The 72,089-nt window shown below is 41.3% G+C and overlaps 1 protein-coding gene across 1 annotated transcript; it reads right to left on the bottom strand.

The window, feature by feature from the left end:
* Positions 1-32,414: 32,414 nt before the first annotated feature.
* Positions 32,415-69,115, bottom strand: CDH17 (cadherin 17). Its single transcript, XM_038391599.1, has 17 exons — positions 69,065-69,115; positions 63,593-63,694; positions 62,495-62,632; positions 59,588-59,726; positions 56,125-56,283; positions 54,944-55,143; positions 52,593-52,724; positions 48,403-48,553; positions 45,875-46,090; positions 44,385-44,461; positions 42,549-42,740; positions 40,767-41,011; positions 38,070-38,200; positions 36,291-36,527; positions 34,981-35,097; positions 34,753-34,869; positions 32,415-32,660 (listed from the first exon to the last, which is right to left on the bottom strand). The coding sequence occupies exons 1-17, from the start codon at positions 69,113-69,115 to the stop codon at positions 32,560-32,562; spliced, it is 2,505 nt and encodes an 834-aa protein (XP_038247527.1). The 3' UTR covers positions 32,415-32,559.
* Positions 69,116-72,089: the final 2,974 nt, after the last annotated feature.

Raw genomic sequence — 72,089 nt, 5'->3', positions numbered from 1 at the left:
TACCCCTCCATTCCCTAAATCAAATTGCTTAGACTTTTTTTTTTAATTTTAGGTCTTCTCAAAGTATTTCTATTGTATTGACAGAAAACTGTGGAAGACCAGCCCTGACTGTAATAGGGCCAGCACAAGATCCACTGGCACACACTTGTGCAGGTGTTGCTGTGCTGTACAAAAGTCTCTGCAAAGGGCAGCACCTGGAAGGCCATGTAAGAAGTAGACCTAGAAGGGCTAGGGCTGGGCCAGCTGGAACAGCTTTGCAGATTCTTGTTTACATGGGTGCATTGAGCCCTGGGTTGGGTGAGATTTCACATCCCCAAAGAAGTCTGCACTCTGCACCCATGTAAACTCAGTCACTCTATTCTTTATGCAGTTGTGGATTTCACCCTTAGAGATCTTGACTCTTTGCCAGAGGTCATGTAGCCTAGTGGAGTAAAACCCTAGTTCACCATTATTCTGCGGCCCCTTTGCATCGGCTGCAAAGCACCCATGCAGGCTTTCAAATGCTCTCGGCACAAGAGGCCCTCTGAGGAAACTGAAAATCTGGCTCTGCCCTGCCCACTTCCTCTTTGTCCTGGCAGCATTCTTTGGCTCAGGGAGCATTTGGGTGCAGGCAGGAGGCATATGGGGGATAGGCAAGGGGAGTATCCCAAGCAGTCTTATGTATTGGCAACTTTGTCAGCTGCTGCAAAGACCCATGAGAACCATTGCAGCAGAAGCACAAGTTATGGCAACCCACACGGCTGCCCTAATCTGTGTCAGTGCTCAAACCAGCCCCTAGCAATCCAGAACAAACTCCTTAGTTCTAGCGTCAGACTCAGCATCTTCACAGCAATGCATTCCTCCACTCCAAGTGCTATTGCCTATTTATTGCACTTAGTTCAAATGCTGTTTGTATTTTAATAACATTGTTATTGACTGTCCTCAGATCAGTCCATTTGAAGAATTAATCCCACTTTACTAACGCAAAAATGTAATGTCTGATCCAAAGATATTTCATGTGTTTTAAATAATTAGAAAAAGAATAGATAAACCATATTTCAATGTGATATCTATTCACACTCAAGATAAGGATTAGCCTTTTAACATAGATTAATTAGGGCTAACTTGTTCCCTGCTTTCTTTTGTTTGGAGCTCCCTTTGAGAATAACATTTACTATATATATTTTATATTGGAGTATCATTATGCATCCTTACGGATTCAGAGTAAAACTCTAACCTTGAAGTCAGCAGCAAAACTCCCACGGACTTCAGTGGGGCCAAGATTTCACCCACAGTTTTGTTGTGTTTGTGGCTTTGGCCAAATGATAAAGTGGATAATATTTACCCTTAAATAGCCCTTTTCATTCTGAGGGATCCCAAAGTTCCTCACCAACTATGTACACCCAGGTCCGCACTGCTGAAATGGGAGCTGCCTCTGGGTTGGGGGACAGCTGCCAGGCAGACAGATAGGCACAGTACAACACTGTGAGTGAAAATACCTGGACTAATTCAGTGCCGTGGGGTCGATGAAGTCCACATAAAACAGACAGGACCTTGGTTTGTAAACACCCCTATGAAATACCCCTACACAGTAAGCTTCCAGACACTATTTATCTACTGCAGAAGGATGAAGGACTGAGTACATGCTGCTGAGATTTTAACTGGATTATTAAAGAGAGTCTGTTTCAAAACTTGGTCACTAAGTCTTACTTTGTGCCTAACACAGGGAGTGCAATGGATATGCCATTAGTAGATCAACACTGCTTACTTCACAGTATTAGCTCGCAGTATGCACAGAGTTTAATATTTCTGTCCTTGTGTCTGTTTTTCTTTGGATGTCATATTTTGAATATCAAAGGGAGGTTGAGGAGTCACAACAAAAGGCAGTAAAATGATATTTAATATATTCCACTCCTGGCTCGATTATGTAAGGAAAAATGTAGAGGTTATCAACCAGGCAGAATCTGATGGTGCACAACGATTCACACACTCAGCAAAGATGTAAAAAAAAAGCAACAAAACTTTCTGGCTTTATTGCTATTGCTGGCCAGTGCCAGTATAAATGATAATGAACATTTCTATTGACATGAAGAAGGAAACATTTATAAATCCTCCAAGGAGAAGGATTTGTGAGGAGCAGATACATGAAAAGGCTCTTCCCTATTGTCAGCTGAATACTCAGACTCCTGCCAGCAGCTGTGAATACAAAGCAACATTCCAGATTCTAGAGTAGCAGCCGTGTTAGTCTGTATTCGCAAAAAGAAAAGGAGTACTTGTGGCACCTTAGAGACTAACAAATTTATTTGAGCATAAGCTTTCGTGAGCTACAGCTCACTTCATCGGATGCAGTGAAGTGAGCTGTAGCTCACGAAAGCTTATGCTCAAATAAATTTGTTAGTCTCTAAGGTGCCACAAGTACTCCTTTTCTTTATTCCAGATTCTACCACTGGAATCAAGTATTTACACGTCACTGCATGTGACACAGGTGTTATAAATCTAATTCAGCTTCCAAACAGCTCAGCATCCTGTACTGAGGGCTCACCATGTCTGCTCCCTGACTGTACACAGCTCTCAGAACTCTGGCCTGCTCACAAAGTTTTGAATTTCTCTCCTTCCTGTAGGATTTTACTTGCCTCAATATGATGAATTAGAGAAATGTCACTTCTAAACTAGCTATGTTCAAACAATCCACATTCTTTTCATGGTGTTCCAGTATTGGGTTCTAGGAGCTCATCTATTGAGTTAGTCCATTCCCCTTCACGTGGAGTAGGTTCCCAGCACTGAATTCAGAGAGAGGGGTCTGCATCAAAACAATAACCCATTCAGAAAAGCAATACCCCACTCACTTTAAAGATTTCTCTGATAGGTTAGTTCTGGCATCCAAAAGTTTATAAGTATGGGACACTTCCACACGGCGTCCCTCTGAGGGCTGTGCAGAAACTATGAGATCTCTGTTAGGTCTGAGGTAACGACTTTGTGTGTAACATTGGCAGGTATAGGTGAGACTGTCTGAGAAGTTTGCTCATGAAGAAATGGCTTGAGTTGGCTAAACTGACATATATTAGGGCTTGTCTTCACTACGGGGGATATCAACGCTGCTGCAATTGATGACCCACTAAATCAATGGCAGAGCGCTCTCCGGTCAACCCCAGTACTCCACCTCTCTGAGAAGAGTAAGGGAAGTCGATCAGAGAGCATCTCCCGACTACGCAATGCAGTGAAGACACCAGGGCAAGTTGACCTAAGCTATGTTGACTCCAGCTACGTTATTCACATAGCTGGAATAGCGTAACTTAGGTTGACTTACCCCGATAGTGAAGACAAGCCCGTAATTCTAGAGTTGGGCTGGTATCATCCAGCCTGCCACCGCTTGGCATCATTCTATACATTTGTGTTTTAATTCAGAAGTGTTCATTTCAGTTCCCTTCAAAACACAGAAGAATCAATGACTGCCTCTACACCAAAGGTCAAAATTGTGAGGAAAAATATTTTGAAGCTTCAAAAATACTTGTGAACAGGAAGTGCCAGCCAAATTTTAAAACATTTGAAAGACAAGAGTCTTTTGCCTGCATTTTCAGATAAGCCCAGAAGTGACTATCTAAACAGAAAGCTTTTTTTAAAAAATAACAGTTAATCCATATGTATTTCTCAGTCAGCATTTGGCTGCTCCCCAGCCATTCAAACAAGTATTCAATCATTCAAATATCCTAGTTCCACTAAGATCTATGAAGTCAATATTATTTACTCTATTTCAGGCCAAGCTTCAGTAAGAAGTTACATCATTGTTTTTGTGCATTCCACCCTAGTAAGATTTACTGATCTTTATTACCCTAAGCCACTTCAAAGCAGTTCTCTTATCTTAACAGTCACATGTTAGCACTCTCCTTTTCAGTTGGAAAAATGACTTCTGAATGTGGGGCAACGTTCAGCAGTGGTAGCCAGGTGGATAAAGCAGCAGTACCATATCCAATCATTTTGCCCCAAATCTGACCTACCTTAACACTGTAATCACTTCAATTGGCCATTGAAATCTAAATGAATATATTTTAACATGCCTAGCTCTGTAACTGAAATGTTTTGAAACAGACACTTGTTCATGTAGGCACAGACAGAGGTGGTGTAAATAACATGTAGGGGGCACCAATTTCTTGGCTTTCTCTTTCCACCTCTCTCCTTGGCTTCCTAATGTATGTGAAACTCTGTGGACAGGGACTGTCTCTTACTCTGTCTGCCTGGTGCCTAATACAATGAGGCCCGCTTCTCCATTGGCCCCGCCCCCAAGGCACTACCCTGATAAATAAAATAATGAATCTTCCTCACATTCGGAATCCTTTCCCAGGAAACTGCTCTCCCCACCTACATTTCTTTGGACCTGTGGCTGCTAAGATTAGGGAGAATGATCACATGGCTATTCAGCTGAAAGTCATGGGATACCATGTGCAGTGGCCAGGGTCATAGATCCCTAATCTGTCCCAGTGCACCAAATCAGTGTTTTCTTATGTCTTCTCTCCACATACTACAGCAGCAGTTAACTAACACATACCAGCACCATCCCCAGGTCAGTGTTATGGAGCTTATCACTGATGTTTACACACACAAATAAATTCATTAATTGTCACTAATGACCAGGGGTTCTGTGGCAGACTACTGAACTTTTGAGAATCAGTTAATAAATGAACGAAGTCAGTAGAATTACGGCATCACAAAATGTACTTTGTACTTTCAGAGCTGGATCCTGCAAACTCAGATTATGGAACTCCCATTGACTTCAATGGGACTTTTCCTATGTGAAGGGCTTTTCAGATGGGGATGTTATTTTGATGAGTGCAGTTTAGGTTTATTTATTTTTGTATTACTTGCATTATGGTAGCACCTTGGAACCCCAACCAAGATCAAGGTCCCATGGTGCTAAGTACCACACAAAAATATAGTAAGAAGCAGTCCTTGCCCGGAAGAATTTATAGTCTAAATAGAGAAGACAGACAATGGGTTGCGGAAAGGATTAACATACATTCAGTGATCAATGGAATGGCACAAGCAGCATGTGTTAATGCTATGACTTCTTCTTGGTCTGTTACTTTTAAGTGTGGGGTTTTGTTTGGAAGGATTTACCTGATCAGGAAGGGAGAAGAGATAATGAAGGGAAGTGGGAAAGGGAAGCCCAGAGGGCAAGCGGAGTGAGTAGAGCTGGCAGAAAATTTTTCAGTGAAACTTTTTTCTTTAGAAAATGCTGTTTCATCCAAACTGAAACCTTCCATGGGAACATGTCAATTTTGACTCTTTCATTTTTTAAAAAGTTATATGCATATATATATTGCATTTACAAATGTAAAAACTCAATTGACATTTTTTGAACAACTTTGTTTCATGGGAAACTTTGAATTCTTTATTTTCTTCTAATTCGGAATGAAACCAGATTTAGAAATCAGTGAATTTCCTGCAAGACAGGAGTGAGGCTGAAATGAGGAAACTTGTGAGGGAGGGGCAAAATGGAGTTGGAGCAAACAGCCAATTAGCAGAAAGGAAAGACTGTCCAGATTAAAAACTGAAAAAAATAAATCGGTCTGCTCTGATCACATCAGCAGCAGCTGAAGAGCTCTGCTCCTGCTGGCTTTCTGGCTGGTTCCTCCCAACAGGTTGGATTTTTGGTTTTGTAAACACACATGGCCAACGTGCTCAGATGGGAAGTGGTCTTGCCTACTGTGTTCTGGGACTGGGGCTGCCCACAGAGAGGGATTCTGCCAGCTGGGTTACAGTTCACCTTCCTCAACACACACACACACACACACACACACACACACACACACACACACACACACACACACATTTCCCTTATAGGTGTGGCTATCCTGTTACAGCTGCTTATCTTGGTATTCCGCACTTCCTAGTACACCAGGAAAAATACTCAGGTACATTGTGTAAGAGAAAAGGAGTACTTGTGGCACCTTAGAGACTAACAAATTTATTAGAGCATAAGCTTTCGTGAGTTACAGCTCACTTCATCGGATGCAAATGCAAATGCATCTGATGAAGTGAGCTGTAGCTCACGAAAGCTTATGCTCTAATAAATTTGTTAGTCTCTAAGGTGCCACAAGTACTCCTTTTCTTTTTGCGAATACAGACTAATACGGCTGCTACTCTGAAACCTGTCATTGTGTAAGAGAAAAAGGCTTAAGAATGAGAGCATCTGGCAGTGCTATTTTGTACCTTTGCTAAGACAAAGCAAGGGGAAAGCATAATGGGGAGGGGTAATAGGAATGACTGTATTTGTGGCACAGTGAAGTACAGTATGAATGTAAATGAAGACCAGTGTTAATTTCACACACCATTAGAAACAGAATTGTTTAATGTGCAGGCATTTGGGGCAGGATGGCCATTTTCTGTTCCTAATTTGCCTTCTGTTCTAGGACCAAATCAGCAAAGCTTATAAGCATCTGCTTAATTTTAATCTATTAACTTCAATGACTCTTAAACATATGCTTTAAGTGAAGAACCTGCTTAGATACTTTGCTGAATCAGGGGCCTGTTGCTGAAAGTAACAGCAAATAATTATTGTTTTGTTTCCTCTTTCTCCTAGTTTCCCTGCTCCCACCCCAACACTCCATCTGGTGTCTCCTTCCTCCCACAGCTGACTGTGGCTGCTCCTTCTGTTTTCACTTTTTCCTTTCCCCTGCTTCCTTTATTTCCTTTCTCCCTTGCTCTGCTACCTTGCTGCCTTTTCCTCCACTCACCATACTTGCTCCGATTTCCCTGTTCTCTCTGCTGTCTGTACCTTATCTGCTTTCTCAAATGTTTCATTTCCTCCTTTGGCAGAACTGTCTCCTTCCTCCCCATTCTCTATTCCCTGTGCTCCTTCTCACTGTGTTTTAATTGCCACCATAACCTCTAAAGTGTCACCTACAGGGACGCAGTGGAAGGGGTATGTGGAGCCACGGAGTATACAACCTTTGAGATTTACAGCTCCATTATCAAACATTTAAGGATTCAGATGGCCTGAACAGAGATGGGCCTGAACCAAAAGCCTTCCTCTGAGTATCCCAAAGCTATGGAGAAGTTTGGATCTGGACTTGGATCCAAACTTTGTGTCTGCATTCAATGGGCTAAGCCAAAGTCTTGGATCTTAACATCCCTAAACTTTGAGATACTGTGCTCTAGACTCTGATCCAAATCATAACTTTTCATTGTGGCTCCATCCCTAGTTAAGGGATGATGGCTGTGGTATTTACAGTAGTTAAATTTCCTGCAGTCCAGCTGCATGTTCCATAGTTTGTTTAAAAAGCCACATTTCAACCTCTTTAGAATTTGTAAGTACAACAGTTACATAAGGAGAGAGAAAAAAATTGTTTCCGTTACAGATTAGCTTTATCCAAGTTTTGACTTCAAAAAGATTTTTAAACAAGGCAGTCCTTATAATCATGTGTGTAATGACAGAGATGATAGAACTATGGTAACACTTAATCCACCTTATGTTTTGTTTCCTTTAGACATAGCAACAAACTGTATTTATTGAACCTCTATGCAGCCCACTTAACTGGACTGCCCCATAAATTTCCTGTTACAAGCAAATTACATTGCAAAATGCTTACAGTTCATCGCTTTATTATGTTTATACCTTGTGTAAACCCAGTGTTTGTGTAACTCAAATGGAAGGTTGTAAACACATGATCGCCTTGCATGAAGTTGATGCTGCGAAGTCCATAGCAAGAAACTAGTCTGCTATCAGCTGAGGGAATGGGCAACACCACACAATGGGGTAGAATATAAGGAAACTTTGTGCTCAGGTACAAGAGTGAAGGGTGCAGTATCAATACGTGGCAAGCGGATGGATATGGGAAGTCTGATGCTTACTGTAATGGGAGGACTCCATTGCTTCGTTAAAACAAAACTAGAATGTTTCTGATACCTTTGACTGTGGAAGATAAAGCTGCCTCTGCTTTCCATGTATCAAATGCATACCTCAAGGTCTATGTGACCTGGGGAGGATTGCTTAGCATCATTGCAAGGACGATTTGTTGCTGTACATCAGACATGTCCTGGCATTGCATCAGAATCACAAGCATGTCTTCCTCTTCCACCTCTCTTGAAACACATTTCTTATCTAATCGGTGTCAGAATAATTCATTTGGATAAAAAATAGAAAATCCCATATTACCTATTCTGCACCGGCTCCCTCTCCTGCCTGCTGCCAATGTGCCGTAGTGAGTTGTTGTAGGGCAATGGTTCTCAAATTTTTTTTTCATGGACCACTTGAACATTGCTGGGTCTTGGTGGACCACTTAATGATCTTTCTAAATGTTGTTTGTACCATTAGCTAACTATTGTAAAGTGCTTTGGATAAAAGCGCTTTATATAAAAAAATTATTGTTTATTGGTTCTACAAATTAATTAATGTTTTTGGTTCTACAAATAAAAGCACACTACTCATATTTTAATATCAGTTGTCTTACCTTTCTAATGCGATGGATGTGCCCTCTCTCCCCTGCTGCGGCAGCCACTGAGCTGGGGCTGGGAAGGAGGGGGGTATCTCCCTGGCAGCCGCAGCCCTGGAGGGGGAAAGTCACCTCTTTCTCTGGCCTCCGCAGCCCTACACGTCCCAAATTTCCACCCTTTCTTCTCACCCCATGGCCCCTCCCCTACTCCCTATTCCCCCCAAAGCCACCACTCACCTTACATGTGCATCTTCTCCAGGTCCAGGTACCTAATTAGTGGAGCCATGTCTGCGCAGCTCCACTAATTAGGGGTGGCCCTTCATTCTCTCATGTGCAGCCGCCCAGGCACGCATCTTAGGAGAAACTATCCACAGGCCAGAATGGAGCTTGCGGACCACTGGTGGTCCGTGGACCACAGTTTGAGAACCTCTGTGTAGGGCTATGGCTTCTCAAGCCTTTCTGGGACCCCCAGGGGCAGTAACATCCAAAGACTGGAGAAGTTCCAATCCCACCGGGTTTCCCACTGTGGTAGATTGTATCCTGCTGCACAGCCATCACTCTCTAGACCCGGCACAGTGGCTATCGCATTCTAGCCAGATTCTAGGCTGCCACTGGGGCTGGGCTGCTGGGCTGCTGTAAGTTGCACAATGAGCCTGACAGATCCCGAGATCCAGCAAGTTAGCAAATCCATAGGGCAGCCCGGAACTGGAGATGTGTGGTATCTGTAGGCCAGCTGATATACTAAAGGGTGCTGAGAGCACAACCTTTTCCTGTCCCCCATGGGCAAGCACATGCTACTTTTAGTTACTGGGTCCTTTGCATAGGTGCTGGAACTAGGGATGCTGGGGGTGCTGCCCTTGGCTTGAAGAGGTTTCCATCATATAAAGAGTTTACAGTTTGGCTCAATAGCTCTCAGCACCTCCACTGTCAAAATTATTCCAGCACCCCTGGTCCTTTGGTGCTCTGGAACTAGTCAGTGAAAGATAAGCTTGTGCATTCATTGTGCATGTTTAAGACACATTCCAGGCTACATATATCAATCTGGCACTAGTCTGCCTGGATATTTTGCACCTGTGTTGTGGGTGATGTGTCATAAGATTGGTTCAACATGCTGGATAGCTTACAGCTTGTAATTACAGAAACTATCTTTTGGAACATTTAATTACAGCAACTAGTGCAGTCAGACTCTTGCCTCTACACTTGTGTGGGCCTTCAGAACATCTTTAGAAAGTACTTATGTGTCATTTAGTCCTGCTTTGAGGTGATCTGAAATTACATTCTTTCTGTGTTTCCTTTGGAGGGTGAAATAGTGTTTCTTTGATAATACGACACAAATGAGTCCAAAGGGGTTGTTTGCAAGAATTCTATTTTCAGGCAAATATCCTGAATGGGTGCTGTGATGATAGTGGTGAGTTTAGAGGTGAAACAATAGAGATGACTGTGAGAATAAAATCTCTGACCAGACTATAAGTAGTAGCTGGTATGCAGTACAGAACAAAATGGAGACTTTTTTAAGGCTCTGTCCATGACCATGAAAATTAATGACAATACCTGGCCAAGAGAGGCATTGTAGCAGAAAATAAAGACACTGCAAAATGAAATGAATGTGCTCTGTGTGAATATGAACCCACAAACATCAAAGGCAGTCTGGACGACATGCCACTGCAAATTAAACAAAAACTCCAGAATTTGCTAATATTAACCCTAATTATATAATGCATATTTCTGTATTATTGCTTAACCCAAAGAAATGCAAAGTGCTCCAAGGCATACAGATACCAGTACAGTGCCAGTAGATTACATCTCTCTGTCCCACGGAACTCCTTTGCAGCCCATTGGGGATTCACTCTAAGGACAGGCAGGCATTTGCACTGCCATGCTCTCTCAGGTTTTCCACTAGAATAAGAATCAGCTTCACATCCTTCCAGAGGCTCCAAAAGAGCTTTGTCAGTGGTAGTCATTTGTGAGAGGTACCAACTCAGTGCACTCTCTGGCCGCTCTGGCCAATCTCCTCTCCTGGTCATCGAAGCTAACTTTTGGGGCTTTGCTGGAGAAAACTACCTCTTTCCAGGTGCAAAGTAGGTGGTTGAACTTTCCATTTACAACACTGTACAATCATAGCAGAGTAAGACTGGAAGGCACCTCAATAGATTATCTAGTCCAGTCCCCTGCACTCAAAGGCAGGACTAAGTAATAACTAGACCATTCTAGACAGGTGTTTGTCTAACCTGTTCTTATAAACCTCCAATGACAGAGATTCCACAATCTCTTCGGCAATTTGTTCCTGTGCTTAACTATCCTGACAGTTAGGAAGTTTTTCCTAATGTCCAACCTAAACCCCTCTTGCTGCAATTTAAGCCCATTGCTTCTTGTCCTATCCTTGGAGGTTAATGAGAACAATTTACTTCCCTCCTTCTTTTAAAAACCTTTTATGTACTTGAAAACTGTTTTCGTGTCCCCTCTCAGTCTTCTCTTCTCCAGAATGAACAAACCCAGTTTTTTCAATCTTTCCTCATAGCCCATGTTTTATAGACCTTTAATCATTTTTGTTGCTCTCCTCTGACTGTTTCCAATTTGTCCACATTTTTCTTGAAATGTGGTGCCCAGAACTGGACACAATACTCCAGCGGAGGCCTTATCAGCATGGAGTAGAGTGGAAGAATTAGTTCTTATAAACTAGGGTTTATCTAGAGCATCTTTGTTTCATTCTTGTTTGTTCTGTTCTATTTTAGAAGTTTATTGGTACACAGTGATCATTGCCATGGTAGGTGGGTACTGTGACACTAATTCATGCAATCAACATAAAAATAGTCTCTCAGTTAAAGATTTAGTAACTATAAAGGACTAGGCAGTAGTGTCTGCCATAATAGTTAAGTAATGGCCTGATTAAGCAGATTTGCAATGAAATGTGCCAGACTATCTCTGGCAGACTGCCAAAGAGAGCAAACTCTATAGGTGAGGGCCTTCTGTCATTGCTGGGCAAAGAAATTCCAGGAATTTACATCAAAAGCTGCCCATCAAATCTTAATTGTGTGGAAGACATACATTATAGGAAGAGAAACCAGGCACGGCAACCAGGTCCTAGACTATTTAAAGGTTTAAAAATCATGAGCTTGTATCTAAAAGCAAATAAGTAATCAATGCAGAACATGGATGATTGGTGACATGAGTTCACAGTGATCCATCCAATTTAGGAAATAAACCACGGTATTATGCACCTTCCGAATCTTTTAAGTGTAGCCAGAAGCACTTATATAGCCAGGAGATGAAACAAGTGAGAATCCCTGTGGTAAACTCTGAATTGGAGAGGAGAATCCACAGTCTCCTAGGCAAATATAGAGGAAAGACAGCACTAAGAGCCCCTGCCATCCTCTGGGTGTTCAGGACCAGAGAGAGACTGAATATGATTCCCAGTCTGCAGACCATATCAGTAAAAGAGTGCCCACATACCCAATAGAAAGTGCAGGCACAGTCCATACAAATTGCTTCCAATGTTTCTGCTTCTGATTTCCATCTTGTCTGGGCTGACCTTCAGAAAGTTTGCTGTCAGCCTCCTCCTCACTGATGTCAGTCTTTGAGAAAGCTAAAAGATGTCAGTATTCAGTTCCAGCAAGAAGGAAAGGTAGAACTGTGTGCCATATATTTCATTTCTGTAAGAGGGGTGGTGTCCAATCCTGTTCAAGGGATGCACTAATATATTTGCATTGATGCATAGTGCTTTTCACCAGGGGATCTCAAACCACTTAACAAAGGTTAGATGGTTAGTATTGTCATCCCCATTTTAAAGGAAGAAACTGAGGCACAAATGGGTTAATTGATTCGCCTAAGTCAATGGCAAAGCCTGAATCAGAACCCAGGTCTTCTACTTCCCACTCTTGCACGCTATCTACTTTTATGTTAGCCATAACAAAATGCTATTAACTGTACTTTTCTTGAAGAAGTGCATTGTGCATCATGGAAAAAAAGGAGCCCAGTGAAACATTTATGAATAGGACCTAAGACAATAAACGTAAGGCTCTAAAAATTAGATTTGGCAAAACACATTGCAGATAAAATCAATGTTTTTTAAAAAGGACAAGAACGCTATTAACATAAAATATTTCCCCAGGAAATGGAAAAAATTTCATAACAGTCATTTTTAACATGACAAATTTATCTGAAAGGCGAGAAAATATCTGAAACCTCTCACAATGGCCAAAAAAGGAAAGAAAAAAAAGGTGACAGCTAAATCAGCAGCCAGAAAGAACTTGTGGGGGAAATCTATGGAAATCCCCAAGTCTCAGAGCTCCTGGTCTAAAGCAGTCTGCATCGGCTGCCTCCCAGCTCTGCTGCCACCACAAGACCCAGAAGGATGTACCTGGGTCACTAGATCCAAAGGTCCCTTTCCAGCAGCAATTGTGAGGAGCCTTCACAGCCTCCAGGTATCATCATTCCCTCAGTTCTTAAAATTGGGCTCTGCATACATTGTCCTCATTTGCTGTATTGTCACTGGTATTGGTTCCACTTTCCTTCTGTCCCCCTCCTACCACTTACAATCCTTCAGCTGCCCAGCCTCACTCTCCCTGCCTGTTATGCTTGTCATCCTTCTCTTGTCCTGTCCCTTCTTCCTCTTCTATCTCTCCATCACTTTCTTCTTCCTTTCCCCACTACCCTCTCTTTCTCCAATAATCCTTTCCTTTTTCCACTTCAACCCCTAGTGCCCATCTCCAAACTCCCACTAAAATCAACAAATAATGATAAAAATGACATAGAGATGGTAAGACCTGTGCCCACCATCACCTTGATCACTTTAGCTGGACAAGCTACACCTATTGTCTGTGTTGTGTCTTTTAAGGCCTTGTCTTCCGTGAAGAGTTAACTGGAGTTACAACTCAAATGTTGCCCCTAACTTGAGTCCAGTCCACACACACACACACCTCTTAATTTAAACGTGGTCTTGCTTGTAACTCAGGTTGGCTGGCCCAATATTAGGTATAAACTAAAGCTCAAGTGAGCACAATTTGTCAGCTGCTAACTCTACCACTCTGTGGTGTGGATGTAGGCTAGCTCCATTTCAGTGCTGATAGTTCTCAAATTCCCACAATTCCCCTTGTGTAAAGGACAGACACATTCTCCCACAATTCACTAGGAAAGAATTCATAGAGAGGTTCAGCTTACTGCAGGGCAAAGAACCATAGGAAATGTCCTCAGAAATCTTAATGCCACACATAAGTGAATTCAGGGTTAGTGTGTGAGTTTAAGATGAAAGTCATGTGGCTTGACCTTACCTTTGTAGACCGCATTCAAATTCGGCTTCCAGTTAAATCCAGTATAATGCCATTAAGGTCCATGGATTTAGTCCAGATTTATAGTTGTGTAAGTAGGCCAGTTTGTTGTTTAACTTCCATTCATGCCATTGTTACCCATTAGCTATCTCCAAAAGACTGTCACTGTGCTGAGATGTCTCTCAGGAAATTGCACTATATTGCCCAAGTATATGTCCTATTATAAATTCCTCTGAATTGTATTTTCCATATAATATAGTATATGCAATCATTCCACTCTGAGTTTATGTTCATTTTAATAATGTCTAGAGGATCTCTAGACACTTGAAAACAAGTTTTCCAAACTGCCCCCCTATAACTGGTCATATATATTTTGCATATGCAAATTGGGTAGTATGATGGGGCAAGGCCAGATGGCTATAGTAAAGTAATGGGAGACAGATATATTAGCCACAGGCTAAACAAATCCCTGTTACCAGAATAAGCAAATGGCAGCTGCTCCAGGTCAATTAAGACACCTGGGGCCAATTAAGATCTTTCCAGAAGGGAGGACAGTGAGGTTGATTGGGACACCTGAAGCCAGTCAGGGGCTGGCTGAAACTAGTTAAAAGCCTCCCAGTTAGTCAGGTGGGTGTGCATGTCAGGAGCTGTAGGAAGAAGTTGTGCTGTTGGAGAGACTGAGCAGTACACACCATATCAGGCACAAGAAAGGAGGCCCTGAGATAAGGGTGAAGTGAATCTTGAGGAAGTGGAGGCTGCTGTGGGGAAGTAGCCCAGGGAATTGTACGTGTCCTGTTTCTAAAAAGTCAGCTACCATAGCTGATACTATTACGGTCCTTGGGCTGGAGCCCGGAGTAGAGGGCAGGCCTGGGCTCTTCCCTTTACCCCCGATGAATCACTCAGACTGGGAGACAACAGAGATTGTGCAAGGGAGGATAGCTTCTCCTCCCCTCCCTCACTGGCTTATGATGAAAATGGCTCAGTAGGCTGTGACCCTTGTCTCTAGAGAGAGAAGGGCTACCTGGAGGGTCACAGTGAGCCTCTGAGGCTAGCAAAATCCTCTAGGAAACGCGGGACCCACGGAGACAAGGACAGAGCTTTGTCACAGTAGTTACTGTTGGTTTCTAGATAGTTGATTGGTGTGTGCAAAACTTGAAGACACAATTTTACATGACATATGAAATTTAGTCCTTGTCTGATATCTTACCTTTGATAGATACGTCCTAATATACAACTATTTTGGTACATTCACACCAGAATCAAGTGTTCCCCAAATCTCCATTTCCAAATCTTCCTGATCTATATCAAATCTATTTACTTTGTATTTATTTATTAACAGTTTTCTTCCTCTTGATGGGATTGTTACATCAGAGAAATCTTTCTTCTTTCCTAGCATATAGATTATATAGACTCTTTGGTTTTATTATTAATTTCTTTAATATATATGTAAGGACCAATTATTCTCATTAGTCAATGAGAACTGAAAGAGATGTGATGGGCTACTCATTATCTGAAAATGGGGGGGAACAGTAAGGTGGCAAAATTTGCAGATGATACAAAATTACTCAAGATAAGTCCAAAGCTGACTGTGAAGAGTTACGAATGGATCTCACAGAACTGGAAGACAGGGTAAGAAAATGGCAGATGAAAGTCAATACAGATAAATGCAAAGTAATGCGCACTGGAAAACATAATCCCAACTATACATATGCAATCTTTCTGCCAGGCAGAGCCAGCAACAACCAGGGTTGGGTTCAATATCTAGGGGTTCCTTTCAATCAATACAACACAAAACCGACTTGAGCCCCCACCCAGTAACCTGGGAAAATTACACACCAACTCTGGGTGCCTTTGAGAGGCAATACTTCCTCTCTCACCAGCATAGAGTCTGAGTGTAGAAACAGGACCAGCTCCAGCTTTTTTGCCGCCCCAAGTGGCGAAGGAAAAAAAAAAAAGAAAAATCCAATTGAGCTGCCGCCGAAGTGCTGCTGAAGAGAAAGAGAGGGAATGAAGGACCCACCTAATTGCCGCCCCAATAACGCACGGACTGCCGCCCCTTTTTATTTTCCATCCCAGTCACTTCCTTCGCAGGTGCCTAGAGCTGGCCCTGTGTAGAAAAGACACTTTTAATAAAAGGAGAGAAGTAACTCAGTGCTAATTTGGGAAAACACCACAAACAGGATTCATAAACATAAACCATGAGCAAAAGACCCATCCCCAAGTAAGTTGGGCAGTGTCCTTTTCCCCTCAGGGTCTTAAATCCAGCAACCCAAAAGTCCCTTTAACATGCAAGGAAGAATAGACAGGCGTGTAACCAGAGCTGATCCAGAGAATAGAAGGGTGTGCTGTCTTCCAGGTGCTAAGATACGGGATGTAGACCTGCGGTTGAAAAGGATCCTAAAGGGAGCGGGAAAGAATCCCCTAATTATCCTTCATGTGGAAACAAATGATACGGCTAGATTCTCACTGGAAAGTATTAAGGAAGACTATGCTAGGCTGGGGAAGATGCTTAAGGAAATTGAGGCTCAGGTAATCTTAGTGGGATTCTGCCTGTTCCTAGAGAAGGGCAACAAAGGTGTGACAAGATTATGACTATCAACATATGGCTTAGGCAGTGGTGCTATAAAGAGGGATTTGGGATGTATGGCCACTGGGAGGCATTCATGGACAGAGGACAGTTCTCTCGGGATGGACTTCATCCGAGTAGGGAAGGAAATAGACTTCTAGGATGGAGGCTGGCACAACTGATTAAGAGAGCTTTAAACTAGGAATTTGGGGGAGATGGTTGGGAGATGTCCAGGTAATCTCCACACCAGATTTTAGCATTGAGAGGGAAGAAAACGAAGTAAGAAAGGATACAGCCGTGGGTAGGAGAGAGGATATAAGGAGGAAGGGCAGTGTGGATACCAGTCTAATAGGGCTAAAAGTCAAGTAGAGTTGGACCATGCAAAGGGAATTAAAACCAATAGTAAAAGGTTCTATAGCCATATAAATAAGAAGAAAACAAAGAAAGAAGAAGTGGGACTGCTAAACACTGAGGATGGAGTGGAGGTTAAGGATAATCTAGGCATGGCCCAATATCTAAACAAACACTTTGCCTCAGTCTGTAATAAGGCTAAAGAGGATCTTAGGGATAATGGTAGCATGACAAATGGGAATGAGGATATGGAGGTAGATATTACCATATCTGAGGTAGAAGTGAAACTCAAACAGCTTAATGGGACTAAATCGGTGGGCTCAGATAATCTTCATCCAAGAATATTAAAGGAATTGGCACATGAAATTGCAAGCCCATTAACAAGAATTTTTAATGAATCTGTAAACTCAGGAGTTGTACCGTATGATTGGAGAATTGCTAACATAGTTCCTATTTTTAAAAAAGTAAAAAAAAAGTGATTCGGGTAACTACAGGCCAGTTAGTTTGACATCTGTAGTATGTTAGGTCCTTGAAAAAATTTTGAAGGAGAAAGTAGTTAAGGACATTGAAGACAATGGTAAATGGGACAAAATACAACATGGTTTTACAAAAGGTAGATCATGCCAAACCAACCTGATCTCCTTCTTTGAAAAAGTAACAGATTTTTTAGACAAAGGAAACACAGTGGATCTAATTTACCTAGATTTCAGTAAGGCATTTGATACCGTGCCACATGGGGAATTATTAGTTAAGTTGGAAAAGATGGGGATCAATATGAACATTGAAAGATGGATAAGGAATTGGTTAAAGGGGAGACTGCCACAGGTCCTACTGAAAGATGAACTGTCAGGTTGGAGGGAGGTTACCAGTGGAGTTCCTCAGGTATCAGTTTTGGGACCAATCTTATTTAATCTTTTTATTACTGACCTCGGCACAAAAAGTGGGAGTGTGCTAATAAAGTTTGCAGATGATACAAAGCTGGGAGGTATTGCCAATTTAGAGAAGGACTGGGATTTCATACAGGAGGATCTGGATGACCTTGTAAACTGGAGTAACAGTAATAGGATGAAATTTAATAGTGAGAAGTGTAAGGTTATGCATTTAGGGATTAATAACAAGAATTTTAGTTAGAAGCTGGGAACGCATCAATTAGAAGTAACAGAGGAGGAAAAGGACCTTGGAGTATTGGTTGATCATAGGATGACTATGAGCTGCCAATGTGATATGGCTGTGAAAAAAGCTAATGCGGTTTTGGGATGCATCAGGAGAGGTATTTCCAGTAGGGATAAGGAGGTTTTAGTATCATTATACAAGGCACTGGTGAGACCTCACCTGGAATACTGTGTGCAGTTCTGGTCTCCCATGTTTAAGAAGGATGAATTCAAACTGGAACAGGTACAGAGAAGGGCTACTAGGATGATCCGAGGAATGAAAAACTTGTCTTATGAAAGGAGACTCAAGAAACTTGGCTTGTTTAGCCTAACTAAAAGAAGGTTGAGGGGAGATATGATTGCTCGCTATAAATATATCAGAGGGATAAATACTGGAGAGGGAGAGGAATTATTTAAGCTCAGTACCAATGTGGACACAAGAACAAATGGATATAAACTGGCCACCAGGAAGTTTAGACTTGAAATTAGATGAAGGTTTCTAACCATCAGAGGAGTGAAGTTTTGCAATAGCCTTTCAAGGGAAGCAGTGGGGGCAAAAGATCTATCTGGCTTTAAGATTAAACTCGATAAGTTTATGGAGGAGATGGTATGATGGGATAACGTGATTTTGGTAATTAATTGATCTTTAAATATTCATGGCAAATAGGCCTAATGGCCTGTAATGGGATATTAGATGGATGGGATCTGAGTTGCCCAGGAAGGAATTTTCTGTGATATCTGGCTGGTGAATCTTGCCCATATGCTCAGGGTTTAGCTGATCGCCATATTTGGGGTCAGGAATGAATTTTCCTCCATGGCAGATTGGAAGAGGCCCTGGAGGTTTTTCGCCTTCCTCTGTAGCATGGGGCACGGGTCACTTGATGGAGGAGTCTCTGCTCCTTGAAGTCTTCAAACCACAATTTGAGGACTTCCACAGCTCAGACATAGGTGAGGTTTTTCGCAGAAGTGGGTGGGTGAGATTCTGTGGCCTGCGTTGTGCAGGAGGTCAGACTAGATGATCAGAATGGTCCCTTCTGACCTTAGTATCTATGAATCTATGCCTATCTCTTCTCTGCACCCCACTCACAGCTGCTGTCCTTGGTCGGTGCAGACCCCAGAGTTCAGAGGTGAATCTGCAGAGTTCACCTCCCACCCTTATTGGAGCTAAGGAGGCACCTTACTCACTCCATGGCCCCTCTGTGCCAGCCGCCCTGCTGGCCGCTCGCTGCACCTCTCTGCCGGCCACCCCGCTGTCACTCACTGTGCCGCCTGACCACCCCACCAGCCGCTCACTTGCTGTGCCACCTGACGACCCCACCAGCCGCTCGCTTGCTGTGCCGCCTGACCACCCCACCAGCCGCTTGCTTGCTGTGCCACCTGACGACCCCACCAGCCGCTCGCTTGCTGTGCCACCTGATGACCCCACCAGCTGCTCGCTTGCTGTGCCGCCTGAGCACCCCACCAGCCGCTCACTTGCTGTGCTGCCTGGACGTCTCACCAGCCGCCTGACCACCCCACCAGCCGCTCGCTTGCTGTGTCTCCTGACCATCCCACCAGCCGCTCGCTTACTGTGCTGCCTGGACGTCCCACCAGCTGCCTGACCACCCCACCAGCCACTTGCTTGCTGTGCTGCCTGGATGTCCCACCAGCTGCCTGACCACCCCACCAGCCGCTCGCTTGCTGTGCCACCTGACCACCCCTCCAGCCGCTCGCTTGCTGTGCCACCTGACCACCCCTCCAGCCACTCGCTTGCTGTGCCGCCTGACCACCCCACCAGCCGCTCGCTTGCTCTGCTGCCTGGACATCCCACCAGCCGCCTGACCACCCCACCAGCCGCTCGCTTGCTGTGCTGCCTGGATGCCCCACCAGCCGCTCATTCACCTACTGACTGTCAGTCACGTTATGCTGCCACCTTCCTCTCTGCTGTGACCTCTGCACATCAGTCTCTTTGTGATTTTCAGCTCTTTGCAGTCTGGTCAGAAACACGGCCTCATCTCTAGTGATTTCAGCTCTCAATGACTTTCAGCTCTGGGCAGAAACACAGCCACACACACACGTGATTTCAGCTCTGATGGATCATTTAAAGTAACAAAGAGGCTTCTAATGAAGCCCATTTCACTCTTTTTTTAAACAGTGGGGAAGAATAGGTTAAATGAATCCAGGGAGAATCCTTATATACTGTGTGCAGATCTGGTTGCCCAATCTTAAAAAAAAATATTAGAATTGGCTAAGATACATAGAAGGGCAACAAAAAAGATTTCGGGCATGGACCAGCCTCTATAGGAGAAAAGATTAAAAATACTGGGAGTGATCAGCTTGGAAAGGGATGATTAAGGAGAGAGGGGATATGAACGAGGGCTGTACAGTCATGACTGGTGTGGGGAAAGTGAATGCGGATGGGTTATTTACCCCTTCACATACCACAAGAACCAGGGTCAAACACTGAAATGAATAGGCAGCAGGTTTGAAGCAAACATAAGGAAATACTTCTTCATACAACACGCAGTCAGCTTGTGGAACTTGTTGCCAGGGGCTGTTGTGAAGGCCAAAAGTATAAGTGGGTTCAAAAAAGAATTAGATAATGTCATGGAGGGTGGGTCCAAGATGGTTAAGGAGGCATCCCCATGTTCTGGGGTTCCTTAAATCTCGGACTGTTAGAAGCTGGTACTAGACAACTGGGGATGGATCATTCAATAATTGTCCTGTTCTGGTCATTCCCTCTGAAACATCTGACACTGGCCACGGTCAGAAGACAGGATACTGGGCTAGATGGACCGTTGACCTGACCCAGTATGGACATTCTTAGGTTCTGATGACTTAAACTGCATCAGAGAACATAGAGGTTAAATATTAGGAAAAGCTTTTTAGCCATAATAAGTCAGGTTGTAGAATATGTAGATAAGGGAGGACATGTAATCTCATTCATTGAATATATTCAGCATTAACCCATATTGGTCAGGGTTGCTTTAGGAATAATTAAATTTATCTGATTATGACACTGGAGGAAGGAGCAGATGAGTCAGTAGAGGTCCTATCCACTCCAAATTATTGTATGATTAATAATTGCAGTATTCATTGAAAGTTACATGACACTACATTGGTCATCGTTCTGCTGAGTTAATTTGCAGTGACATCCTTCGGAACTGCAGTTGTTCTGTATCAATTCCCCTATGTATAGCCCTATGGTTCTGCTTACCCCATTGTATGTATAACAGCCCTATCTATTTTAGCCATTCTGCATCATTTGGCTGACAAATACCTAGCAATGTACGAACAAGCTGTTCAGCTACAAGTTCAAAGATCTGCTGTTACATGTTTTTTATCTTCTGTTTTGCTTTTGGAACATGTAATATAATGAACAAGTTAGAAATGTTTTTCCTGGCTCAAGGCATTTGAAATTTTGTTTACAGAATCTAATTCTTCATTCTGAGTATCTTCAGGCATTTTCAACTGTACTCTGAGAGCTCACATATATAGCTGTAACTCACTGGTCAGTGGGTGTTATATGTCCCTTTCTATACCCAATCAGTCAAGTATGTGATTCTGTTACTGCGTCCAAGGCTCATGAGGTCTCTAGTCCATTCTCTAGCATCAGCCAACTCGGTGACCATCACAGAAGTGGGGGCTTGTCTGGGATTTGAACTGCCATGGGCTTCAGATGCTGGAGATGAGTTTCGTCCATTGAGGGGTAGTATGTAATCTTCTGGTCAGTGTGTGTTGCCCATCCCCTCTCTGACCAATGCACATAGGATCCTAGTCAGTTACAGCCACTGCATGGTGTAACAATGTACTAGTTTTAACTAAAGCTGCCACCCAGTTTTGAGGAAATAACAAGAGAAACTGATTTTTCAAAAAAATCTTCCAAAACTCCTTATGAATTGTACTTAAGAATACCTGTTAGACAGGAAGTATGGGAAGACACCTTTGCCACACAAAGCAGTACAATCAATGTGAACTATAGGATTTTATGGGCCAGGTTCTTAATTCCTCATAAATTCCCTTTTTCCATACTCCACACACATGATATGGAATGTCTTATTCCAGATGGCAATACATTTCTGCCAGTTTTAACTGGCAAAGCAGTAGATAATGTAGTGTAGGGTGCAATCATGCATCAGCTTGGAGATTGGCTGAGTATCAGCTAGGTCTCTTCCATGTAGAGTGTCTATGATTATATGACTAGTACAGATGTACTGTATTTTAAAAGCAGGAATTAGGACACTTTCCCCCAATAACTGCAGTTCTATGTCATTTGTTCTACAAACTCAGATTAAAATCTTTTAATTTTTATAACAAATGTTTACAATAGAATTGGAAAAAATATACTTCCTGTCAGTTTAACAAATGCAGGTTAAATGGAGATAATCTTTAAAGCCTCATGACTCGTTAATCTTGTAGAGAGAAGAAGAATGTATTCAAACATTCTTTCCTATCTTTGAGCCTAATAAAGAGAACTCTACATATTTAAAGGAGAAGCCATCAAAAGGAACAGAGTCAGGGGATACATTCTCAACTGATTTCATCATTGGTTGGCTGTGTAGTGTTGTCCTTTGCAGAAAGGATGTGACTAAAGTCCAAAGTGATCAAAGATGTATTAAAAGTCTGTTCTTCCACCAATGACTTGGGCCAAACCCTCCTGCTCTTTTTATTACACAAAACAAAAAATCAGTCCCTGTCCCAAGTGCTACTCAGGTTGTCCCATTAATTTCTGTGTGTAAGGTGGGCAGGTCTCTGATCCCGTTACTAGTTTCTGCTAATTACCTTCTGTTTATAGCAGAATGTCTGCTATAAGTAGTTCTGTGTGGGGTTTTCTGATTACAAAACTTGATTAGCTGATAATAGTTGGTGGGTGGGTGTGTATATATATACATACACATAGAGGTACGTGTGGCATACCTGTTGCTGAAGCTTGAGAAGTGGATTTAGGACAAAATTGTAAAATTTAGGTGCCATTAACGATAGACATCCAAATGGCTAAAGTTTTAGAAGTTTGGCCTATGTTGTCTTTCAATCTTAAGAAACAAGTATGCCTCAATCTTTACAATACCATTCATAAGTGATTTTAGCTCTACACTGAAAATTCAGTGCAACTGTACTTTGGGAGCATTACCGCTCCAGTTGAGGGCCCCCTCTTCGCTACTCATAGATTCATAGATTCATAGATACTAAAGTCAGAAGGGACCACTCTGATCATCTAGTCCGACCTCCTGCACAGCGCAGGCCACAGAATGTCACCCACCACTCCTATGAAAAACCTCACCCATGTCTGAGCTATTGAAGTCCTCAAATCATGGTTCAAAACTTCAAGGAGCAGAGAAGCCTCCCTCCAGTCAACCATGCCCCATGCTACAGAGGAAGGCGAAAAACCTCCAGGGCCTCTCCAATCTGCCCTGGAGGAAAATTCCTTCCCGACCCCAAATATGGCAATCAGCTAAACCCTGAGCATATGGGCAAGATTCACCAGCCAGATACCCAGGAGAGAATTTTCTATAGTAACTCAGATCCCATCCATCTAATATCCCATCTCAGGGGATTTGGCCTATTTACCCTGAATATTTAAAGATCAGTTACTTACCAAAATCCCATTATCCCATCATACCATCTCCTCCATAAACTTATCGAGTAGAATCTTAAAACCAGATAGATCTTTTGCCCCCACTGCTTCCCTTGGAAGGTTATTCCAAAACTTCACTCCTCTGATGGTTAAAAACCTTCGTCTGATTTCAAGTCTAAACTTCCTGGTGGCCAGTTTATACCCATTTGTTCTTGTGTCCACATTGGTGCTGAGCTTAAATAATTCCTCTCCCTCTCCTATATTTATCCCTCTGATATATTTATAGCGAGCAATCATATCTCCCCTCAACCTTCTTTTAGTTAGGCTAAACAAGCCAAGCTCCTTAAGTCTCCTTTCATAAGACAAGTTTTCCATTCCTCGGATCATCCTAGTAGCCCTTCTCTGTACCTGCTCCAGTTTGAATTCATCCTTTTTAAACATGGGAGACCAGAACTGCACACAGTATTCTAGGTGAGGTCTCACCAGTGCCTTGTATAACGGTACTAAAACCTCCTTATCCCTACTGGAAATGCCTCTCCTGATGCATCCCAAAACCGCATTAGCTTTTTTCACAGCCATATCACATTGGGCTCATAGTCATCCTATGAGCAACCAATACTCCAAGGTCCTTCTCCTCTTCCGTTACTTCTAATTGATGCGTCCCCAGCTTATAACTAAAATTCTTGTTATTAATCCCTAAATGCATAACCTTACACTTTTCACTATTAAATTTCATCCTATTACTATTACTCCAGTTTACAAGGTCATCCAGATCCTCCTGTATAATATCCCGATCCTTCTCCGAATTGGCAATACCTCCCAGCTTTGTATCATCTGCAAACTTTATTAGCACACTCCCACTTTTTGTGCCAAGGTCAGTAACAAAAAGATTAAATAAGATTGGTCCCAAAACCGATCCCTGAGGAACTCCACTGGTAACCTCCTCCAACCTGACAGTTCGCCTTTCAGTAGGACCCGTTGCAGTCTCCCCTTTAACCAATTCCTTATCCACCTTCTGATGTTCATATTGATCCCCATCTTCTCCAATTTAACTAATAATTCCCCATGTGGCACGGTATCAAATGCCTTACTGAAATCTAGGTAAATTAGATCCACTGCATTTCCTTTATCTAAAAAATCTGTTACTTTTTCAAAAAAGGAGATTAGGTTGGTTTGGCACGATCTACCTTTTGTAAAACCATGTTGTATTTTGTCCTATTTACCATTGACTTCAATGTCCTTAACTAATTTCTCCTTCAAAATTTTTTCCAGGACCTTGCATACTACAGATGTCAAACTAACTGGCCTGTAGTTACCTGGATCACTTTTTTTTCCTTTCTTAAAAATAGGAACTATATTAGCAATTCTCCAATCATTCGGTACTATTCCTGAGTTTACAGATTCATTAAAAATTCTTGCTAATGGGCTTGCAATTTCAGGTGCCAATTCCTTTAATATTCTTGGATGAAGATTATCTGGGCCCCACGATTTAGTCCCATTAAGCTGTTTCAGTTTCGCTTCTACCTCTGATATGGTAATATCTACCTCTATATCCTCCTTCCCATTTGTCATGCTACCATTATCCCCAAGATCCTCTTTAGCCTTATTAAAGACTGAGGCAAAGTATTTGTTTAGATATTGGGCCATGCTAGATTACTTTAACCTCCGCTCCATCCTCAGTGTTAAGCGGCCCCACTTCTTCCTTCTTAGTTTTGTTCTTATTTATATGGCTATAGACTCTCTCCTCCGCGGGACTGAGTCATCTATCTGCCGCCCTGACCGGGAAAACCGAGAAGTCTGCTGCTTGCCAGGGGCTAAGATTCGTGATGTGACGGAGAGACTGCCGAGACTCATCAAGCCCTCGGATCGCTACCCTTCCTGCTTCTCCACGTGGGCACCAATGATACTGCCAAGAATGACCTTGAGCGGATCACTGCGGACTACGTGGCTCTGGGAAGAAGGATAAAGGAGTTGGAGGCGCAAGTGGTGTTCTCGTCCATCCTCCCCGTGGAAGGAAAAGGCCTGGGTAGGGACCGTCGAATCGTGGAGGTCAACGAATGGCTACGCAGGTGGTGTCGGAGAGAAGGCTTTGGATTCTTTGACCATGGGATGGTGTTCCATGAAGGAGGAGTGCTGGGCAGAGACGGGCTCCATCTTACGAAGAGAGGGAAGAACATCTTTGCCAGCAGGCTGGCTAACCTAGTGAGGAGGGCTTTAAACTAGGTTCACCGGGGGAAGGAGACCAAAGCCCTGAGGTAAGTGGGAAAGCGGGATACCGGGAGGAAGCACAGGCAGGAATGTCTGAGAGGGGAGGGCTCCTGCCTCATACTGGGAATGAGGGGCGATCAACAGGTTATCTCAAGTGCTTATATACAAATGCACAAAGCCTTGGAAACAAGCAGGGAGAACTGGAGGTCCTGGTGATGTCAAGGAATTATGACGTGATTGGAATAACAGAGACTTGGTGGGATAACTCACATGACTGGAGTACAGTCATGGATGGTTATAAACTGTTCAGGAAGGACAGGCAGGGCAGAAAAGGTGGGGGAGTAGCACTGTATGTAAGGGAGCAGTATGACTGCTCAGAGCTCCGGTACGAAACTGTGGAAAAACCTGAGTGTCTCTGGATTAAGTTTAGAAGTGTGTGCAACAAGAGTGATGTCATGGTGGGAGTCTGCTATAGACCAGGACCAGGGGGATGAGGTGGATGAGGCTTACCCGGCAACTCACGGAAGCTACTAGATCGCATGCCCTGATTCTCATGGGTGACTTTAATTTTCCTGATATCTGCTGGGAGAGCAATACAGCGGTGCATAGACAATCCAGGAAGTTTTTGGAAAGCGTAGGGGACAATTTCCTGGTGCAAGTGCTAGGGGAGCCAACTAGGGGGAGCGCTTTTCTCGACCTGCTGCTCACAAACCGGGTAGAATTAGTGGGGGAAGCAAAAGTGGATGGGAATCTGGGAGGCAGTGACCATGAGTTGGTTGAGTTCAGGATCCTGACGCAGGGAAGAAAGGTAAGCAGCAGGATACGGACCATGGACTTCAGGAAAGCAGACTTTGACTCCCTCAGGGAACAGATGGCCAGGATCCCCTGGGGGACTAACATGAAAGGGAAGGGAGTCCAGGAGAGCTGGCTGTATTTCAAGGAATCCCTGTTGAGGTTACAGGGACAAACCATCCCGATGAGTCGAAAGAATAGTAAATATGGCAGGCGACCAGCTTGGCTTAATGGTGAAATCCTAGCGGATCTTAAACATAAAAAAGAAGCTTACAAGAAGTGGAAGGTTGGACATATGACCAGGGAAGAGTATAAAAATATTGCTCGGGCATGTAGGAAAGATATCAGGAGGGCCAAATCGCACCTGGAGCTGCAGCTAGCAAGAGATGTCAAGAGTAACAAGAAGGGTTTCTTCAGGTATGTTGGCAACAAGAAGAAAGCCAAGGAAAGTGTGGGCCCCTTACTGAATGAGGGAGGCAAGCTAGTGACAGAGGATGTGGAAAAAGCTAATGTACTCAATGCTTTTTTTGCCTCTGTTTTCACTAACAAGGTCAGCTCCCAGACTGCTGTGCTGGGCAACACAAAATGGGGAAGAGATGGCCAGCCCTCTGTAGAGATAGAGGTGGTTAGGGACTATTTAGAAAAGCTGGACGTGCACAAGTCCATGGGGCCGGACGAATTGCATCCGAGAGTGCTGAAGGAATTGGCGGCTGTGATTGCAGAGCCCTTGGCCATTATCTTTGAAAACTCGTGGCGAACGGGGGAAGTCCCGGATGACTGGAAAAAGGCTAATGTAGTGCCCATCTTTAAAAAAGGGAAGAAGGAGGATCCTGGGAACTACAGGCCAGTCAGCCTCACCTCAGTCCCTGGAAAAATCATGGAGCAGGTCCTCAAAGAATCAATCCTGAAGCACTTAGAGGAGAGGAAAGTGATCAGGAACAGTCAGCATGGATTCACCAAGGGAAGGTCATGCCTGACTAATCTAATCGCCTTTTATGATGAGATTACTGGTTCTGTGGATGAAGGGAAAGCAGTGGATGTATTGTTTCTTGACTTTAGCAAAGCTTTTGACACGGTCTCCCACAGCATTCTTGTCAGCAAGTTAAGGAAGTATGGGCTGGATGAATGCACTATAAGGTGGGTAGAAAGCTGGCTAGATTGTCGGGCTCAACGGGTAGTGATCAATGGCTCCATGTCTAGTTGGCAGCCGGTGTCAAGTGGAGTGCCCCAGGGGTCGGTCCTGGGGCCCGTTTTGTTCAATATCTTCATAAATGATCTGGAGGATGGTGTGGATTGCACTCTCAGCAAATTTGCGGATGATACTAAACTGGGAGGAGTGGTAGATACGCTGGAGGGGAGGGATAGGATACAGAAGGACCTAGACAAATTGGAGGATTGGGCCAAAAGAAATCTAATGAGGTTCAATAAGGATAAGTGCAGGGTCCTGCACTTAGGATGGAAGAATCCAATGCACCGCTACAGACTAGGGACCGAATGGCTCGGCAGCAGTTCTGCGGAAAAGGACCTAGGGGTGACAGTGGACGAGAAGCTGGATATGAGTCAGCAGTGTGCCCTTGTTGCCAAGAAGGCCAATGGCATTTTGGGATGTATAAGTAGGGGCATAGCGAGCAGATCGAGGGACGTGATCGTTCCCTCTATTCGACACTGGTGAGGCCTCATCTGGAGTACTGTGTCCAGTTTTGGGCCCCACACTACAGGAAGGATGTGGATAAATTGGAAAGAGTACAACGAAGGGCAACGAAAATGATTAGGGGTCTAGAGACTTATGAGGAGAGGCTGAGGGAGCTGGGATTGTTTAGTCTGCAGAAGAGAAGAATGAGGGGGGATTTGATAGCTGCTTTCAACTACCTGAAAGGGGGTTTCAAAGAGGATGGCTCTAGACTGTTCTCAATGGTAGCAGATGACAGAACGAGGAGTAATGGTCTCAAGTTGCAATGGGGGAGGTTTAGATTGGATATTAGGAAAAACTTTTTCACTAAGAGGGTGGTGAAACACTGGAATGCGTTACCTAGGGAGGTGGTAGAATCTCCTTCCTTAGAGGTTTTTAAGGTCAGGCTTGACTCCAGCTGAAAAGGTGCTGAGGGCCCATAGTTTACCACTTCAAGGGCCATGTGAATAGTGTAACACAACACACACAGACTTTGCACATGATTCTAAACCATTACTCTTTACTTAATTACACGAGAAATACGCATATGTATACAACAATAATAAACCCTAAATGCTTTTTCCTGCCTCAGTTTCTTCACCACTCTGAAGCATTCTTTGGGCTGGGGTCCAGGGTCCTCTAAGGCCATGCAGGGTTCTTCTGCTGCAGTGCATGGCTTATGTTCTGAAACATGGATTCTTCCTCCCACCCACCCCCAGTTTGCATTCTCTGACCTTGGCAAATGCATCCTCTTCCCCTCGCCTGCTCAAAACTTCCTTTGTATCTTTCTCCTGTGACTCCTTTTACAAACTTTTAGTCCCTTGAACAGGTGGCTCCCAAATCAACCTCTTCAGGTGATCCCAGACTTTGATGCTCATGACCACTCCCCTGAGAAACCAGTTCTCCTGGGTAGGAGTCAGCCTATTGTTTAGAGTGATTCAGTTTCAATGGGACATTGTCATTGGCCGTCTATTGTCAGCCTTTTGCCATCAGCCTTTGGAATGCCAGTCCAGCATGGTGGTAACAGGAGAGAGAAGGTAAAGACCCGCACATGCAAAATGGAGCCTGCAGTCTCACATAGATAAATGTAAAGAGCCCCCAAAATCAAACAGAAGTCATAAGTTGTACATACAGATTCTTCACGTTTCTCCCCCTCAAAAAAGAACAGAGCAGGGATACATGCCAAGTACCCCAGAGATGTTCTGTAATCCCACTTCTAGACAGAGTATCTGCTTTTACTTATTAATTCAAATTCATACATTCAGTCAGTAAACACTTGCACTGACTATATATATACACATACACACACGTACCAATACACAGTTTTATGACAAAGGGGCAGAGTAAGTATGGGCAGAATGCCTGGGCCCCCATATGCTTTTGTCACTTCAATACTTCTGACTGGTAGGGGTGTCCACAAGAGACTGGTCCCTCTGCAGGGTGGATCTTGGCACTGCAGTGCTTCTGGGAGATGAGTGGTCCCTGTCCTGGGGCGAGGTTGAATCTCCCTATTTTCTCCCAAGACCAGTCCCCTTCTTCATACTCCTGGAGAGAAGTGAGTTGTGCTTCCTCCTCACTGGGATCAATTACATCTTGATTGACCACCGTGAAACCATACATTAAGAAGAACCTTCACCCTTTTTCCATCTTCCCCAAGTGATTGTTTCACACCTCTGTGGGGATTTTCACACCCTTTGGCAGGTATAATGAGTTTAGCAGTATTCTTTACCACCCTCAGGTTTCCTTCTCCCAGCAGAGGTCTGATTCAAAGCATCTTTTAGCCATGCCTCAGTTTCCCTGCTCCCAGCAGGATTTTTTACCCTAGATGCAGTCAGCATAGACTTCCACAGTAAGGAATAGGCAGAGAGCATGAGCCCTGCGGCACTGAGCATGTATCAGGCTGTGCTGGTCTTACAAAGGCAGGCTCAGGTTGAGTTCCGGCCTGAAAGAGCAAGGAATTCTGGAAGTTGTAGTTCCCAGAAGGACCTAGGCACTGTAGATTGATAGCAAAGCATGTTGGGAAGAGAGGTTCATAAAGTTCACTTGTCTTCCTTAATATAGACTCAAAAAGGAACTGATTCTGTTCTCTGGCAGCAAACTTCTGCCAGGGCTAAGTATGGGCCGAGAGCTGCAGTAGGGTTCTCAGCAGAGAGTGAGCCCATGAAGGAGCTTGGGAAGGGCTGAGCTGAAGAAACCTTTTGAAGGACTGGTGAGAAGGCCTAAGAGGCAGGGCGACAAGCATGGGAAGAAGCCCTGAGTGCCAAGTAAAGCAGAAACATCTGAAGCTGGAGATGCTAGCAACTTTAGTGTTTCAGGCCTCAGTGTTGGAGCCCCTGGTAGGGAGAGGGCACAGGCTGTTCTGTGCCTTAATAGTCCCACATAGAAGTGGTTTTGCTGAGACCCCTGCAACCAAGTGCAAAGGATTGTTTGTAGACCCCTAGCTGCAAGAAGGGTGAACCCTTGTTGAGGGGAGGAGATTGAGGTCTCACAGACCTTGAAGACAGGGCTGTGGCCCAGGGAGGATGAAAGACTTTGTGAGATCCCTGCACTGAAGGATTAAGATATAGAATGGTGGTGTTCTCTTTTGGACTTTTCCTTACCTTGGAACAAGCAGACGTTTTAATTTGTCCTGAAGGCCAAACTATCTACAGCTGGGAGGGAAGCTTTGCAGAGAGCAAGGTAAATTACTCAAAGGAGATGAGGAAACTGAGACAGCGCCTGCATCTCCACAGGATGAGGTAAGAGCTCTGTGACAGAGCACAAGAAATGTAGAATCAGGCTCATAGTGTCAAACTCAATAATACAATATAATGTCTTCTAGCTGGGGTGAATACAGGTGAACCACAGAGCATCTTTCCTTCCTACAGAAAAGTGAGGTGTCCTAAATGGGAGACAGTCTGACTGACTGAAACTAAAACAGAAGTTAAAACAAAATGGAACTTTTGCATATTTTCTCTTGAGATAGAACCACATTGGTATATACAAATACAGTGGTGGTCTTTGGTTCCTAATAATTTATTTTATTTATATGATTTATAAAAGTATAAATACACTCATCCCTAACACTGCACCCTCTGACGTAATTTAGTGTTACAGTTATCAAACACAATGGACTGTTCTTCCCACCATAAAATACACTTCAGCAGATGAAATAATCCCCACAGCAAACAACCAAAGCTCTCCAACCTTCAGCAGCTGGACAATGTGATGTGGTGAGACATGGCTGAAGGCCAAAAGCAACGTTTTTATTGGCAGTACTCTAGGAAAACATATTTTAATGCAATGCTACCAGAGTAATGTTCCTTTCCTTCCAGATCTGTACTTTATACAAAAGTGACCAAAAAATTGCTACGTAAACACCCACCCTCCCACATCTCTCATCTCCCTTTCAGAAGAGCAAATTTGGGACATACGTGCATAATTTGTAACTTTTTATTCCCTGCTCAAAAAAACAAACAACCAATCCTTCATGAGCACACCACCAAATAATGCGTCAATATAAGTCTATTTTTTAAACCAATTGTATTTTCTTCCCAGAGTGAGACCTAAGGGCCAAATGGAGTTCATTGAAATCTAAGATATAGCTTGCAGGCGTAGACATCTTCAGTGCATAGGTACACTACACAGATATGATAAGTCCCAGAATGCAATTACCCCATCATGATATAATCAGGCATGAATTAGGTACAGCCCACTGGCTCCTGGCAAGTTACCATTTCAGGTCTCTTTTATGGAAAGTTTTGTGTTAAATCCTGCAAACAGCGTTGGTTTTCTATCCTTGTTTCATGGACAGGCAATAAATCCCTTGGGAGAACATATAATTACTATCTAATGTGCACAGAGCCAGAAGTTATTTGCAATATTATAATATAGTAGCACATCTACCAATTTGTACAGTCTTTAAAAATCTCTTTTTTGTTCTTCTTGGAACACTAAAGGAGGACAATGGTGCTTACACAAACGATATAGACTATCCCAGTGGATACACGCAACAAAGGGAAAATTAAAATACCTACTATTTCACTACCCTAGGTTGCTTAACATATTGGTGAGTCACAGTAATTCTTCTTGTCCTAAATTTACAAGAATAATGTAATACTATAAACAGGTGTGGTCCAAGTCAGAATATCTCCAGGCATAGCTAGCTTTGGGGAGCAGTTAAAATTTATGGTCAAGGGATCCCTCCCACTTTGTGGGAGAGCCCTACATTTAGTGTAGGACTTCATTTAATTACACACTCTCTGCACATTGATTGACACTCTGTTAACTTGTTGTTGTAAAGAGAATTGTAGGAAAACGAAAACTTTCTCTAAGACTATAGAGCAGTCAGTATTTACTAATAGTTTCCACACTAACAGGACTATAAGTCTTTCTGGGATCACAGCTTTTTGGTACCAGCACACATTAACTCCTGGCAAGGGCTGATATTTTTATGAATGTCCGCCACTGTACATTGTATATAGATTTTATAACTAATAAAAGTGGGGAACAGGGGGAACCTGCATATACATGTTTGTGTCAAGAGTTTCTGAAAATACATTTATGGGAGGTCTGAGTTACAAAAGTCATTTGTTCCCCTAATAAAATAAACAATTATTATGTTAATGTTTTCAGTTCAGATGGCTCAGCTGCATTTCTCTTAAGTTCTTTCTTTTTCTTGTATTTCAGTTTGAGAAATATGCCTCCTACAATAAAACCTGAAAGAGAAGAAAAATCACGGCCTAATAAAGGAAATTTTAAAACATTCTTAAAGTATTTCAGCAAGGGATTAATCTTCATTAATATACAACTATTCACAATACTTTCCCATCCCTAATTGGAACTAAATGGATTTTAGGGATATAAGAATTACCAAACTGGACCAGACTTGTAGTTCTTCTGGGTCAGTTGCTTCTCTCTGATGGGGGAGGTTTCTTCCTTCATCCCCTTCAGTTAGAGGTTATTTTATGGCCTGAGGCATGAGGGGTTTTATCCCTTATCATAAAAAGAAAAGGAGTACTTGTGGCACCTTAGAGACTAACAAATTTATTAGAGCATAAGCTTTCGTGAGCTACAGCTCACTTCATCGGATGCATTTGGTGGAAAAAACATTCCCAAATGCATCCGATGAAGTGAGCTGTAGCTCACGAAAGCTTATGCTCTAATAAATTTGTTAGTCTCTAAGGTGCCACAAGTACTCCTTTTCTTTTTGAGAATACAGACTAACACGGCTGCTACTCTGTATCCCTTATCATATTTCTTATCCTATCCAGTATAACTGTAGATGTTCTCATTATCAATATAAATGTTCAGTCTCTTTCTAAAATTGTACTAAGCCCTTGGCCTCAATGATATTTTGTGGCAATTATTGCACCATGTCATTTTTTTTTCCTTTTTACCAGTCTTAAATGTATTGTCTTTCATTTTCAGTGAATGTCCCCTTGTTCTTCTCCTCTGAGAAAGCATGAGTGGCTGAGTTATCCTCTGTATACCATTTATTACTCTGTACGTCTTTACTATGTCACCTCTTATTCGTCTCCACTTTGCACTGAACAGTCCTAATCTTTTCAATCTCTCTACACATGAAAGTCTTTCCAGATCTCTCATCCTTTTCATTGCCCAGCTCTGAACCCCCTGCTAAATCTGTCTGAATGGCTATGGTTCTTGTTCCTGATTCAAAGGGGAAAAGGTCCTTTATATGTGTGAAAGTGAAGCTGTATGTTTGGCACAGTAGTTTATTTTAAAAATCATGAGTCGTATACAGGTTTTTTTTACAACTTACTTTCACTGGCCTCTTTAAAGTAGGCTAGCATAGAGCTGGACAAAATATCTTCACTGAGTTTTCTGGCAAACCAACAGCGAATAGAAATTTCAAGTAAGGCAGTGATGTGGGATCAAGTCCTTAGTACTAGGAGTCATGTTTTGATATTCCTGTTAATCTAATTTTCCTATGGTACGTTTTGTCTCTAGTTCATATTAAATGAGAGGTTGGATGAAGGTATTACAGGGAAATAGTGATTTCAGAGGTTTGAACATAGATCTGATGTAAAGGCTTTCTCTGGCAACCACAAACTCTGATCCTGGCTTTTTCCATTCTCTTAGCTTTCTTTGAATCACACTATATCCCCTTTCCCCCTTTCATCTTCTAAGGACCAAATTATAGTCATAGGTAATTTCTATTCTTCCAGAGGCTTGTGAATTACACAGCAAGTATCCTCACAAAATCTTGGTTTCCTTTTCCTAGCTGCAGGGCAGAAAACTTGTTTTCTGGTGGCCATTCTTTTTTTCCTGTGTAACTGAATTGAAAGCTTATATAACTTCTTTTTATATCATCTTCTAAGTTTGATCCCTTCGAATATGATGTCTACATTTTATTTAATTTCAGCTTTTTGATATTTTCACCCTCTCTAAATCTGAGTCACAGTCTGCTGACTGTAGCTATGCCATCCAAAAATCACAGACTGTGCTCTGAATTCTTTTGTTTATTTACTTACTGGGCAGGATTGGTGGGGGGAGAGAGGAGAGGAGGAGACTGGATCTCATCAGTCTGTCATCCCTACTCCTTTTGTGCTTAAGCTTATTAAAAGAATACTCAAACACATTCTGTCTTGTTTTGGGGTGAAGGTATAAATCTGTTTGCCTTCATTCCATCAGCTCATGCCTAGCTGAATAAGATTCTGTGCAATACAATCTAACTTTACAATAATGGTTGTTGGCACCATAAATGTTGGTGTCCCACAGGAGTTAAAACAATGAATAATGTTAAACTGAGAAGTTAAAGTAATCATGTCTCTAAGAAATATCACCTACCGATGAATATCAATACTCCAAGAAGAATACCAACTGCCATGCCTGTGCTTGGCATCCCAGGATGGTTTTCTACTTCTATAAAACATCTCTTCTCATCTGAACATCTGCAAACATTTACTGCAGTCAAAGACAAATGTCATAAGATTAGTGGAATCATTTATCAGCCCTATAGAACTGTCAATGAATATTGCCATTCTCAGCCCCATAAATGCTATGTTCGTAACATACCTTGAAGATTCAGGTTTCCTTCCAGAGGTGGTTTTCCGTTGTCGTTAATTGTTAATGGAATGATATAATTTTTCTCCTCTAGATTAGTGTGCTTTGGGGAAAGGTAAGCGTGGGTGCCTGTCAACATGAAACAGGACATACACATCAGGACAATGAGGAACTGTAAAATGTGCTCAGTTTCACTAAACATCACTTCTACCTGCAGATTCCCTACTGCCCAGGTCTTTTTTTTTTTGTCTTTTTTTTTTTAAAGATCTAGTGGTTCCCCAATCCATTCAAGCTGCTGTAAAGGGGCTCCAGGGCAGATGCAAGGGCCCCCCAGGGAATAACTCCAGGTGCAAACAGCCTTTGTGTCTGGCACTTAGCTGCCTCCATTGGCTCTATGCCACCTCTGCAGGAACCCCAGGAACGGGGGATATTCTAGGACAGGCCAGGGGTGGGGCAGAAGCAGGGCATGGACAGGCTTGAGGGAGGAGAGGTGGATGTATGAGAAGGAATCAGATGCTCGTTGAGTTTACATGTGGTTTATTCTGCCCCCTGCAAAACCACATAGGGACTTTTATGATCATCTAATCTGATCACCTGCAATACATAGAATCTCACCCATTGCCTTCTGCATCTTAACTTCTACAATACACCACCTCTTATATTCAGAAGGAATTCCACACTCATGCAACCATTTCAGAATATCTAAACCAACCATCCTTGCATTACACCCCATGATAACCTAACATGGCAGGCTTTCCTCAGAAGTGTCCCCAAGGTCACCTAGCAGGAGAGGCCACTCCTCTGATGTATACAAACTAAGCCAGTATAGCGGGGAAGCCTTCCCAAAACATTCTAGCTACAATACATACCGTAAATCTGTAGTCAGATTTTGCACATTGCCACATCCAACATCAAAATATTAAAATGCAATGTCCTGGGAAAAGTATCTAATGAACAGTTTACTCTAGCTGCTCTGTTTCTATACCAAAAGTGGTTTTATAGTGTTTATATTGAAGTAGACTCACACAGCACTTTGAGTCACATGTGTATCTTCTCTCTTCTTGTCAGTTTGCTAGCACACTAAATAAAAGCATCATCTCTTACAAACGGGTTTTATCAATGTAAAATAAAGCCAAATACAACAATCTAAAGTGTTGCAATAATCATGTACTCAAATATGTATTACTTTCTCAACACACCTAAATATTTCAATGTACGGTATATAACAGAAAGTCAGAATGAAACAGGAATGCAACCATTTCTTAAATATACACAATAAATACATGTACATGCTACATTTTCCATATGATTGAAAAACTTACCATTTATTCTAGAAATTTCCCAGTCCCTCTTTATACTTTCACCACCTCTGAGAGAAAAAGTGAATTCTGGAGAATACAGTTGTTCATCATCATCAGTGGCCTGGATCTCTGCTCTTGCTCCTCCATGGAGCGGATGGCAGAAGAATAGATGATTACCCTTTGTTAGCCGGGGAGGATTATCGTTCACATCTTTTATGAATAACATGATGACTGCTGTGGAGCTCTGAGATTTTTTATCTGTAGAATTTAAAACAGTGCAAAATTACACTTCAGGTCGTGGACTTCAAATTCACAGTTGCTTGGGGCTGGGTTGTTGCTTTTGCAGCTGCAGTGGCATTGAAGAGAGTGGGTGTGGTGGTGCAACATGAGAGAGGCAGGTGCCAGAGCTACTCCGTCTGTACAATATAGAGTCAGTCAGTCTCTGGAGGGATTGAGGGGGTGTAGTCAGTCAGAAGTGGCAACTAGTGTCACTTTTTTTAAAGTGCCGGGGGGGATCACACACACCCCTACACTTTTTAAAAAGTAACACTAGCTGCCACTTCTGACTGACTAGTGCTGGCTTCTGAGTGCTAACTAGTGAAAGAGGAGATCTATTAAGCCACCATATCCAGCAAGCCCTCTTTGGAGCAGGGAACTCCAGCCTTTTATGTTAAGCAAACACAAGCCCCAGCCTTTTGGCTATTCCCTGTGTGAGCAGGCAAAAGGCAGGATGTGGTTGCCTGTCTTTGCACATGCCAGCAACAGCAGCCCCAATCTAGTTCTTCATCTAAGAAGACCTTCTCTTTCCCCAGTAATGTCAACTGTTCTTTTGATATGTTGAAAACAATGGACAGTATTAAATGTTATGTAATTGCTGTTGTGTTCTAGTTAGTTAGGGAAACCTGGCTTTATGCCTTAAAAGACAGATTTCAACCCAAATACATCCCAGTCTTGTTAGCCATCCATGCAGTCTAGATGGCAAAATTAAATCCCCTGCCAGTATAAACAAAAGAAATACTGTTTTTCAGTTCACCTCATACAAGTACTGTAGTGCAGTCTCTTTATCATGAAAGTGAAACTTACAAATGTAGAATTATTATTTTTTCCACATAACTGCACTCAAAAACAAAACAATGCAAAAACTTTAGAGCCTACAAGTCCACTTGGTCCTACTTCTTGTTCAGCCAATTGCTCAGACAGATAAGTTTGTTTACATTTATTTACAATGTCATCTGAAAGTCAGAATAGGCATTTGCAGGGCACTGTTGTAGTTGGCATTGCAAGGAATTTATGAGACACATATGCTAAACATTCACATGCCCTTTCATGCTTCAACTTGTATCTTGCACTATTTTTTAATCTTTTTTACAGGTCAAATATTTGTAATCAAAATAGTAATATAAAATGAGCACTTAACACTTGGTATTCTGTGTTGTAATTGAAATCAATATATTTGAAAATGTAGAAAAACTAAAATATTTGTAATAAATTTAAATTGGTATTCTATTGTAGTTTAACAGTGTGATTAAATATGAAATTAATTGCAACTTTTTTATCTCACGATTAATTGAGATTATTTTTAAATCATTTGACAGCCCTAATCCATATTATCAATAATCTGAAGTTTCATTTTACAGAAAGTAATTCCTAAATGAATATATCCTCCCAAGCATAAACAGCAAGATGCATCAAAAATAATTTAACAGTGCAGCTTCTATAGCTGTATCAGACAAAGTCAAGGTCTTGCTGTTAGCTGTGCATATAGCCTTGGAAAACATACATAGTGCTTTCATTGCTTACTTTCTTCTGTTGCAGTGACTTGTACTTTGTATAAATTTTCTACTTCTCGATCCAAAGGAGCATGAGTATATATCTCTCCGGAAAATGTATCAATCCGCAGCCAGTTTCTCTTGTTGCTTTCCAACGTGTATCTTCACAAAGCATAAATATATATGTATGTATGTATATATATATATATATATATATAATATCTGTATCCATATATATATTCTGTACCAAGCCATAATAATTTTTATAGAGCAAATGTCTCTTCATTGGTTAAACATTAAATTATCTGTATTGGTTTAAACACTGTCAGTAAATAGCTTGATTAGTAGAGTATCTAAAGGACAAGGATAGAATTCCTTGGGAAAAGTTGATAATCCTTCCACCAAAAAAGAGAGAGAACTCAAGAGATGCCCTGGGGTTTGCCCTTCAGCTAGAGTTAAAAGCAAATGAAAAAAATATGAGACTAGCTGATCAGAGAGGTCCTATTACACAATCTAAAAGTTGTCCCCTATGTAAAATGCAGTTATAATAACTCTATAATGAGATTTTTTTAACATTCCCAAAAATTGTCTTTTAAATTTATTTTAAATGACTCTAGATCCTTAATTTGCAAAGAATCTTTAAAATGTGACCTGAATAGAAACTCAGTTTAAACGGAGTATAAACAGTGTTGTTTGACAATTGACTGAGTGTGCAGACAGCTAGCTCAGAGATATCCTGTGAACTGCTCCTATTAATCTCAATAGGATTTTAACTCTGAAGACAAATAATGATTTAAATATCAACATTTAATTCTTTCACGACTGATTGAGTTAACAAAAGCATCTAGTTAATGTGCTTATCTATCACTTTTTGACATAGTGGCAGATACTGGAGTAAGATGAAGTAGGGTAACTGGTTGTTGACTCGGTTGGTAGGGAAGGGAATAAGGAAATCTCACAACATGCAGACAGGTTTCAGAGTAGCAGCCGTGTTAGTCTGTATTCGCAAAAAGAAAAGGAGTACCGGTGGCACCTTAGAGACTAACAAATTTATTAGAGCATAAGCTTTCGTGAGCTACAGCTCACTTCATCGGGTGAGCTGTAGCTCACGAAAGCTTATGCTCTAATAAATTTGTTAGTCTCTAAGGTGCCACCGGTACTCCTTTTCTTTTAACATGCAGACAGGATCAATAAAGCTTAGAGGTATGTAACTCACTGTTGAATATCACTGCCTTGGTTTAAGGATCTATCACTTACTGGGGACACTCGCAACATCAGTTTCAGGGACAATGACCCCATGACAAACAGCCACAGTAGAAGCCATCTGAACCCATTCCATGACACTTGCACCATTTAGAAGACAAGCAATTAAAGAGGCCTTAACCTTAATGGTCAGCAACAGGAAGTATACTGCCTTGTCTTTCCCACCCACAGAAGTTGGTCCAATAGAAGATATTGCCTCCCACACCTTAACTCTCTAGTATCCTGGGACGGACATGGCTACAACACTACTGTCTGTGGTGAGACATGTATTACAGTCGCAGGTTTGATCATCAGACTTCAGTGTTTATAAGTGATTGTTAGTGCATGGCAGAGAGCCACAAGTTGTTACCGAGTAGCAGCCGTGTTAGTCTGTATTCGCAAAAGAAAAGGAGTACCCGTGGCACCTTAGAGACTAACAAATTTATTAGAGCATAAGCTTTCGTGAGCTACAGCTCACTGAGTGTTTCCCCTTCGTGCCAATTTATCAGGGGCAGAGAGGTTGTCAGCTCATCTTTAAATGCTGTCCTGATGGTGTCCACCATTGGGATTCTCACTGAGACAAACCATGTAATGGAATCAGTGTAAAATATAGATCATTCATATGGTTGGTGCTGGGAAGACTGAGGTCAGATTCATCTTCATTATTCCATTACGTTGCTTAGTGTTTTCCTCAAAACTAGTTGAATGTTATTTTTATTTTGTCCGCAAAACCTCAGTATGAATTATGCAGAGTAGTGGCAGAACATTTTTTTGTTCCTAAACAGAGGCTTAAACTCTGGAGAATTGAACTAAAGAAGACGGATTTGAAAAAAAAAATCTAATGTATTATTGAAGTCCTGCTTTAGATATGTTAAGCTCTTTGTTTAGTTGTAGGTGTGCTCTGCTGCATAAAAAGCACTAACAATTTACTGAATGAAAAAAAAAATTGTCCTCTTGCTTATTCTTAGTCTCCATCTAGGAATATTTTATACAAACCTCATGCATTATTAAATCTACTTGAAACACAAATCAAGGCAACGGTGCCCTTGCTCTGGAGATTTACTTTGGGCTACTTTTCATTATTAATCTCATAAACCATGAGCTCCATTGGGAAGATTCTTGCCTATAATACAGGTACATACAAAAGGCTCTACCCTAGAGGTCGCCTGGCAGAGAAGATCATGTACTACAACAGGAACACACCCCAGCTGTTTGACATTGTATTATCTTTCCCACATCAAATGTAAACTATACAGACATTGAAAAATTATTGCATTTCCTTGTATCTATGTTTGGAATGTGTCCTCTTCCCTGGCACAGATATTCTATTGCTCTCAACCACAGCATTTTAGTCTAGAAGCTCTCTGGTTTAGGACTAGATTAACAATTTATGTGAGAATCCCAGTCAATGCTAAAAAACTACAAATAAATAGAAGGCAGGGTGTTTTGTGTTTGGTTGTTGAGGATTTTTGGTTTTTTGTTTTACCTTATCTGGTCCCCCTCAGGATCATTGGCCGTCACATTCATTACCAAAGTACCTACAGGAACATCTTCAAATATATTTACTATATAAGTATTCTTGGAGAAAACTGGCACTTCATTCACATCCACCACAACAACTCTGAAATAGGCAGTGGAGCTTGAATTATACTGTACTCCTTGCACCAAAGGTTCTGGATTTGTGGCCTTGACTGTCAGATTGTACATTGAAGACATTTCAAAATCAAGGATCTGGAGAAATGGAGAGAGATTGCAATAAACAATCATTTCACTGTTCTCTTCAGTAAGAGATTGAGGAATCTCTTGTGTATGCCTATAATCTCCAGATCATTTGAAGATTTCCATCCCTGGGGGAATTGGAAGCACAAGGGTGGGTATTCTCAATGCAGAAGATAAACTGGAAGTTAAAAGTAAGGCTTTCAGGCAATCTATTGATTCTCCCCTAATGTGAAGCCAACAGACACAATGGAACCATCTCCCCTGCTTTGGAGACAGAGTATATCTTAGGTAACAAAGGGATAGGGCAGACTCATCATGTAGGAGGACAACAGCACAGCACTAGAAAGAATTATTTCAAAACGAATAGATCTTGGGAGTGTCCCTCAGCAAGTAATATTTCCAATTCTATTTATAGCAATAATATTTATTGTTACATACAAAAAGACTCTGACTCATGATTGGTTGAAAACAGTTATACAATTAGTTAATATGTTTCTAATGGCTACATCCTTGGAAAGCAATAATACTGAGGTCTAGAACAATGTCAAGAAAACTGAACATGTGAATGACTGCACCCAAAATGGCTGCAGGTGAGGTAATGAAAACTATATTTTACCCATTAGATGATGAATAATTATTTGTTTGTGTTTGGCTCTCTCTAACTTGAACTGCCATTGAGAAGGTTAATTTCAAATGAAAAACACCTCTGTTTTTTAAACTTATGGTCATAATACAGAGTTTTTCTGGTATTTCTAATTATATATTCACTGACTTCTAGTTTCAGTGAGCATCATGATTTGTTATCTATCAAGGTAAATATTGACTTTGGCTTTATCTCCGTCAGTGTTCACTTTAACAGAAAAAAACTTTACATTTGTCCTGATCCTGGGACATGCTGAGCACCTGCAACTCCCATTGTAAAAGTCAAGTATGGGTTGGAAATGCTCACCAGCTCTAAGATTCCATCCTGGAACAGATATCTTTTAGTTAGTATTGTATTACAAACAAATATCTGTGAGACACTGTAATGTTTACTGGCTTAGTTTTCCAGTGACCCATTCATGATATTGCACAACATGTAATACATTGTTTGCATGAAGAACAAAGATCTATCATACAACATACCATCATCATATCTTGTGATATATTCTAAAGAAACAAAAGAGTTGCAATAAGGCTCACTGTTATGTTCAATATGTCAACATAACTCCACTGACATCAAAGCAAGTTCCACATAAGGAACAAGTGACCCTGGTGTGAATATTTTAATTTATTGACTAGAATGAGTAATTTATTTAACTCTGATGTTCTTGTAAAGATTAAAATATAATTTTGAGTCTGTATGGAGTTTGCCTCAATTGAAGAGACATGGGTAACAGATACACCCAATGAGACATACATTTTAAGCTGTGTTTTCTGGAGATCCATAATCCATCAGCAGGCAGTTAAAAAAAAAGATTACTGGATGTTGTTTAAGAACAAAAAATAAGGCTTAAAGAAAAAATGTATTTGTACTACTGTAATTTAGGAATTAAAGCGATCCACTTACCTTGTTAATCTTTACAAATCCCCTATTTGTTTGGGGGTCTGTCTCTATAATGAAGTTTTTATTTTGGTCTCCCTCTTCAATTTGGTAAATGATTTGAGAGCTCCCAGTGAATGGTTCATCAGCATCTGTAGCTTGAATTTCTAGTATTACTTCTCCTACTGGAGTATCTTCAAGAATATTCCAATTACCATACTAAAGAAAAAAGATAATTGAAACATGAGACATCAGGAACCATTCAAGGAAATGGGCTTCAGTGCTACAACTTAGTGAAGCCCAATCATTAATGAGTTCAACCACACAAGGAAGAAGAGAATTATTTTCTCTATTTACAGATGAGGCATAAAGAGATTGAGGCTAAGATCCTCAAAGGTATTTCAATACCTAACTCCCATTGAAATCAACGAGAGTTAGGTGCCTAAAAATGAGAGTTGGTTCCTAAATGTCTTTGAGGATCTGGCCCAAGGTCACACAGTACAATTATGGCAGAATCAGGAATTCCACCCAGTGTCCTGAATCCCAGTCCAGTTCCAAAAAGACCATAAAAACTTCTAGTTTTGGTAAACATCTGAATGATAAACTCAAAAAGCTGAGTTATGTCAATCAATTGGCTAGAGTGCCCCATTCAATTGGCAAGGATGGGTAGTGGTTGCTATACCAGCCTAAGGTAAGTACTTTATAGTCAGTTAACCATCAGGGATTTCACCCTCAATCGTTCTTTAATTAAAAGTGCCTGTTTGAAATTTCTAGGCCCTTGTACAAACCTCACACAAAAGATACATTGGACATATGTCAAAAATAAACCTTCCGAACTGCCAACATGCTCCTTAAAGATTTTTTTTCCTTAACACTTGAATTAATTTACAAAAATAAATAATACTTCTCATGCCAGCAGTGGTAAAATTGATTTTTTTAATTTATAAACTTTTTTAATCTTTTAAATATATCATAATTATAACTATGTATTTGTATGGTTCATATTGCTATTATTTAGTTCAGGAAAGAAATTGCAGAATATTATTTAATTGAAATGAAATATCTGTAATATTAAGTCAAGGAGCTACAAAAGTGTAACTGATGGCATAATCTGGCCTTTGGCATGTTTCCTCCAACTATTTAATCTGCCCCAAATAGATTGTTACAAATTTTTTTCAATAGCTCTTTTATTAAAAACCTTACATCCTTGTAGTCTAGAAACTGAAGGAATGCTGCCAAGTTAAAATATATATATTTACATAAATTATTTATGTATTACTAGTAACATTTTAGTTTATTAGAACTGAGCAAACTTTCTAAATCTAATCCATTCTTCACCATTCATGCTCTTTGTTTGTCTTTGCACTTTCCCTTTGCAGAAAGAAAATAGACTGGTCAGTTTCACTTGTGATTACAGTTAATTTCACTTTCTGGTACATATGCACTAACACTATTTTTGCAATGGTATTGGGGGAAATCTTAAATCCAATACATTTTTTACATTAAGCCATTTTAATCCATTTCATTTCCACTCTCCCCTCCTCCCCCCTTTATAAACCTACATTTCAGATCTGAATTCCCAATATTGTCCCTTTAGATGAGCAGTACACATTTTAACTTATTTTCATACTTAAGAATGAACTCTTAGATTTGTGTAGTGTTTACCACAGCTATTTAGATCTTATAGACAGGCCTTGCTGCAGAGGCATAATGTTATCTCTGCTGCTCACTAGCAACCTTAACCAATGACCATTGTAGTTAATGGAAAGACGCCCACTGACTTCAGCAGGCATTAGATCTGGCCATAGCTTCAGTAAAAGTTTGTCTTGTAACATCAGAAACAATATCGTGAGGAATACTCACATCTGATTTTTCAAAGATGGGAATCTGATCATTGATGTCAATGACGTTTATTTTCACATCACACAATGTTGTGAACACTGTACAAAACAGAACAAAGCAATATCACAAGCAACCTTTCTGCAGAAAACCTAAGTTTTTTTTTTCAGGTGTCCATAGTGTGACAGGCATTGTACAAGCATACAACATGGCAATACAACATAGCAATCGAAGCAAAATCCTACTGTTGTCAGAAAGACTGGCCACAAGATATTGGGTGCCACAATTAGTTTATACTTTGAGGGGGGTTCCCTCAGTTCTCCTTGCCTCTTCCTAGTTCTCTCAATATTTCCTCCATCCTTACTCTTATTCCTTTTCCTAAATTTACTTTCACCCCACCCCTGATCAGGAGCAGGAAGATAATGAATTTTCTGTGTTCTTCATAACAGGGAGATTGCAAGGAGACTCCTCCCTCCCCCATCCAGAGATATCAGTCTTTTTTTTCCCTATGGTGGGTCATCAGAGAACATTCTGAACTTTGCTTATAGCTGGACCTAAACTAGGTATAATTAGCAGAATGCCAATCAATGAACTCAGACAGCAGCAGACCTCACAGCCTTGTTTTAAATCCAGGAATGTGCCACAAATTGTGGGGGAAGGAGACCTTAGTATTTGGTTTTATGAATCCAAAAAGTCTGCTCTGGACTGTAAATTGTTCAGACATAGTCAGAGCCCAGTATTTTCATCGTGTATGTCATAAACCAGGACTCAGGGAATATCCCAAACAAAATAGTTTAGATGTAATTCGAAATGAGCTTCCAAAACCAACTTCCAAGCCTTTTGAAATTCTCCTATCATTTGTTTAAACCATGCTGTTTCATTAACGAAGGGGAAATGTAATCCTGCTTACTCTATGTGCTTCTATCTCCCATGGAGGTCAATGTACATTTTGTAAGTTTTGCTTGGCTAAGAACTGCAGGATGAAGCCCTTAGTCTTTAATGGGAAAAAGTACATACTTTTTATTCAGTTAACCATCAGGGATTTCTGAGCTCTTGGATAATGAGCCTTGCAAACCCTTTTTGAAGATGAACTTTTGTTTTGAATATTTGTATAAACCATCTGGACTCTCTGGCCAGCTGCACTGAACTCACTGAAGTTTCTTCAGTGAGACATTAATGCTTTCCAATAAAATCAGTGGAAACATCACAAATCATGCAATCCCTTCAGAGATTCCCGTGCAGTAGAAAACCTCTTACTGGAGAATTCTAGTAAACCCTCTGCCCTAGTGCTTGCTGAATTTAATTATCACATTATGAGTCATTTCTCTGTGCATCTTTAAAACAATTAAGTAAAATTCAGTAAGAAGAACAGCGCTCAATACTGCTGCTTCCTGTAAATGCCTTGTCTGGGAATCTCTAAATCACTTAACATGAACATCTTGGATACTGAACACTGAAACAGGAAGGCTGACGAATGAAATTATTTCAGCATATGACGGGCTGTTTGTACTGACCTTTATCTGTCACCTCCACCGTTACAGAATAATTCGAAACTACCTGCTTGTTTAATGAAGAGCTAGAGAGCTGGAAAGTCCCAGCTTCTTGTTGGATAATAAAGAGGTTATCTAAAGGGATTTTGGGGTTCTGCTTCACAATACGGAACTGCAGGCGAGAATTAAGAGTGTTTTCTTTATCCATGTCTGTAGCATGCAGAGTTCCAATATTGCTCCCTAGGGTCAAGGAAAAAATGAAGTCAGTTAGATGACACATCTATCAATATATCCTACTTTCCCATTGAATCAAATACTATGGACAATGCTGCTAGTATGAATATAACAGATACTGTAAAAATGCCAATTGCCTGGAAAATACTGTTTGCACTGTTGTTGTAGCCGTGCGGTCCCAGCATATTACAGAGACAAGGTGGGTGAGTGTGGTGGGCTTCACTCACCACAAGGCGCCCCTCCTTGTGGCGCCTCCTTGTGGATTAGCTCCACTCAGGTCTGGTGCCCCTTCCTTGCACCGTGGCCCCCTCTCTCCAGGACTCAGGGTGCTACTTCTTTGTGAATCAGCCCCTCCAGCTAAGTCACTATACGCCTCCCCTTCTGGGGTAACAAAGTCTCTCCAGACCATCTTGTGCAGTTGGCATCTCTGCCACTCCTGTGCCACTTCCCAGTGGCTGGTAGAAGAACCCAGGCCTCCCTCTACACTGGGTTCCATCCCAGGGACCCTATAACAAACAGCCCAGGTCTGCATAGTCCTACCCCTTGCTGCTGTTTCCCTGGGCTTCTTCTTAGTTAGCCCTCACAGGCTTCCTTTCCCCACAACTCCTCTGGGATTTACCCTTCTGCAAGGGCTAGAAACCCAGGGCATATTCTTCCTCCTGGGTTTCCACGTCTCCTCCTCTCTGCTCCCAGGGAGTGACTACAGGCCTCTCCCTGCAGCCTTCTTCTGCTGCAAACTTTCTGGCTTTATAATTCAGCCTATTCCAGCCCAGCTGGGTTTCTTGTTGAGTTAGGCCTGGCTGTCCCTCCAGGTGCAGCAGGTACCCTGGCCCCTCAGGTCCACATTAAACATTTCCGGGTATTTGTGGGGTACCCCATCACAGTGAGATAATAGCTTTTATTGAAGCAATTTCTGTTGGTGAAAGAGATAAGCTTTCAAGCTACTCAGAGCTCCTCTTCAGATCTTAAAAAGGTACTCAGAGTGTCACAGGTAGATACAAGGTGGAACAGATTGTTCCATAACCCTGCAATAACAACAGATGCAAAACCTGCAGACATATCTCCATTGCTACGGTAATCAGTATCCCCCACAACACATCTTTTAAGATGCATGAGTCCCGCACATACCTATCACAGCATATGGTGTACCTTATCCAGTACACTAAATATCCCAATTACAACTATGTAGGAAAACCAAACACTTGCTACATTCCCAGACAAATTCACACAGAAAAATGATAAAAAGACAAAAATACCATATCACCCATGGGAAAACACTTTTCACAAAACAATTGCTCATCCGACCTCTCAGTCCTCATCCTCAAAGGAAATCTGCACAACACTTTCGAAAGATGAGGCTGGGAACTTAAATTCATAACTTTGGTAGACACTAAAAACCATGGTCTTAATAAAGATATTGGATTTATAGTTTATTACAACAATCTGTAATCCACAAACTCCCCCTTTTTTGTCCTATGACTGCAGAGGTGTTAAGTGGCCACTTCACCTTGAACGGTCTCTTACAAAGTGTGTTATCCTCTTACTCTAAACAATCTGTTCCACCTTGTATTGAGATGTGACACTCTGAGTATCTTTCTCAGACCTGAAGAAGAGCTCTGTCTAGTTCAAAAGCTTGTGTCCTTCACCAACAGAAGTTGGTTCAATAAAAGATATTACCTGACCCACCTTTTCTCTGGAAAATACTGTAAAGAAACACAATAGCTTTATATTAAAGCTATGCATTAGCTCAATCAACAGTTATGGGTTGATGCAGGAATTACTGGGTTCAATTCTATAGTCTGTGTTGTGCAAGAGGTCAGAGTAGATTATCATAATGGGGCGTTTTTGCCTTAAAATCTCTAATCAAGTAATGTAGAGACTTAGGGACAGATTTCACTAACGTTGGTGTAAATCAGAAGTAATTCCATTGAAATTAATGGAGTTACACCAACGTAGCATCCATATAAGGGACGGAAGAATCAAAGCACTTATCCAGTGAGAGCAAACCATATTTTGTATCTTAAAAAAGGAAAGCAAATTCTATTGTACATTTTAGCATTGTGATTGTAGGAGAGCACAATATTGTGTTTTAAATGACATTTCTGTTTTACACATTGAGGATTTGATTTTGCAACTCTCACTCACCTTGACTAGCTTAGTTGCACAAACAATCCAACTGTAGTCAGTGGGACACTTTGCATGAATAAGCACTATTCAAAGTGAATAAATGTGACAGAATTGGGCCCTGAAATTGTTAATTCTAGTTTCATCGAATGGAAACAATGATTTATACAATAGTTACTTTAATGATGTCTTACCTAATCCTTCATTCTCCTGAACTTCAAATATAGTCAAAGCATTCTGGCACACAGGAGGATTATCATTAATGTCTTCAACCTGAACGAAGATTGGCAAAGGCTGGCCCAGTTCCTCTCCTCCTTCATCTTTTGCAGTTGCAAAGAATGAATACTACAATGATAATATTGCAATTAGGACTAATAAACGCAAGAACTATAATAACTTCCATTTAAAGGGATCGCAATGAAAACCTTACTTCCAAATGAAAGCTCTTTCTGTAGGTCTTAACATTTTCCTCTATTTTAATACTAATTACTTAGAGGCTCTTATATGGTACCTATTACCATGTTATCTGAATGCCTCATCATTCATCACGGCATTTATTCCCCCAACACCCAGGAGAGGCAGGAAAACATTGTTCTCTCCATTTCACAGATGAGTGACTCAGATACAGATAGGGGAAGTGCACAAGAAGTCTGTGTGAGAGCTGAAACAGAATCTATGGGTGACATCCTGGCATCAATGAAGTCAATGGCAAAACTCCCATTGATTTCACTGAGTGGGTTGGGATTTCACCCTATATCTCCATCTAGTCCCAGGCCAGTGTCAGTTACAACCACAAGACTATCCTTCCTGTCTGTGGCCATAGTCTAGTAAGGAATTTAAGAACATGCCTAACTTTAAGCGTATGATTAGTCATAGAATCATAAACTCATAGAATATCAGGGTTGGAATGGACCTCGAGAGGTCATCTAGTCCAACCCCTTGCTCAAAGCAGGGCCAATCCCCAATTAAATCATCCCAGCCAGGGCTTTGTCAAGCCTGACCTTAAAAACTTCTAAGGAAGGAGATTCCACCACCTCCCTAGGTAACCCATTCCAGCGCTTCACCACCCTCCTAGTGAAAAAGTTTTTCCTAATATCCAACCTAAACCTCCCCCACTGCAACTTGAGACCATTACTCCTTGTTCTGTCATCTGCTACCACTGAGAACAGTCTAGATCCATCCTCTTTGGAACCCCCTTTCAGGTAGTTGAAAACAGCTATTAAATCCCCCCTCAGTCTTCTCTTCTGCAGACTAAATAATCCCAGTTTCCTCAGCCTCTTCTCATAAGTCATGTGTTCCAGCCCCCTAATCATTTTCGTTGACCTCTGCTGGATGCTTTACAATTTTTCCACATCCTTCTTGTTGTGTTGGGCCCCAAACTGGACACAGTACTCCAGATGAGGCCTCACAAATGCCGAATAGAGGGGAATGATCAAGTCCCTCAATCTGCTGGCAATGCTCCTGCTGAAACAGCCCAAAATGCCGTTAGCCTTCTTGATAACAAGGGCACATTGTTGATTTATATCCAGCTTCTCGTCCACTGTAACCCCTAGGTCCTTTTCTGCAGAACTGCTGCCTAGCCACTCGGTCCCTAGTATGTAGAAGTGCATGGGATTCTTCCATCCTAAGTGCAGGACTCTGCACTTGTCCTTGTTGAACCTCATCAGATTTCTCGCACTGAAGTGTTTAAAGTTAGGCACCTGCTTATGTTCCTTGCAGAATTAGGGCCTATATCTGTATTCTCTCCTGGAAACACTTATTCTACCTTCAGTGAGAAGTAGGCAATTGATCACAGTTTTATTCATTAAATCTCTTTTTCATGCCCCTCCTGATGATGCATTGCTGTGAGGTCAGCAAATTCCCAGGCAAATGCTGACTGTACAGTTAGAGAAAACAAACTGAGAAACACTATGGAAAGTACCATTTTAAAAATTAAACACGAAACACAAAATGATGAGGGAGATCAAATCCCTTTAGAAATGCCAACAGGTCACTATGTAGTATTTTAGCAATTTCTTCAACACCACAAGAAGGGAGATTTGTAGCCTGAAAGCTTATAAATTATACAATGTATTTATTGGCCCAATAAAAAGCATGACATTATATTCCTTGTCCAGCAAATTTTTTTTCATAAAGAGAATACATTTAATACCAAAATAGACTCACTTTAATTACATGCTGACCTAATGTCAGCATCACGGACTATTCCTGGGGCTAAGTTAAAATGCATCTCTTGAATTTTGTGTTTATTCAAGATGACAGGCTGGCCTGAGCCAGTGTATGTCTACACTGCCATTAAATACCCATGGCTGGCCTGTGCCAGCTGACTCAGGCTTGCGAGGCTCGGGCTAAGGAGCCCCACTTTCACTCCACCTCTTCCAGCCCCAGCTCCTCCCCCACCCCTCCAGTGCCTTCTGCCCTGTCAAGGTTCCTTCCCCACTCTGAACACTAGGGTATAGATGTGGTGACCTGCTTGAAAGACCCCCTAAGCTTATTCTTACCAACTTAGGTTAAAAACTTCCCCAAGGTACAAACTTTGCCTTGTCCTTGAACCCTATGCTGCCACCACCAAGCGTGTTAAACAAAGAACAGGGAAAGAGCCCACTTGGAGACGTCTTCCCCCAAAATATCCCCCAATCCCTACACCCCCTTTCCCGGAGAAGGCTTGATAAAAATACTCACCAAGGATTTGTACAGGTGAACACACACCCAAACCCTTGGATCTTAAGAACAATGAAAAATCAATCAGGTTCTTAAAGGAAGAATTTTAATTAAAGAAAAGATAAAAGAATCACCTCTCTAAAATCAGGATGGTAAATACCTTATAGCGTAATCAGATTCAAAACATAGAGAATCCCTCTAGGCAAAACCTTAAGTTACAAAAAGACACAAAAACAGGAATACACATTCCATCCAGCAGAGCGTATTTTACCATCCATTAAACAAAAGGAAATTAATGCATTTCTAGCTAGATTACTTACTAACTTTACAGAAGTTCTGAGTCTGCATTCCTGATCTGTTCCCGGCAAAAGCATCACACAGACAGACAAACCCTTTGTTTCCCCCACCTCCATATTTGAAAGTATCTTGTCTCCTCATTGGTCATTTTGGTCAGGTGCCAGCGAGGTTACCTTAGCTTCTTAACCCTTTACAGGTGAAAGGGTTTTTTCCTCTGGCCAGGAGGAATTTTATAGCACTGTATACAGAAAGGTGGTTACCCTTCCCTTTATATTTATGACATACCTGCCACTGAACAAGATGATTGGCAGTGAGCAGAAGGCGCTGGGAGTGAGGGGGAGGAGCTGATCAGCGGGGCCCACCAAACAGCTGATCGGCAGATGGCTGGTGGGTGCTGAGCACCTCTATTTTTTCCAGGGGTGCTCCAGCCCCAGAGCACCCACAGAGTCAGCGCCTATGGTTCCAGTCCACCAGCACAAAACAGTCATAAGGCTGGTGGATACAGCTGTCTCATGATTCCCCCAGCATGGGGGAAACCCCAGGTGGTGTCAGGCCAGCATAGCAGCTCCTGTGCCCAACCCTCTTGCCCACTCTTCCCTCTAGTGTAGGACCTAGGGGCTGAGACAAGGGAGCTTGGCCAAAGGGCTACTGCACTCTAGTGAACCCCAGCAGCTAGACAGACCTCTTAAAGCCACTGACAACTGGCACAACTTGGAGCAGCCCTGGGACTACAATTGCTGTTCAAATGTAAAGTGTTCTTTGTATGAACACTTGCTTTTAATTAGTGAAGCACACGCATGTATGCGTTGTTAAATCTTAGTCCTAGCTGATGTTAGCTACACAGAATATACATGACTAATTTCTTTCCTCTTTGTGGAAAGAATGTATAGGAATGTATCTGAAGAGAGAGAGAGAGTCTGATAACATCTGTTCCTGGGGGAACTCTTCGTTATCTACAGTAAGTTAATTTGTTTTGCCTGTTGTGAAGAGATGCCTCCCCACCCTACCTCATGGAGAAGAAAGGCAGGAAGACTTGACAGAGCTAAAACTTACGCCACAGTCCGCCACTCGATCAGGTACTATAACACTGTCTCTGTACATAGCACATGTTCTGTGCAATTCAGGGTAGGCTGTGAAAACTGCAATAACTACAGAACTCATGTTGCTTTAGAAAGAAATATTATAAAGTGCTGAATTAATGGCTGTTGGTGGATGAATGTAGTGGGGTGTGATGGGCATGCCTGCTATTAAATTGCCTGAAAGACCATGTCTATCAAGTCACTCAAATTCATCCAGAAACCACATCAAATTAAACCTCTTTCTCCTCCCTCTCCCATCACTAACTCGCCTACATTTACACACCCAACCACTAATGAGTCTCAGACTTTGGGCTACTGTATCAGTCAGGTTTCTCATGTTTACTTACCAATTCCTTTTCTTCCCTATCCAAGGGTTCAGTCACATAAATAATCCCATTCTGATCAATTGTAAATGGGAACCTGGGCAGCCTCTCCTTTTCCAAAAGTTCATATTTTGCACTTGGCTCATTCCAGTGCACCTAAAATTCCCAAAATAAGTTAAGACAAAGAATTAAAAGTGTGCACTGAGATGTAACTGGATGAAGTGTTTGGAATGAAAAGGAAAAGACAAATTTCCTGTTTTGCACACTACTTAATTTTAGGTCATCTAACCATTTGGCAGGCCTTGGAACGGGGACTCAGAGGCCCAGATGATGGTTCCAGCTCTGCCACTAGTCTGCTGAATGATCTTGATCAAGTCAATCTCTTTGCCTCAGTTTCCTATCTGTAAAATGTGGATAATAACGCTTACCTCCTTTTAAAAGCACTTTGAGATCTAAGTGTTGAAAAGTGTTGTGTAAGAACAAGACATGTTATTACGGTATTGTAATAGCATCACATTAATTTACAGCATCTTTTTGTACCAGCCAACTTCTGTGCTTTTTCTCTTCAGCTTTAATCATCTTAGCAGTTTGGGTTCACAGATAGAAACATAGAGTGGCAAGTCAAATCTTAGGGGGGTTGGGGGCAGGGGTAGTACACATAAAATTTTCTGACTGGTCTGGCACTTAGGGTATTTTGTGTGGTCTTTCTATTTAAAATTAAACACAGTAAGCTTTTTCATAAATTCTGAGTCTTTTTCTTACATAATAAAGGAGTAGGAGGTGCTGTTTAAATATATATATATATAGCACCTGCTAGTCCCTGCTCTACAGAGACACTATTCATTTCTATGGGAAATTTTCATATAAATTATTCTAAAATGTAAATATCACTTAAGATCACATAGATCTTTCTTCCAGCTGCTATCTCTCTGGACTTGATCCTATTACCATTTAAATCCATGCCACACTCCTATTATCTTCAGTGGGAATAGAGTAAGGCCCATTATTTGTCATTTTCCAAACCAACTATTCTCAAGAACAGAGTATGAATAATCTTGTAATACCCTAGGCATCAGTACATTGTGTGATCTAATGCCAAGTGAACTTCTAAGCACGAATATTTCTGGGTGTTTGCCTATTAGTTAATATTAACTGATGTCATTATGGCCATACCAATATAATCAGCCCAGTCTTCATTTGTGCTGCAGAATATCAGAGGAGGTGGATGTTATTATGGAAAATACGTGAATCTGAAAGAGGGCAGAAAGCTGATCTTAAGTCTTTTATAGCTATTGTGAAGGTAGTGGTTGCACTGTATCTCACTAGATCTGTTTTAGGGCAAATACTTACCTCTAAAACTCCATGGGCACACTGGGATCCATGCATGGTTAGTCTCCTCCCAAACACTCACGTGGAGGGTGGGGAGGCAGCCTCAGTATTACCTTAAGAAGGGGTTGTAGGCTGCAGTGTGTCTGGCGGTAGAGCTGTATTGGAACTTCCAGAGAGTGTGGGGAAGCGGGAACACCAGATCCAGTTAAGAGGCACAAAATCTCTGCTAACCTTGCCCGATTCCTCCAGCTGACCTCCCAGGGACTCTAGGGGATGAACGCTACTGTTTCCTCATGGATGGGGTGAGTGGGGGTGAGCATAACCAACCCTGCAACTGAAGAAGTTGGAGGACGTTCCATAAGGGGAACTTGAGAGAGTTTTCCTCCCTGCTGGGCACCCTCCCATGAGTCTGTCTGTGAGAGAGGCAATCAAGCCCTACATTTACTATTCCTGGTGGTAGTACCTAGCACTACGCATATTTTTCCCAGCTGTTGTATTCCCCATCTGTAAAAATCCTCCCTGCATTCTTTAAAAGACTAATTCTCTGTTACATCAATGGGCTCTTGCTTTTGTAATCCATATTGTGCCAAACAGCCTCGGAATGAGTATCCTTTCTGTTCCTTAGAGTTTTCTGTACATTAGCAGAGTTCCCTATGCATTGCCTGCAGTTCACAGAATATACCAAGACTAGCACTTTCTGTAAACTTGAGTGGGAAAATCCTTGTGTCACTGTGACATTGACATTGCTCTGGGCTGTACCTTAATCATCTCCTTAGCATCCATTCCACAATAAGGATATTATAGGGAAATCCACACTAATACCCTCTTCCAGTTTATGTAAAATATGCCCAAGGGGCCAAATCTTGAAATCCATATTCCGTTTTTACTCAGTCCTTCCTCAGCCCAAACTCCCATGGACAGCAATATCCAACACGGAAGATATACCAAAGTCTTGATAACTGGAAGAAGATCCTGCAGGTGGCAGGGAACATTTAGGGCTTGCAGATGCCCTGACATTAGTCATTTCTGAGATTTCTAGTCCCTACCTGCGTGATATAGATGGGATGAGGCTCAGTAGAGTTTTCTTTGATAGATGCTTTCGGAGGTGCCTTCCAAAGGTTCTCATTCACAGTTATTTCCACGTCAGTGTTACTGGTTAAAGCGTTCTCTGACATTCCTGCCAAATCTTTCACTGTGACAACAAGGAGGAACGTATTCTGCTTTTGGTGATTTAATAAACGAGATCCTAGAGAACAAAACAAAGAGACATGAGAGAATCTAAGCAAAAGCTCTGTTACTGGTACATTGTTTAGCTGCAGAGAAATCCCAACCTCTGCTTTGTATACATCTTGCTTTTACAACTGTTAGTCTAGGCTTCTCTTCACGAACTTAAAGATGAGTCTCTGTGTTAGAACTTGGGAAACAGGCGAAAGCGGCACTCCAAGAGAGGCAATGGGTACTAGCTAGTACAGGTAATGTTTTAGGATCTGATCAAACTCCCTTTGAAGTCAGTGGAAGTCATTCCATTGATTTCACTGGGAGTTGGATAAGACTTTTAGCCTGCTAAATTGCTTCAATTTCCAAAAAAGTTGAGAACTACTATTTTGAGAGAGACACTCCCAGAAAAAAAAATTAAAAATCAAATGTGGAGTTGCATAGTTGGAGATACATCTGTTCATGACAAATTCCTAAACTAGTACTGTTTCCAGCATATTTAGATTGTAATCTCATTAAGATATGGGCTGTCTCTTTGTTCTGTGTTTGTACAGCACCTCGTACAATGGGGTCCCAGGCACTACCAAATAAAAAATAATTAATAATAGTAATAATAGCAAATGAGACTATAGTTCCGTAAATAGCTCCCATTCACTTCAGTAGGAGTCACAAATGCTCCATACCTCTCAGTATCAGGACAGGCCCTTAAAAAATATGTCCCATGGGCTAACTTTATTCTGTGGATTGGTTGGAAAGGAGCGTTCTTCTTTTATCTTGATTCAAGCCCCTCCTAGACACACTCCTTCCACAATGATCACAAGAAGAGGCTTAAATAAATAGTTAAGGAAAACCCCTCCTAAATTTTCTCTTCTGGATTTCCCTGTGCTCTCTGTTTTTAGTCTATAAAAAGACTCAAGTCAGGAAGTAACTGTTGTTATTTTGTGTCACATACAGCATGGAACTTGTGGTCGGTGCTTAACATACAAACAATACTAATGAGAATTTTACATACCAAGCTCACTTGTGGAGATTGCTCCAGTTACGTTATCAATCTGAAAAAGCATCTGATGATAAGGGTTGGGGAAGTGGTGGAGAATGTTGTAATTCAGTTGTGCATTAGGTGTTGTAGGATCATCATGATCAGTGGCATGGACATAGATGAAGGGTTTGCCTGTTTGGGTATAGAAAAAAAGCCAGTAAGAGAATGGAGAAAGGGCCTTGATTCTCTAATCCATGCATGTGCAGCTCAGCTGAAGGGGGGATGTGCCTGCAGCTCCCTGATTCAGGGCCTCATATGTCCTGTGCAAGTTAGGGTTGCGCAGAGCAGCCTTAATTTACATCATTGGCATAAGTAAGGTCCCTCTGGGAACCTTGCCCCCTCTAACACGCCCCTGACATGCTGCCGCTTTCCTCTTACACTACGGTGGGGACCGGCTGATGCAGGGTGTGGCAGTGGCATCTCAGGCAGCATTCCACTTGCACAGAGTTCCTTGGGAAGGGGGGATTCTCTGACAGCTCTCTTTGGGTAGTTTAGTGCCACATTGTGGTGCTTCTGCAAATAATCCATCACAGAGTGTTTAGAGAACATGCAACATTGTTACTGCATTTAGAATTGTTACCATTAAAGAGGCGAGTGTACACTATAGCTGGTCACAAGTTGGGATTTTGGTTTCATGGGAAATGTTGACATAGCAAAATTTGGTTTTGTTCCAGAACAAAAAGAAATACTTTTGAAATTTCCTGCAAAATGGCAATTAAAAAAATCATTTGGGAAAATGTAATTTGGGAAAAATTTCACATCAAAATGAAATGTCTTTTGAAATGTATTTTTTCCATTTCTACATTTTTATTATTTGTACATTATTTAATGACATGTCAGTGGTAATAGTGCATAGTATGACATACCATAACATACCCACTCATGTCCTAATATAACAGAACATGTCTTTTTTTTTTTAATTAAGGGCAGCCACTACTTAGTACAGATTGAAACATTTTAGTTTATTTTTGATCAAAGTGTCTCATATTTGTAACAAAACATAACAGAAGAACAGCCGTACTGGCCAGACCAATGGTCCATTTAGCCCTGCATCCCGTCTTCTGACAGTGGCCTGTGCCAGGTGCTTCACAGGGAATAAACAGAATAGGGCAATTGTTGAGTGATCCATCCACTGTTATCCAGTCCCAGCACCCGGAAGTCAGAGGCTTAGGAACACCCAGACCATGAGGTTGCATCCCTGACCATTTTGGCTAGTAGCCATTGATGGACCCATCCTCCATGACGTTATCTAATTCTTTCTTGAACCCTGTTATACTTTGGCTTTCACAACATTCCCTAGCAACAAGTTCCACAGGTTGGCTTTGTGCTGTGTAAAGAAGAACTTTTTTGTTTGTTTTAACCTGCTGCCTATTAATTGCATTGGGTGAACCCTGATTCCTGCAGTACGATAAAGGGCAAATAACACTTCCTTATTTACTCTCTTCACACCATCCCTGATTTTATAGACCTTGATCATGTCCCCCCTCAGTCGTCTCTTTTCTAAGCTGAACAGTGCGTCTTTTTAATTTCTCCTCATATGGAAGCTGTTCCATACCCTTTATTGTTTTTGTTGTCCTTCTCTGTACATTTTCCAATTCTAATATATCTTCTTTCAGATGTGGCGAATTGAACTGCATGCAGTATTCAAGATGTGAGTGCACCATGAATTTATATTGTGGCATTATGATATTTTCTATTTTGTTATCTATCCGTTTCCTAATGGTTACTAACATTCTGTTCACTTTTGTGACTGCCGCTGCACACTGACCAGATGTTTTCAGAGAACTATCCACGATGACTCCAAGATCTCTTTCTTGGAGCTAATTTAGACCCGATCATTTTATATGGATAGTTGGGATTATGTTTTCCAGAGTCCATTAGTTGGCATTCATCAACATTGATTTTCACCTGCCATTTTGTTGCCCAGTCACCCAGTTTTGTGAGAACCCTTTGTAATACTTCACAGTCAGTTTTGGACTTAACTGTGTTGAGTAATTTTGTATTATCGGCAAACTTTGTCACCTCACTGTTTACCTCGGTTTACAAAACAATTTGACCCTTTTCACTACAATACAAACAAGAGACACTTTTGATTTTTTCAGTCTGTGTTATGTAGCAGTTGCCATAATTTTTTAAAAATATTTGACATGAAAATATTATGCACCATTACCACTGACATTCATTAAATAATGTAAAAATAATTTAAAAATGAAAAATGTAAAATAAAGTTCAAAATAAAATTTTCATTTTGAAACTAAATTTTTAAATTTTTCCAAAGCAAAAAAAAGTTTTCAAATGAAAAAATTTTGTTTTGGGAAACATTTTTCTTGCAGGAAATTTCATTGAATTTTGATATGACTTTGTGAATATTTTCAGTTCAATCAAAATGGTATTTTCCGATGGAAAACTGGTTGAACAAACATTTTCAGACATGCTGTATAATAGACTTTTTTGTGAAAAGCATAATGTGGAACATTAAGAGCTAGTGGAGAGTATATCAAAGCATGGAACTGTGAACAAACTTTTAAACTTTAATTGTTTATCCATTCAACATATAAAAACACCCTATCACCTGGATGAACTGCAAATATACTCAAGAACTATTGCATTCCTTTCTTGAAAAAAAGAAAAGGAGTACTTGTGGCACCTTAGAGACTAACAAATAAATTTGTTAGTCTCTAAGGTGCCACAAGTACTCCTTTTCTTTTTTGCGAATACAGACTAACATGGCTGCTACTCTGAAACCATTCCTTTCTTGCCTGCTCAAGCCACAGATTCCTGTACTTTACTAAAAGCTCCTTTTTGGTTCCATGATCATAGTGTTAATAGCTGGTTATGTCTCTTTTTCCATTCTCTTGGCTCTTATCACTGTTTTCCTTACCTTTATAAACTGGTTTACTGCAATCTACAAAACAAAACTACTTGGAAACTACTGATGGTGCAGCCCACTTTCTGGACAGTGTTTTGCCACAGAAAATATAAAGCACTAATTATCTAACAGTTCTAGTGGCATCTTTTTTTTCCCCCTCTAGGGTGATCTATAAAGATCTAAATAATTTAGATCCCTAGTAACACCTACTTTCTGTGTGATCTTGGGCATGTTTTTTAACTTCTTTTAGCTTCAGCTTCTGTCTGCAGTGCACAATGGGGATAGTGATATTAACTTACTAAATAATGTTTGTAATGTGGTAAGTTCTATGAAACATTTCAGCTGTGATAGACACAAACCACTCTGTTTACTTATGTGCTATTTGTATTATACTGTACCCCGTCATGCCTTTAGTTTGTAATATCCTTTGTGACAAGGTGCTATTCTTTGTTTAGCATTTTCAATCTACTATATTGCACAATGCTCATTAAATGGCACGGTATACATTTTAAATAGTTAAATAATATAACAATAATAATATTAATTATTAATGATAATAGCCTTTACCTGGACGGGAATTCTCCCATACTACTCCATAGTATTTTGACTTGTCAAACTTTGGTGGGTTGTCATTAATATCCTGAACATTGATAGTAATAGAGTAGGGACCTTTCACTTTCTCTCCCACTTCATTCAGAGCCTCCACCTAATATTGAAAAGCAAAAGAAATGGCCAGGAAAGATTTTCACTTAAGTGAGTTGGAAATTTGTATCCAGCAGGTTAAAGCTGAAGAGTAAAAACAGTCTGAACCTGATCATTTTCATGTGAAGATGAGACTACATAGCAGTCATGACAGCATCTGCTGAGATACACTCAATAAATCTTGGTTCCACTTCATTTCAAAGTGAGTTTCACTGGAATGGAGCATCATTAACATATACCCTTATTATAGTTGTTTTATTTTAAGCTTCACTAGTCATGACACTGTTCATTGGTTGGTTTTCATTGCACAGTATACCAACAATATAAAGTAGCCCCTGATGTTAGTGACCTGTTTCAGTAGCAGTCTGATCTCCTTAGGTTTGGAAGGTGCTGGACCAGGGCAGAGTGCTAAGCACCTTTCAGGAGCAACTCCTTAATGCTTGTCTTCTTCATATAGAAATGGATGTTTTCTATACCACAATGACAAAAGCATGAGTATGTGTCTGCTTGAGTATGCTATTCTGCAAGTGGCCAGAAAAAGTAAACTGAGCCACAAGGTCAGCCTGAGGAATTAGCCACAGAACAGTGTGTTAGTAGAGCTGTCCAGGAATGGGATTTTCCTTCACATAAACATTTTTGAGATTTTGGCATTTGGGGGGTGGGAGGGATGGGGGGAAGGGGTTCATTTTGAAAAATCTAAAAAAAAAAATGTGGAAAGGATTTTGGTAGAACCAAAGCAGAATGTTTTGACTTGTCATCTGTCTGCCTGGTTTTTAAAAAAGCAAACTGAAAAAAAAAATTCCCTCATGTGGTATCAGTCTGACACCCACATTGGTCATTGACTGAATTGGAAACTTATATCCCCAGCACAGACCTTTGCCACTTGAGCTAACAGAGTAATTGATAGCAAAGTAGGTTGTCATTCTCTCTATGAGCCAGCTCTGAAGAGGGATGAGACAACACTTTGCCAGAGGGTTTCACAGATATTTGCTTATAGCAGAGGAATGGTGAGACTCAGGAAACTTGGGTTCCATTCCAGGCTCTGGAGGGGAGTGTGCTCTTGTGGACACAGATTCTCTTCTGCCTGTTTTCCCCAAGCTTCACCCCTTCTGCCCCATACCCTCCAACCTGTACCTATCCCAGTCTTATCTCTTCTCCAGCCCTGCCTCTTTGTCCAAGTCCCATTCTCCCTGCCTACCTGGCCCAGTCTCCACTCTCCAGGCTTCTCATCCCAGTCCAAGTCTCCTTGCCTGTCCATTCCTAATCTTCCCTCTCCATGATCTATGTGTAAGTTTCAGTCTCCCCTACCTAGTCCCAAAATCCCCTCTCCCTACTAACAGTCTCCTCCCTCAGCCAGTCCCAGTTCCTCCCTCCCTGTTCCTCATCTGATCTGTCTCTTCCCACATACTTCCTCCCAGTCCCAGTGTCCCATCCCAGGCTCCTCGTCCAATCTCAGTCTCCCCCACATTCTTTCCCGGCCCCTAGACCCAGACTCTTTTGCTCAGACAGTTCCAGTTCTCCCCTTGCACCCAGCTCCTTGTGAGATCTGTCTCCCTTTGCCCCACTTTCCCCCCACACTTGTTCCTAGTCCCAGTATCCTTGCCCAACCAGTCATAGCCTCCCCACCCAACTTTTCCAGCCTCCCCACCCAGCTCCCAGTCCCACTCTCCCCCTAAGTCCCTGTCCCAGTTTCTCTCCCCACCTCCAGTCTCTGTCTTATCAGACTTGTTGGCCCAATCTACTCCATTCACCCCTCCCCCACAATCCAGCTCCTTTCCCCTTTGTATTCAAATTAGAAAAAAAGACAGGCTCCCTGCTCTGCGTTCTGGTGCCTGGCTCCACCCTGCCCTAGAGCAGTAATTACAGGGAAATTCTGGTTTCACCCCTGTATTGCTGGCCTGGAGCATGTTCAGTCACTTTGGGAGGATGGTGCATGTGGAGTGTGGTCAGCTCTAGGAGCTGTGAGAGGCTTGAACATGGATGGAATCTTCAGCTGCTAAAACATGGCAGATGTCTCTACTGAGTATGTGCAAACTGTAACTTTTCAAAGGCTTTTAACTTGTCCAAATTTGGGCAGATTTTCCTGAGGATGACCTAGGGCAAATCCTTGACACAAAGGATTTCCCACGATAAATTTCAAACCCCTGCTCCAAAGCATGAGATCACTAGTGCCGTTCAAAGACAAGGACATCAGAAATGTTTAACATGGGCAAAACAATTTCTTTCCCTACCCTTGTTCTTGGAAACAGCTGAACCACACTGGCTGAAATTAAAAAACAAAAAATCAGCCGGGGCAGACACCCAGCATGAAAAATTTCAACCCAAATGGTTAAAATTGGGCAAAGTTATAAGACACTGAAAACAGGATCTTATAATGGAAGGGTCAGGCAGCCATAGTGATAAGTGGCTCTCCCAGCCCTGCTTCTAGTACAGTCATACCTGGATCATTTGTAAACGGTTTATCCAAGTACGAAGCATTCAGAACACATTTTCAGTGTCTCAATCCCTCTCCTCTGATGACAGTAGCCCTCCACTGTAAAAGCGGAAACAAGCACACAAATAAACGAATATAACATAGCTAGCTGTCCGCATGCTGTCAGATGAGGAGGAATGTCCTGGAGTCAAACTCTCTACTGGCAATGAATTAGTTGGCAACAGAGGTTGGGAGGAAATTTCAACTCATGTGTTAATTTCAAATTTCAGCAAAAAATTAATTAATTAATAAGCCGCCCCAACCTTTTTTCAACCTGCTTTATTTCTCATTTATTTCACCTGTAGCCTGTGGATTGCTTTGGTTTCCCTGTCTAGAGACCCGTTGAGATAGAGATAGCCTGTCTTTGACGCGATCTCAATGACGCCATCTTTTTCACCAGACAGTCTCAAACTGACAGCAGGCGGCTCACTTGTAAACTAGAGAGTAAAGAAAAATGTCAGGGGAAGAGGTTCCTTGTCAGGAATATTTCAGAGAATTTAACTTATTTAATTCACAATTTTTTAAATTCCTTGTCAACATTACTCCTTGCTAGAGTGGGCAAATGATATTCTAACACATTGGTGTTTTTCCTGTCTTAAATTAGTAGACGAATCATTAACATTATTTTCTCAGCTCTAGGATGCAGTAAGGGGGAAAGCAGACATCTGTCTAAAACGGAGGCTGGTCTGAATACAGGAATGGAAAAAACATAACATGCTCATCCTCCATCTATTTGAGTATTGGCTCTGCTATTCATCTTTCACTAGAAACAAAGCTCGTGACACTTGGAGTGACTATCACTGTGGATAAAGGGAATCTCTAAAGAAAAGGAAATCAGGTAGAATGCAGTTCACAGATTCATAGATTCCTAGGATGAACAGACCTTTGTGATAATCTAATCTGACCTGTTATATAACTAGAGCATATCTTTTTAAAAAACAACCAATCTTAAATTCAAAATTGCCAATGATGGAGAATCCACCGCCACCCATGGTAAATTGTTCCCATGGTTAATTATCCTCACTGTCAAAAATGTAGGTGTTATTTCCAGTCTGAGTTTGTCTAGTTTCAGCTTTCAGCCATTGGATCTTGTTATGCCTTTGTCTGATGGACTGAACATGAACTGTATGTAATTTCTTAAATTCATTCTCTAGGAATGCTGATTATAGCAGTATACTATTTTAGATTTATCCTCGTGGAACTTATTTGATAGAGGCTGATGCTTTAAATTGTATCAGCAGGCACTAAATTATCAGATAATAAAAGTCAAAGTTTCTATCATAACACATCTTGGGGCTGCTGTTCCTATTGAAATCAACAGCAAAACTCTTATTGATATCAAAGAGCATAGGATGGGTCTTTTGAACAAAGAGCTAACACTCAGAGTTTATGATTACCTGGTATAGTACATGAACTCCAGTTGTACCTTCATTTACAGAAAAAGTCATGTCTTGCAGAGGTCCACTGACATACAATTCATTCATACCATGGCATGCAGCCTGTGCAGGAGGGAAGTGGAGGAAGATGAACAATATCTTTTCTATGCTAGTTGCAGTTCAACAGTGGCCCTATTATCACTGCAGTATAAAAAAAGATGCTTTTTTAAAAAAAAATTTGCATTAAAATAATGTAAAGTGAACAGTACTGAGAATGGCTGGCTTTTATTATAGATTTTTAATGTATTATTAATTATTTCTAAAGCTGGTTTTTAATGTAGATCCATTTTTTAAAATTGATGATATTTTTTAAAATTCTATTTCAAAACAAATATTTAAATGCTGCCTTTTTCCAAAGTAAATATATTACGTAATTAAATGTCACATGCTCAACTTGCAAAAGGAACCAATTTGTGTGCACAAAAGGACTGAGAGCTAGATTGAGACCATACATCTAGTCAGAGCCATAAATAGGCATTTTAGCACCTGGGGTGATCAAGCATATTTGCACCTCCTAGAAGCAATGTGTGGTGGGACATGCAGGGTCACATTGCCCACCCCTCAGATTTCTGCTTCCGTTTAGCACAGAGGTTTCAAACTGTGGGGCACACCCACCTAGGGGCACACCCCACAGTTTGAAAATGGTTGCCTCTTGCCAGGAACCAGCGGATTGGGGCCCTGGCTCTTCATGCCCTCCCTGCCCTGCTCTCTGAGCCAGCCACCTCTGTATGGGTGGGTGCTCCCCAAGCATGGCGGGCAACACAGCTCTGAGCTGTGCCCCTCACACATTCTTGCCTCTTCCCAACAGAGCCCAGCTGCTATGAGGTGCTCCCCAATGAGCTTGCTCACCGCTGTGGAGCAGCAGCAGAATCAGAGACAGCAGCTGGCTCAAGAGGGCATCGCTGGCTGGCATTGGGCTCCTTCAGCATGAAGAGCCAAGGGCCCAAGTGGGCCAGGCTTCTCCCAGCAGCTTCCAATCCACCAACTCCTGGCAGGAGGTGACAGTTTTCAAACTGTGCTAAATGGAAGGCAAAAATCTCTGCGAGACGGCACATGACTCTGCATGTCCGCCTCACCCACACACACATATACCGCTCCATTTTTCCACCTCTGCGCCTTTGCACCCTGGGCAGCTGTCTCACTTGTCCCACCCTGGTTATAGCCCTGTGTCTATACCCCTATAAAGGACAACAGATAGCTACGTTGCCCTAAGAGCAGCTTACTTTCATTCTGACTGGCATCCTGGAGGCTCTGCCCACTCCCAGCTAACATGCCTGTGGTATTGGGGGTGGAGAGGAGCTGTGGTGCCTGCTCTTCCATCCCCTCCTCAGAGTGCTCATGCAGCAGGGGTAGGGATCAGGGTTTATACCCCTTACTCCTCTGCTTGTCCACGTAAGGGCAAGTGACAATCTTGTCCAAAATATGCCAGTGGGTTGAGCTGAGAGCAGAGAGGGCCAGGGCCTACCAAGCTTCCAAAGGGTGGTTCTTAACTACAAATAGTGAGGAAAAATGATTTTCAAAATGATGACCAATACCCTTCACAGTGTGTGCCTGTGGATTCTGTCACCTGATTTCTGATATTCATATCCTTTATTTCTTCTTGTTCAAAACTGACTTGTCTTCATCTCACTGGCTGACAAACCTAGACTACAGTCTGTACAGGGATAGTCTTCTCTGTGTACTTCACTACTGAGAACATAATGTAAATACTCTGCAGTAATTATTGTCTTTTTAATGGGATTGATGTTCATTGTAAACGTCGGTGTTCCAGCACAACATTTGTGGTTATGAGCAAAGCTCCCTAGGAGCAGACATGCTGTTCAAAGTTTGCTTCCTGCTCTAATATCTTGCTGTATTATTAAAAAAATTAAATAAAACCAGTTTTCTGAAGCAGCTTTTAACATATACACATTAATGTTTCAGTAAGCTCCAAAATTTATAGACCATTTTTAAAAAGTGCTTTTAATAATGTGCAAACATTTAGAATATCCATAGTGCAAGTCATTTCCTTCCCATTAACTTTATTTTAGTTTTGCCAGGGAAAACACAGAACAACTGATCATCATAATGGTACTTGATTAATGTAGGGACATGGTATGTGATGTCAATACAATTTCCTTAATAAAAACATAACACCATGGACGTTCTTTATATGAAATGACACACAAAAAACTATGTTAAAAGTTACTCAAAAGTTAGGAACTGCCAGAATAAAGGTTGCCTGGCAACCATGATTCAACTCCTTTGTGCATAGGCATTATTATAGCCTCTAATTCATTTCATGATTACATACTTTTTTTTTCCACAGAATCCTGCCTCTTTCAGTGCACTGGCTGGATCTGCTTTGAGGATGAATCAAGGTTGTACAGGGAAGGCGGCTGTTATCTGTGGGACTCCCTGACTCACTTGTTGCAGAAGTTGGAAAGTGTGTAGTGAATGAGGCAGAGAACTAGGGTCTCATAACTAAGGCAGTCGAATTCCACCCTTGAAAGCTGGATTCTAGACCTGCCTCTGCCACACAATTCCAATGTGAGGATAAACAAGTCACTTAAACCAAACTTTTCACTTAGGTGGTCACTAATTGCATGTTCATCATTTTCTGGGTACCCAACTTGAGACTCTGGGGCCTGACTTTCAGAGGTGCTGAGCACTCAAAGTTGCAACTGAAGTCAGTGGGAGCTGTGTTTTGATCATATTAAGTACTACATAATGCTAAGTACTCTGAAGAAATAGGTCCTAAGTATCTCAAATTGGACACCCAAAATTAGTGGAGACTTCGACCTTAATCTTTCTATGCCTCAACTCTTCATCTGTAAAACCACCACACCTCACAGGGGTGTTGTGAAAAGCATCAGTGCCACAGAAAAGCCCATGAGAAAATTAATAATTCTGTCTTCAGGGCAGAGTTTGAACATTTAGGATAAATCAAAATATTGTTTTTTTTGTTTTTTTTTGCTGTTCATTAAGTAGGCACTGGCCAACCTATGCATTGAATGAGGCAGGAAAATGGTATGTGATTGTGTAATTAAAGATTGCATCATAATGCTACTGGAATAAAATCACTTTTATTCCAGACCAGTGTGTCCAAATATGGAATTATGCCAGCATAGCTATAGTGGTATAATTATACTGCTGTGTACTGCTGGTCATTTCCCCTGTGGAGATAAGCCTGGTGAGTGAATTTTGTCTGTTGGATGCCTTCCACCATAAATAAGATCCAGTCCTTTGTGGAGAAATTTACAACAGAAATCCAGAGTCACAGGGCTAAAGCTACAAAGGGATTTAGGTGCCTAATTGCTGTGGTAGGTGCCTAAGTCCAAAATTTAGATCCTCAAGACCCTCGCTCAGCTGCCACCTAAGCATGTAGGCACCTAAAGTATCTAGGCACCCAAATGTCTGCCATAAATCCCACACACACACATCTGGAATCTGTCAGTGAGCCTGCACACATCCCCCTGAATAAATCCTGACACCAATCTCATACCTCATCCCAGGCAAGATCCTCAAACTAGATGTTCCCTGCCTATCTTGCCTGCAGGGCCCAATCCCATAGGCATTCTGAGAGGTAGGCTCTCAGTTTCATATCTCGCTCTGCATGATTTGCTCCCACATCTCCCAGGAAAGTACCCTAAACACTGAGCTATGGAATATTCTGGGGTGGGGCTCTTTCTCTCAATCTCTCCCCTTGAAACTCTTCCACTTTGTATAAATAATTATAGAGTCATTAAAACAAGGACTTGAGTCTCCTGCCTCCTACATGAGTACCCTATAAAACTGGTGTCATGCTCTCTGGCTCACTGAATATTTAATTATTTATACAAAGTGGACCAATACTGAGCCTAAGTTCTCTTCATGTATCTAACCCTTGGATATTATGCAGCAAAGTGCAGCTGTGTTAAAGACAAGTGTATTCAAAGTACATGCTTCCATACTTACTTTTCAGGGAAAGACTTTATACAGGCTATGACAGAGGACTCACTACAATTTACCATGAAATGCTAGTGTGCTGTGTTTCAGGTGAAGTTCAGCTGACGTTGGATCCTGCTGTGGCAGAATGATGACCATGGAGCCGACACCTTTATTTACATAGTGTTTGTGCACTATTGTGCAAGTAGGCTCAGGGAGTTCAGAAGGGCTACTCAAGAAGTAAGATCCCTCTCAACAAGAGCAAAGGAGGCAGAATCCGGCCTGATAGATTGTAAACTGTTGTTTTTTTTATTATTGCTGGCCATTGGTTTTGGAGGGATTTTATTTTGTCATGTTTTATGGGTGATATGCCTATTCTGAAGGAACAAGGCTAATGCTGTGCAGTCTAACTGTAGGGTTCAAAGTTTAGCTCTTGTATCAAACAACAGCTATCTCATCCTGTCAATTAAAACTGCTTTATGTGAGCCATAAACATTTCCTAATGCATGAGTATGTTGTGAATCATTATTCATGAACCAACAAGGAAGAACTGTTTACCTCTTTGGTCTAGTTTCTGTTTGGCAGTTGCTACAATCCCATACAAACTAACTATAACCATTACAGTACAATTTCGGAGTTCTATAGGTGCACCCGTTGACAATAAAAATTTGAAGTACAATAAGGAACATAGGGTGAGTTTTGCAGTCCTATGTTCACACAAGTAATCTACTGAGGACAATAGGATTTATGAGAGTAATGGTTATACCGGTCTCCATATTCGGGGGGGAGGCATTGTTTTATTATAGGTTTAGATCTGACTTTTTTATACTTTATGTTAGTTACAAATGCAGCTTAGAGCCCCAATCCTTCAGCCTAAACACATATCAGTAATGTCATTGACTTCAATGGGTGTGCTCCCATAAATGGGGATTACTCATATGTGTAAAGGTTAAAGGTTTAGGCCATAGATAAGCCACTGCAAATTGATTTAAGTGGAGAAATGAAGTTAAGTAAAATAAATAATAGGTATGATTTAAATGATATAGCACTGTATGTCCTAGGAAAATGCATTTATATAACAGCACATGCGTAAATTATAATACAGAGCATAGCACTAAACTAGAAAAAAAAGTCATCACTGTTTGATGATGTAGGGTGGAATCATTTTCAAATCTTTATTAATGTGAGGTTCAGCTACAGCAAAGAGAAATATGACACCATGTCTTAATTGTTCTCCCTTAGCAGATTCAGTTACTATAAGAGAAGTATAAGAAGATCTTTTTATTTAAAGCTTGTCACCAAACTGTTTTTTAAATGACTGACATTAATTGTAATCTTTTGAATAAGGACATGAATGTCCAGGATTTTTATCTACAGTCAGTATTATAAAAATTCTATATAAAATATGTTGCCCATCCTACTTTTATACTGAAATGCCATTTATGAAAGATAGTTTAAGGGCCTGGATACATCTGTTGATATTCATAGGTTTTTACCAACTAAACAAAGGAAAAAGCAATCACTCACCAGGTGAAATACCATGAGATAGAGTAGATGAAGTCCACAGAGCTTAAACATCTTGATGGTTTATTTTATTTTGGCTCCTGTGAATGATTACATAATAGTTTACAATCCATTTATCTTAGTCCATCAGAATTCTCATTCCATATATTTATAAATAAAGGTTTAAGCCAAACTTTTAAAACCTGGGTGCCAAAAGTCAAACTCCCAAATCCATATATAGGCACCTAAATTAATGCTAAATTAAAGCCTCCCGAATTTCAAAAGAACTGAGCACTCATAGCTCTCAATGATAGCCGGGGCAGTTCAGCGCTCTTACATTTAAGGTCACTATTCAGGAGCCCATCACAACCAGCTTTGAAAACTGTGGGCTCAGTTGTGTGTATCACTTCCTGTCATAAATCTAAGAGACTGATGAAAATGAAATTCTCTTCTCCTCAGATTAGAACACTTCCACTTAAAGAACTAGGCCAATTCTGTAAAGCAGTGCTGATGCGCAGTGAAAGTTAATGTTGCAAAAAGTAGTGGTAGCCTCTCCATTGATAATTCATATTGCAGTCGTGAGCACTCAGCACCTCTGCATCTTGGCTCTCCCCCATTCCCCAGTACACAACCTTAAGCTACCAAACCCCAACCATAGGGAAGGAAGAACATATTGTGCAGGCAGAGCCTTCTTTAGATTTCCTGCTTTTAGGGCTTTTCCATCCCATTTAATTCTTCTGTTTTCTCCTCTATAATTCACAGGAGAAGGCAGTTAGCCTGGAACGGCAAACTGCAGCCAGTGGGAGCAGCGATTGACCGAACCTGCGGACACTGCAGGTAAACAAACAGTCCCAGCCTGCCAGCGGCTTTCCCTGATGGGCCGCGTGCCAAAGATTGCCAATCCCTGACTTAACCCTATCCCAGCTTGACTGAGAAGTACAATAATATGACGGATACATTGGTTTGGTAAGTTATAGTTTGGGGAAGGCCTATTTTTCCTCCAAATTTAATATAATTCCTTATCAAAAATATTTATAAAACAGGTCTCCCATGTTTAAAAAGGATGAATTCAAACTGGAACAGGTACAGAGAAGGGCTACTAGGATGATCCGAGGAATGGAAAACTTGTCTTATGAAAGGAGACTTAAGGAGCTTGGCTTGTTTAGCCTAACTAAAAGAAGGTTGAGGGGAGATATGATTGCTCTCTATAAATATATCAGAATGATAAATACAGGAGAGGGAGAGGAATTATTTAAGCTCAGCACCAATGTGGACACAAAAACAAATGGGTATAAACTGGCCACCAGGAAGTTTAGACTTGAAATTAGATGAAGTTTTCTAACCAGCAGAGGAGTGAAGTTTTGGAATAGCCTTCCAAGGAAGCAGTGGGGGCAAAAGATCTATCTGGTTTTAAGATTCTACTCGATAAGTTTATGGAGGAGATGGTATGATGGATAATGTGATTTTGGTAAGTAATTGATCTTTAAATATTCAGGGTAAATAGGCCAAATCCCCTGAGATGGGATATTAGATGGATGGGATCTGAGTTACCCAGGAAAAAATTTTCTGTAGTATCTGGCTGGTGAATCTTGCCCATATGCTCAGGGTTTAGCTGATCGCCATATTTGGGGTCAGGAAGGAATTTTCCTCCAGTGCAGATTGGAGAGGCCCTGGAGGTTTTTCGCCTTCCTCTGTAGCATGGGGCATGGGTGACTTGAGGGAGGCTTCTCTGCTCCTTGAAGTCTTTAAACCATGATTTGAGGACTTCAATAGCTCAGACATAGGTGAGGTTTTTCGTAGGAGAGGGTGGGTGAGATTCTGTGGCCTGCGCTGTGCAGGAGGTCGGACTAAATGATCAGAATGGTCCCTTCTGACCTTAGTATCTATGAATCTATAATTCCTTATCAAAAATATTTATAAAACAGGTCACTGTATCAGTTGATAAAACCTAGAACAGAGATTTGATCAATGCTTATTTCTTCATCATAACCTTGCACACTTTGAGGTGGGACCAGTATTTCTCAGGTGGCTAGAGGCTCTTACCAGATCTCTTACACTGTGGCATTCCCAGGGGTCAGAAGCCCCTGAAATGCACAATTCCCTATCACCCAGGAAACCTCAGAAATCATGAGTCCAACAGATCCAACTCAGCTGGTTCAGTATAGAATGCAAAACCTGCTGAGACTTAGAGAAGGGTTTTAGCTAACATACAAGATCAGTTTAGGTTAAGCAGAAGGAGCAATACCTACCTAAGCTCTTTCTAACACACACACACAAAAATGGAGAGTTTGACAGCTGAAATCCAGGCTGAGGGTTGAACTAGTTCATTTCACCCACTTCTCTTTTCCTAACCAGTTTATATATCCCTAATGATCTTTTTTTATTCATCCTCTGTCTAAAAACACTAAAAATGAAATATATATGACTCTAGGGTATCCAGTATGCAAATATACAAGCAGCTTTTGGTAATAAACGCTCTATGAGTATAGTACATATTTCCAGATGAAGAGTTAAAAGTATCTGATTACATGAAAAGTTTAAAAAAACCCATATTTTAAATGCCTGCTTTGTATTTTTTTGTTTTAGAGATTCAAATTTTAAAGTATAAAACACTTTGCCTTGAAGGAGAAAATTGATCTGCATCAGATACAAACCGCTTCTAACACTAGCAATACAGCCATCCATTTTCCAAGAAAAGAAAAAGTGCAGGCCATCAAGTTGCTGACATCACCAAAAACCCAACTCCCTTGCTTCGGCACTTAAAAATCTTCCAAATAAATGTTAGTTAGATCACCCCTTATCTTTAATATGAACATGTTGTTTCCCTCTAAAATATATTTACCTCTTTGAGCCTTTTGAATCACCTGCTGCAGTTAATGATGTCTCTCTGTATATCTATGCATAGTTTATGGTTTTTCAGATTCTCCCTGCAGGTTGGCTCAAACATTAACTAGATTGATTACTAGTGATCCATAATGATTAGGTGTGGCATGAAATGGCAGCTATGAAAGGAAGTAGAATATCCATGAAATACTCCTCTTTAAGCATT

This window comes from Dermochelys coriacea, chromosome 2 (genome assembly GCF_009764565.3).
Source record: "Dermochelys coriacea isolate rDerCor1 chromosome 2, rDerCor1.pri.v4, whole genome shotgun sequence".
Taxonomy (NCBI): domain Eukaryota; kingdom Metazoa; phylum Chordata; order Testudines; family Dermochelyidae; genus Dermochelys; species Dermochelys coriacea.
Note: the sequence above shows the minus strand (reverse complement) of the source record. Positions and strands in the feature narration are given on the sequence as shown.

Bases quoted from the DNA above. Each gene is read 5' to 3' on its own strand.
- CDH17 (XM_038391599.1), bottom strand. From the start codon at position 69,115: ATGTTTAAGCTCTGTGGACTTCATCTACTCTATCTCATGGTATTTCAC. The intron at 55,144-56,124 runs GTATGTAAAATT...TTTGTTCTCTAG, and splicing joins AATCTCCACAAGTGAGCTTG to GATCTCGTTTATTAAATCAC. The intron at 41,012-42,548 runs GTAAGTGGATCG...CCATTTCTCCAG, and splicing joins GATTTGTAAAGATTAACAAG to ATCCTTGATTTTGAAATGTC.